Source organism: Capra hircus, chromosome 14 (assembly GCF_001704415.2).
Source record: "Capra hircus breed San Clemente chromosome 14, ASM170441v1, whole genome shotgun sequence".
Classification (NCBI taxonomy): Eukaryota; Metazoa; Chordata; class Mammalia; order Artiodactyla; family Bovidae; genus Capra; species Capra hircus.
In genome coordinates this window covers 13,123,511-13,195,599 of record NC_030821.1, presented here as the reverse complement: position 1 = coordinate 13,195,599, position 72,089 = coordinate 13,123,511, and the positions used below count along the sequence as shown (strand labels likewise).

At 41.8% G+C, this 72,089-nt stretch overlaps 1 protein-coding gene and 1 non-coding gene across 2 annotated transcripts; both read left to right on the top strand.

The window, feature by feature from the left end:
* On the top strand, positions 40,490–40,571 carry TRNAS-AGA. Its single transcript has one exon. It is a non-coding gene; the product is annotated as a tRNA-Ser (tRNA).
* On the top strand, positions 40,955–65,746 carry C14H8orf37 (chromosome 14 C8orf37 homolog). The gene is made up of 6 exons (XM_018058249.1): positions 40,955–41,204; positions 45,778–45,865; positions 48,169–48,233; positions 48,761–48,826; positions 56,393–56,488; positions 62,442–65,746. Exons 1-6 carry the CDS (start codon positions 41,050–41,052, stop codon positions 62,593–62,595), a joined length of 624 nt encoding a protein of 207 aa, XP_017913738.1. The 5' UTR covers positions 40,955–41,049; the 3' UTR covers positions 62,596–65,746.

Here is a 72,089-nt window from a genome sequence, read left to right as displayed (position 1 = left end):
ATACTACAAAGCTACAGTCATCAAGACAGTACAGTACTGGCACTAAAACAGAAATATAGACCAATGGAACAAGAAAGCAAGCCCAGAGATAAACCCACACCCCTATCAGCACCTTATCTTTGACAAAAGAGGCAAAAATATACAATGGGGCAAAGATAGCCTCTTCAAAAAGTGCTTCTGGAAAAACTGGACAGCTACGTGTAAAAGAATGAAATTAGAACACTTCCTAACACCATACACAAAGATAAACTCAAAATGGACTGAAGACCTAAATGTAAGACCATAAAATATAAAACTCTTATAGGAAAACATAGGCAGAACACTCGATGACATAAATCACAGCAAGATCCTCTATGAGCCACCTCCTAAAGGAATGGAAATAAAAACAAAAATAAATAAGTGGGACCTACTTAAACTCAAAAGCTTTTGCACAACAAGGGAAACTATAAACAAGGTAAAAATACAACCCTCAGAATGGGAGAAAACAACAGCAAATGAAACAACTGATAAAGGATTAATTTCCAAAATATACAAGCAGCTTAAGCAACTCAATGCCAGAAAACCAAACAACCCAATCAAAAAGTGAGCAGAAATCTAAACACACATTTCTCCAAAGAAGACATATAGATAGCTAATAAATACATGAAAAGATGATCAGCATCTCTCATTATTAGAGAAATACAAATCAAAACTACAATGAGTTATTACCTGACACCACTCAGAATGGCAATCATCAAAAACTCTATAAACAATAAATGCTGGAGAGGGTGTGGAAAAAAAGGAACCCTCTTGCACTGTTGGTGGGAATATAAATTGATACAATTATGAAGGACAGTATAGAGATTCCTTTAAAAAAAATAAGAATAAAACTACCATGCTGCTGCTAAGTCACTTCAGTTGTGTTCAACTCTGTGCAACCCCATAGATAGCAGCCCACCAGGCTCCTCTGTCCCTGGGATTCTCCAGGCAAGAATACTGAAGGGGGTTGCCATTTCTTTCTCCAAGGCATGCATGCATGCTAAGTCGCTTCAGTCATGTCTGACTCTGTGCGACTCCGTGCAACCCAGATATTTTTCTCCAAAAAATGATATCTAAATATGTATTAAAAAAATAGTCACTCAGTCATGTCTGACTCTTTGCGACCCCATGGACTGTACCCACCAGGCTCATCGGTCCATAGAATGCTTTAGGAAAGAATACTGGAGTGGATTGCCATTTCCTTCTCCAAAACTACCATATGACCCAACAATCCCACTACTGGGCATACACCCTGAGATAAACATAACTGAAAAAGACACATGTATCCCAGTGTTCACTGAAGCACTATTTACAATACCAGACCACCTGACCTGCCTCTTGAGAAACCTGAATGCAGGTCAGGAAGCAACAGTTAGACCTGGACATGGAACAACAGACTGGTTCCAAATAGGAAAAGGAGTACATCAAGTCTGTATATTGTCACCCTGCTTATTTAACTTCTATGCAGAGTACATCATGAGAAACCCTGGGATGGAAGAAGCACAAGCTGGAATCAAGATTGCTGGGAGAAATATCAATAACCTCAGATATGCAGATGACACCACCCTTATGGCAGAAAGTGAGGAGGAACTAAAAAGCTTCTTGATGAAAGTGAAAGAGGAGAGTGAAAAAAGTTGGCTTAAAGCTCAGCATTCAGAAAACAAAGATCATGGCATCTGGTCCCACCACTTCATGGGAAATAGATGGGGAAACAGTGGAAACAGTGTCAGACTTTATTTTGGGGGGGTCCAAAATCACTGCAGATGGTGATTGCAGCCATGAAAGAAAGAATCATGGAAGAAAAGTTATGACCAACCTAGATACCATGTTGAAAAGCAGAGACATTACTTTGCCAACAAAGGTCTGTCTAGTCAAGGCTATGGTTTTTCCAGTGGTCATGTATGGATGTGAGAGTTGGACTGTGAAAAAAGCTGACCACTGAAGAATTGATGCTTTTGAACTGTGGTGTTGGAGAAGACTCTTGTGAGTCCCTTGGACTACAACAATGAGATCCAACCAGTCCATTCTAAAGGAGATCAGCACTGGGTGTTCTTTGGAAGGAATGATGCTAAAGCTGAAACTCTAGTACTTTGGCCACCTCATGTGAAGAGTTGACTCATTGGAAAAGACTCTGATGCTGGGAGGGATTGGGGGCAGGAGGAAAAGGGGATGGCAGAGGATGAGATGGCTGGATGGCATCACCAACTCGATGGACGTGAGTTTGAGTGAACTCTGGGAGTTGGTGATGTACAGGGAGGCCTGGCGTGCTGCGATCCATGGGGTCGCAAAGAGTCGGACACGACTGGGCAAATGAACTGAGCTGAAGACACAGCAGCAACTTAGATGTCCATCTAACGGATGAATGGATAAAACAGCTGTGGCATATATCTACAATGGAATATTACTCAGCCATAAAAAGGAACACATCTGAGTCAATTCTAATGAGGTGCATGAAGCTAGAGCCTATTATACAAAGTGAAGAAAGTCAGACAGAGAAAAACAAATATCATATAATAACACATATTCTAGAATCTAGAAAGATGGTACTGATGAATTTATTTGCAGGGCAGCAATGGACACACAGACATAGAGAAGAGATTTGTGGACCTGGAAGGGTACAAAATGAATTCATACAAAAAATGGAGATGAAAACATTTTCACTATGTAATGTACATATATGTAAAATAGATAGCAAATAGGAACTTCCTGTTTGACTCAAGGAGCTCAAACTGGTGCTCTGTGACAACCTGGAGGAGTGGAACGGGGTGGGAGGTGGAAGGGAGGTTCAAGAGGGAGAGGACATATTTATACCTGTGACTGATTCATGTTGGTGTATGGCAAAACCAATACAGTATTGTAATTATCCTTCAATTAAAAATAAAATTTTTTAAAAGCCAAAAAAAAAAAAAAAACCAATGTATGAATTCATTAGGAGAAGAAGAAATTAGGAGGTAGTTGGGATTTTCTTTGAAGAGAGTTGTTGGTACCCAAGAGTCCTCCCTACCACGGACAAAGAGAAGGAAGTGCCTCTCCCCAAACCCCGCCTTCTGCCAAATAATTCTTTAAAAGAACAGGAAGGGTGTGTCATTTGTTCGCTAGAGACAGCAGGGTTGACACACCTGACTCTTCAAATGTTAAAGGTGAGAGGCTGGCTGGCGCGTCCTGCCTGGTGGCAAAGAGGCAAGACGACAAAGGGCACAGCTAGCCTTTCCAGAATTTGATGGGGGCAAAGATGTTTATAGGTTTCTAACTGGGCAGCTATAAACCCATAGCAGAGAACAAGGAGTTATCTTTAAATGGATCCCCTAGAAGGCTGAGGTAATCCAACAGAAGACAATTGCCAGGAGCTGAGGAGAGTCACAGATGTCCAGCTGCAGGAGCCACTACCCAAATTAGGACACTGCAGGGCCAAAACTGCTAGGGCCAGAGTCCCTGAAGGCCCCTCCCTGCAAGAGTCAGCATCCCACCGTAGCACCCAAGCCTCTCAGGTGCCCTAATGCCGTTACAACTGTTCTGTCAAATAAGACCTCCCAAGCCCCTTCTTCCTTCCCACTACCCCCAGGACAGCAGAGGGGATGGGGTGGAAGTGAAAAGAACTAAAGATGAAAATAGAGTGGCCGGCCAGCCAAGCCCTCCTGCTGTCCCCATACAAAAGCCTCAGGTGTGCGAAGGAAAGAGCCTGGTTCTGACTGGATTCTGCAGTGACTATTTGCTATCAGCAGAGAAAGGGGAGGAAACACAGGCTCAGGTCCCAGAGGTGGCATGCCAGTTGGGTAAGGATATTGGAATATATTCCACATGAGCCTCTCAGTAGAGGTAAAAAGCAAACACCTGAGACCCTACAGTGTGTCTTAACTTAATCTCCTATTCTAAGATATAGGTCTTAGGAAGAGTAACATCTAGTATTTGAATAGCATCTTACAAACCACATTCATATACATTATTACCTCATTTCACTCCCATATTCATTCCTATTTCAAAGACATGGGAACCAAAGTTCGGAGAAATAACTTACTTGGAATCAAGCATCCTAGCAAGTGAATTTGAACCTAGCCTATCTGACTCAAGGGTCCTGAGTCAGGTTACTATTCGTAAAAGTCAGCTTCTAGCTTTTTGTAGAAAACTCTGGAAATTTCAACAGATATAAAGAATCTGATATCTTATTTCTGAGCTTCTAATCCATGAATTGGAGAAGGAAATGGCAACCCACTCCAGTATTCTTGCCTAGAGAGTCCTGTGGACAGAGGAGCCTGGTGGACTGCTGTCTATGGGGTTACACAGAGTCGGACACAACTGAAGCGACTTAGTATGCATGCATGCATTGGAGAAGGAAATGGCAACCCACTCCAGTATTCTTGCCTGGAGACTCCCAGGGACGGAGGAGCCTGGTGGGCTGCCGTCTATGGGGTCATACAGTCGGACACGACTGAAGCAACTTAGCAGCAGCAAACCATAAATGCAATCTACTAGCCGAGCCCACAAGTCAAGAATGCCCTTTCAAGACTCCCCGAAAAATATTGGTTTTCCTGCGCCTTCTTAAATTCCCTAAAATACTCTTCTGAAGACTTGATCATCTTCAACTACTTAAAGACAATAAGAAGGTTCCTTTCACCTTATCTGGCTCTGGTCTCTAACTCATTTCCTCTCTGCTGAGAGCTTGCCTGTCCGTCACTGGCTCATTTCATTGCATGGGCACACATGATGCCCTGTATGCTGTGTATGCAAGCTGTGGCTGTTCCTCAAAGCCCAAATGGGGCTTGTTCACATTAACAAATCCAATCCCAGCACATGTTCCCATAACAAGGGCATTTGACTAACTAAACATTATGATATACTATTTTTACTTATTTAGGTCACATTTTCTCAAACAGCATGGCAGATCTCACTAGATCAGATTATTAGCCAGAGTCCCTCTTCTCTTTCAGCAAAAGGAAGGAAGAATGGAAGGGGAGGAAGGAAATGACAAGGAGGAAGGAAAACAGAAGCTGTCCAAAGAAGCAACAGAAAAACAAAGAAGGCTAAGAGACAGGAAGAAGATGTAACTCTCCCCCACTTTCTAGTCCTTCCATTCACCGCTTCCCAGCCCTCAGCCCTGTTGGGTAAGACACTTGTTTCTGTCCCTCGGCTTCAGGGTTCTGAAGCCTGGCTTCTCACTTCACGTATGAGCCCAACCCCCTCTCCACAGGGATGGAAATGTCTTCTTACCTGTCCTCCAGTTCCAGCTCTGCGGACCTTCCATCCACAGATTCTCCCACTACCCCAGGGGAGGGCAGCATCCTCCAGGCTTTGGTCCCTTAGAATTTCATCCTGGTATCCCCGCCTGTGTTTACCCAGGAGGCATTGATTCAGGGGGTGAGTCTGTTCATGACACAGTACTGACTCCACACAGTTCACCATCCCACTGTCCCACCAAGGCAGGTCCTCAGGGCGTTCCCTCTCCCCAGTTGATCCCAGCTGCTTTCTCTCTTTTTTTCTCATCTCACTTACTGTAAACCTTGCTTCTACTCCTATCTTCCAACCCCTCCAGAAGGAATGCATGGAGCTACCAAAAGAGGTGAGGAAGACTTCTCCCCTAGAACCTTTGGAGGGAGTGCAATCCTGCGGACACCTTGATTTTAGACATCTAGACATCTGACCTCCAGAAATGTGAGAGGATAAATTTCTGTTGTTTAAGCCTCCAAGTCTGGGCAGTCTTAGGAAATTATTACTATACTTTAACCACCACCTATTGCACACCTCCTTACTGTATATATTAATAGGAGCATGTAAAGGAGACCATCAACGGAGCGGACCCTAAGGACACAGAGGAGGGAATCAGGTTAAAGAGGAGAGCCGTGAAATGACAGGAGCTTGACTTGATTGATCCAATGGGCAGCCACAGGTTCTTGATTAAAGCATGTTTTTTTTTTTTTAAAGGTTCAACTAAAAATAATGGGCAGCATGGATAGAGGGGTATAAGCAGAGAGGGGTGGTTTCTGAAAGTCAGGATAGCATTGAGAGATTTAGTTTTGAGAATCCAGACATTAGATGAAGACTGTGTCAGAGGAAGGACCAATGGGAATTAGTATACTAAACATAAAGAATTCCAACTAGATATCAACTAACAGAACAGGAAAAAGGTAACACCTCTGCCAAAACTGAGAACAGTGGAAAAAAGCTAGCTCAAATGGCAGCTTAACCAGTGTCCATCTGAGTCCTGTACTTCACTGGCACAAAAACAGACTGGCTGGATTTTCAGTGTCAGAGAGAGGAGTCAGGTATCTATCTCAGTTGTCCAAAAAAAAAAATCTCTCTTAGTGAGTTTCTTAGTCATTTTCCATCCTGGCCTTCCACCGCTCACCACTCCTATCACCTTACACCTGCAGTATTCCCTTTGCAGCCAGCAGTCCCTCTGACTGGGACATTCAGTAACTATGAGATAACCCTAGTTTGATCATGAAAATAAGCTCTGATCCATGTGGCTGGTGACTAGACATACATCACCTTAACAAGAGCCACACTGCAGGTATAAAGAAACTCGAACAGTTAGGATCCGAAAAAAAAGTAATTTACTCCACCTCTCTGCTAAGGAGATTTTCATGAGAACTTATATTCGGGGCCTGGAGAGGAGGGTGGTTGACGTGAATGTCATTCAGTTGCAAGATGTTTCAGCCCAGTGAAATGGCTGTAAGAAGAAATGGGCTAGTAGACAGATGAGGAGGGAGGGGGTAGGCATGAGCACTACCCATGTATGTTTGTCAAACACATTTACTGGAAGCTAAACAATTTTTAACTGCGTTTGTTTTTTTAAATTGTTTTAATTATTTATTTATTTATTTTGGCTGTGTCTGGGCCCCCTACATTGGGAGTGCAGAGTCTTAGCCACTGGACCACAAGGAAAGTCCTGTTTTAATTTTTTCAACTTTGTGAAAAATGCGTGCTAGTCCAGTAATGACAAAAATTCATTAAAATAGCAATGAAGTAAAAGTTCTGGTATTGAATCAAACTCCAAATTAAGGTCAATCAAGAAGCTGCTTCAGAACTGATTGGGGTTCTGGGAGACGCCCTAGCTAACAGCATTAGTAGTAAGAATCAAGATAGAATGAGTTGATTCATTTCAGAAATGTTTATTGGGTAACTTCTGTGTGCTAGACCTTCTTCGAGGTGCTGGACAGACTGTGGTAAATATGACGGACCAATCTCCCACCTCCATAGGTGGCTTACCTAAAAGGCATGTTGGAAATGGGAGCAACAGAACTTCCCAATCCAGTCAAAAGATCCAAGTGTTGTTAGGTCCTTAAAGGCCAATAGGATGTATTCACACAAAAATATTAATGAAATGTAAAGGATATAAAGGAAACTCTAATGTGCTCAATTGCATTGCAGCAACATGAGCTAATAGTTCTTTCACAGGTAGAGCTTTCTTCTTTAAAACAGAATTCGAGGATCTTTGTGGTGATGGAAGAGTTCTGTTTCTTGATAATGGTGGTATTATAATACAAAAATGTACATATGTGACTGTGGAGGTGGGCCTAGAAACCCACTCCAGTGTTCTTGCCTGGAGAATCCTAGGGATGGAGGAGCCTGGCGGGCTGCAGTCCATGGGGTCGCACAGAGCCCAAGACGACTGAAGCGACTTAGCACGCACACACGCACACGTGATAAAATTGCATAGAGCTATTCACACACACACACACACACACACACAAATAAGCACATATAAAACTGGTGAAATCTGAAAAAGGTCTAATGGACTGTATCAATGTCAATTTCCTGGCTTGGTACTGTGCTCTAGTTAGGTAACAGTACCACTAGGGGAAACTGTACCACTGGAGGGACTGCTCTGCACTATTTTTACAAATTCCTATGAATCTGTAATTATTTCAAAATAAACAGTTTTTTAAGTATTAATAATCTGAGAGTAAAGAATGTTATGGTGACTCTGATCCACCCAGTGGAAGGTGGTCTGATTCTGGTCACTGTCAGAGTTCTAAGCACATCCCTAGAAGGAGGAAGGGCGATCCATGCAGCTTCCTAGAGTCCTAGAAATGAAGTCTCCTCTTTGGCAGCTCTTTTAACATTTCCCAGGATGCCCACACCAGAGGTACACATAACAAGCCATGGCAAACACTGGACCCTGTCTTAGGAAATTCTTCCAAAATGCCTCCCCATAGCTTGCTTAGAGCCTTTTCACACAAGACACATGGTTCTTGGTTCTCTTGGCATCTCACCTTGGCTCCTTCTCTGCTTATTTCCCAGGGCAGAGCTGGTAACCGTGCCCCAGACTTAGCACTAACCTAAGACTTCATGGAACAAGATTTAGGCATCACTTCATGGTTCCTAACACTGATGTGTCTCCAAAAACAACAGCTGGGGCCGTGTAACCTGGAGCCCAGCATGCACGTGTGTTAGTGTTCAGTCGAGTCTGACTCCCATGGATTACAGCCCTCTAGACTCCCCTGTCCATGGAACTTTCCAGGCAAGAATACTGGAGTGGGTTGCCATTTCCTTCTCCAAAGGGTCTTCCCAATCCAGGTATTGAACCCGAGTCTCTTGTGTCTCCTGCATTGACAGGTGGGTTCTTTACCAGCTGAGCCACCAGGGAAGCCCCAATCTGAAGCCCAGAGGGACCAGTAATGCTCCCTAGTGCCCTATCATGCAATCTGATTAACTTTTTTAATTTCTTTGTTCTGGTTTTATGCTCATCCAGCAACAGTTGATCATATTTTGGACATTTAAGTGGATTTTCACCCTTAAGTGGTCACTTCAGTGACCAGAGAAAATAATCAATGTTTATTATCATGGCTATTATATCTCTTGTTATAAATAAGGCAATCTCCATTCTGGCTTCAGCGATAGTTAAGTCTATCCTTCAGCAGAATATAATAGCTATAACTCCAGGATGCTTTTGAACTGTGGTGTTGGAGAAGACTCTTGAGAGTCCCTTGGGCTACAAGGAGATCCAACCAGTCAGTCCTAAAGGAAATTAGTCCTGAATATTCATTGGAAGGACTGATGCTGAAGCTGAAACTCCAGTATTTCAGCCACCTGATGCGCAGAACTGATTCATTGGAAAAGACCCTGATGCTGGGAAAGACTGAAGGCAGGAGGAGAAGGGAATGACAGAGGATGAAATGGTTGGATGGCATCACTGACTCAATGGACATGAGTTTGAGCAAGCTCCGGGAGTTGGTGATGGACAGGGAAACTTGTCCTTGAGGTCACAAAGAGTCAGACATGACTGAGCAACTGAACTGAACTCCAGGACCAGCTTCTTGAGTTTAAATCCTTTACCTTCACCAGCTCTGGGACCCCAGACATTACCACTCACTTGCTATGGGACCTCAGGCAAGAACCTCATCTCTCTGAAGCACTTTTTGTTTCCTCATTTGTAAAGTGGGTGTAATAACAGAACTTACCTCATAACAACTGCCAAAGCATTAAATGAAGTAAAATATCTAAAGTACTTAGAACTACAGGCTTCCCCGCTGACTCGGTGGGAAAGAATCTGCCTGCCAATGCAGGAGACGCAGGTTCGATCCCTGGTTTGGGAAGATCCCTTGGAGAAGGAAATGGCAACCTGCTCTAGTATTCTTGCCTGGGAAATCTCATAAACAGAGGAGCCTGATGGGCTGCAGTCCATGGGGTCATAAAAAGGGTCAGACACACCTTAGCAACTAAACAGGAACAACTTAGAACCATGCCTGCACACTCTAACAGTTCTGTAGTAGTTATTATTACAGCCCGGAAATTAATAAAATAAATGTTGAGGTTTGTAAATTTAGGAGACAGACTCTAATTATAAGAAATGAGTTACTCCTAAGGACTGACACACTAGCAGACCCAAGCTGAGAAATAAAACAGCCTCTGAGATGTCTCTTGCTTCCAAGGCCCTATAAAATTGGTCATTGGTCTGCCTGGTGATAAAGGACACAAACCAATGCTAAGTTTTTCCCTATAAAGTCAAAACCATTTGGCAAGTGACACAAGGCAGAGAAACCATCTAGGAGTTCAGACACATCTGTTATCCTGCTGAGCCAGTTGACACACTAAACAAAAGGAGTTGCAAAGACAGCCCGTGTCATGGTACCTGAAAGAATCCCCAGTAGCAGGGTTTTAAGAGCAAGTACTGCTTGACAAAGAACCACAGCAAATTAATACTTGTGTTTGCATAGGGTTAGGGCAAGTGAAACTGTTGTAGGCTCTATCTATATGATAACAGATCCACTATTCAAGAAAAGTTGGCTGAGGGAACCAATAAATTAATCTCAATAAATTAATTCAATTAACTTGCCAGTTTACTATAAGATTCGGTTAACTTTGTGCTCAATTCGGTCAAAGTGTTTAAACATTTTTTATTGTAATCCCAGCCTTTATCTTTAGCTCGTTGCCAAAAAAATGAAAATGAAAGTTCACCCAGGGAAAGATACGAGAGTTAGACAGCGATTTACCCCATTTCATAAAATTACCAAGACAAGCTAAAACTTAGGTATGGAAAGAGCTTAGAAAGCCAAGTCACAGTGCCTGCCAGTATTACTATTATTAGTGTTCCCCCAAAAGGTGACTTTGGCTAAGCTGCATAAGCAAAAACATACCTTAAAGACCAGTCACAGAATAATTAATAAATACCAAAGAAACAGCTAAATCAGAGCAGGTAATCCAGGCAATTAGGAAGGGACAACTGGATGGAGCTGGTTCCTACTGATTCCCTCAAGGCAGCCAGGGAAGTGATACCGCTGTTTTCCTGGAAAGACATAGACAAGGCTGAAAACTTCTTTTGTTTTCCCTGTGGGGACTCACCGTGCCCATCAGAAGAGCTCCAAATGCAAAAATCCTATGCCCATACTATGCACAGATCTAGGATCTCAGAAGTTAGCAAAATAAAACCAGAGATTTTTCAAAAAAGAATACAGTTCCAAGGACCCCAATGTCCATTCACAGAAGTGCTCCTAAGGGAGGTGGTTTGGAGAATGGAGCCAGAACATGAAAGTGTCAAATCATAAAAGCCAGTATAGTTAGGGTGCTTACAGTGTGCTAGGCACTCCTCTTAAGCATTCCCATGCATAACTCATCTCACTCTCAGGAGAGCAGTGTTCTCAGCTCCACTTTACAGATGAGGAAACCGAGGCACAGAAAGATTATGTAACTTCCTCAAGATGCACAGCAATTAGGTAGCAAAGCTAGAATATTTTATCTGGGCAGTATGGCATCAGCATTTATTTGACTGAATATATATTCATTTATCTGCCTGAATATATATATATATGAAACTCCAGTTCTTTGGCCACCTCATGAGAAGAGTTGACACATTGGAAAAGACTCTGATGCTGGGAGGGACTGGGGGCAGGAGGAGAAGGGGACGACCGAGGATGAGATGGCTGGATGGCATCACAGACTCGATGGACGTGAGTCTGAGTGAACTCCAGGAGATGGTGATGAACAGGGAGGCCTGGCTTGCTGCGATTCATGGGGTCGCAAAGAGTCGGACACGACTGAGCGACTGAACTGAACTGAACTGATTTGCTTGAATTATATTCAAAGCCAAAGAATCCCCTTAAATAATGCACTATGGGGTCAAACACAAAACAAAGAACCTTATCAAGTCCCCTTTGGCTTAGAAGTACCTCCAACAGTAGGTGTCAGCATACATAAAGCCAGTATCTGCAAAGAGGTAGTCTTTTGGAGCTGTGGCGCAAACCCAATGACATCTTTAAAGAACTAGAAAAATGAGGGTCAGGGAAGAAATTGGTTCTGTGAAAAAACACTTAGCTTGCATCGCTCACTTTCTTGAACCTTGGCAGCCCCCTCTACAGGCTGACCACATCCACAGCATTCCATGCCTGTGGGGCGGGCAGCCGCTCTAAAGCGGCTTGCTGGCAGCTCATCTTTGCAACAAAGTTCAGCGTTACAAATGGACGATAACGAAGTGCAGCTCCCCACCAGCAGCCCTGCCAGGCCCTGTGAACTATCTGCAGGTCCTAGAACTTGTCGGGCCCAGGGCCTGTTGGGCAAGGCCCTTCCTCCTGTTTCAGAGAGATTTGAGGAAAAGGAAAAGGTGACAAAGCCTGTTGGTGCACAGAAAAGATCTTATCTCAAAGAAAAGCTATATCCACCTGAAAGATGTAAAAATATTAATAACCAGAAACCTTAATTAAAGAGGAGGGGAAATTCCCACACCCTGTAACGATAGCAGAGCCCAACGGAGAAGATGAATTTTCTCTCCATCGAGGACTCAACCAATGAAGAGCCATGAACTCTTCATTTCCTCCAGCCCTCCCAACTTCCTTTTCCCTTCTATAAAAGTGTTCTCCCTCCCTCACTATGCAGGGACCTGCTTGTGGCTCACCATGTTTGCAGACTCTGACTCACGATTCTTTGCCGATCCTGAATAAACCCATCTTTGCTGAAGAAATTTATTTCAGGTCTACAAAGGTAAAAGCAATTGGTATCAGTGAAAAGTGAAATAGTCTGAAAGCAGAGAACCAAAAACTAAGTATGTCTCTCATGGAACAGTCAAACCTGGGCACAGACCAGAAAAAGAACCAGAATGGGTTAAATGGAGTTATTTACAGAAAGAAAAAATAAATCTATTTTAAAAAATCAAAGGCTCTATGCCCACCTGCAGTTAAAAACAGCTGAAATCTGAGAGTATGTTTGCAGAGGGACTTGACTGGAAAACCAGAGAAGCATCCTCTGTTTGCTCAGAGTTCTTATTGGACCCCACTAAGGAAGATGGGGGGCTTCCCAAGTGGTGCCAGCAATAAAGAACCTGCCTGCCAATGCAGGGTATCGAGCACGCGGGTTCAATCCTGGGGTTGGAAAGATCCCCTGAAGAAAGAAATGGCAACCCTTGCCTGGAGACTCCCATGGACAGAGGAGCCTGGCAGGCTACAGCCCATGGGGTCGCAAAGAGTCAGACACTACTGAAGTGACTTAGCACACACACAAGGAAGACGGAGGGCTTTTTTGTGCCTTTATCCCAGGAAGCCTGGTGTCCTGAGCAGAGAAGGGCTGTATCATCTAAGCCATGAGGGGCTTTCAAGAGAAGATGGGAGTGTAGAGGCAGAGCAGCCATTTCTCACTGGGTTAAACTCCCATAAAACCTTTGAAATGATGCAACACACAGGACGCACTAAGAAAGGCCCCACTGGGCTGGGATTGGAGAGTATTCTCTCCTTTTACTTGTAATGATTCAAACACTGAGGGATGCCAGACAAAAATGATGAAACGGCGGGGGGAGGAAGGATCCTGATGGAGCTTGTGTCTGCAACATATGGAATAAGTTATTGAAGAAAGTGGCTCTTACAGAATTTTTAAAAGTTGAGGAGGGGCGGCTTTGCTTCTTTTGGAGACAGAGAAGATTGAGGGCGTGGTGAAAAAACAGCAAAACGGGATTAAGATAAACCAAAAACAGAGGAGAAATATTGGGCCAGATGAACTTTCACCTTCCCTAAAATGATTTATGTACTTATGAATAGCTAGACTGGACTTGATTTCTGGGGGTGGAAGTTGCTGGTGAACCTGCACGAATCCAGCATTTCTGCAGGGACTCTGGGCAGAGCTACAGTTGTACAGGCTGAGCTAACATCAAACAGTTGAGGTGAACGGGGTTAGTGTATAAGTGGACACACCACGACTAAGTCTTGACTTGAGCACCATACTCTGAGAAGAAAATATGGAAGGGAGGGAGAGAGAGGGAGGAAGAGAAGAGAATTTGATTGTACAGAAATCAGGTTGTACAGGTCATCTGATCTAACCAGGGGATTTCATAAATGCTTGGACCAGAGAAGGCTGGGCAGAATATACTGTTAGCACACAGCTGAGCTACATGTCAGAATATCTAAGTAACGATAGGAGCCAGGATCCCAGGGAGATGAGATGTAAAGTAGAGAAATCTTACTGGGAGTTGGGGAGTGGATAGGGAGAATGAAGACTTGCCAAGTTAAGGCCCAAGGAGTCAGTTGAATGCTGACTCTTAAGCTTTACTAAGGGTTGAGGTCCATGGAGGGCTTCCCAAGTGGCGCTGGCGGTAAAGAAACCAGCTGCCAATGCAGGAGACAGAAGAGATGTGAGTTCAAGTCCTGGGTCAGGAAGATGCTCTGGAGGAGGGCACGGCAACCCGCTCCAGTATTGTTGCCAGGAGAGTCTCATGGACAGAGGAGCCTGGCGGGCTCCAGTCCATAGAGTCTCACAGAGTCGGACATGACTGAAGTGACTGAGCCGGACACGACTGAAGTGACTGAGCTCAGAACAGGATATAGACTACAGCAGATTATACTAGACGAGGGCATCACCTTCTGTACTGGGATAAATATTATTCAATGAAGCTTTTTTAGTATTATTTATTATTTTATTTACTTATTTTGCCTGCGCCAGGTTGTAGTTACAGCACGGGGGGGATCTTTGATCTCTGTTGGGGCATGGATTGTACTTACAGCACGGGGGGGATCTTTGATCTTTGTTGGGGCATGGGTTATCTCTGGTTGCAGTATTCGAACTTGCAGTTGCAGCATGTGGGCTCTAGTTCCCCAACTAGGGATCAAACCCTGCATTGGGAGCCCAGAGGATTAGCCACTGGACCACCAGGGAAGTCCCTATTCAATGAAACTTTTAATTCACGGTGTGTGTGTATTTGTGTTTGTACACTGAGTTGTTTTATAAAATCCACATCTTACCGTGTATATTTACCAAAAAAGTTTGAAACCACTGATAAGCAGAAGCTCCAGGAGAAATAGGGGACGAGGGAGAAAAAGAGTTGTAAAATTCATGAGAATGGAGTTCTTAGCAAATTCCATGATAGTTCTAATGCCTTCCTTGAAGAATAGAAGCCCAAAGAAGCAAAATAAGGTGCCCAAGGCTCCAGGGTTCAGGACAAGGCAGAAATGGCATCTTCCTTACTGTAAGGTCAAAATGCCTGACATTAAGCTTTTGATTGCTGAGGCATCCATTTCAAAGACATCCATCTGTAATAAATATATTACCGGTTGTCTGACATAGCTACTAGCAAAAAGTCAGGTAAGTTAGACTGACCTCACCTATGCAGGTCCCTCTTTTAGAAAGCCCTGGGTCACCTAGACAGCTGACAGCTTGAGTGACTTCACTTCTCCCTTCTTGTGCCCCAGTTCTCCCTGTTACCCTTTAAAGTGGTCAATAGTGAGCCTACAAACCCTAGACTTCCCACCTCTGGGCCCTAATGAAGGCAGAGCCCCAGGTCCCCTCTTTCTCCCTCTCTTCCCCCCTTCTGGGCTGTGTAGCCTTCAGGTGTGCCATGGACCCTCCAGGACTCCTAAGTAATAAGTCTTGATCAGCAAAGTTCCCTGGTGTCTTGACTGAAGTGCGTCCTGCAAGGACAGGAAGAACCTCTAGGGTTGCTCCAGCCACAGCACTGGCCTGGGGTCAGGGAATGTCTGGGGTTGGGGCAAGGGGAGTTCCCTCCAAGTAATGCTGGCCAGGCCTGCCAAGTGCCTCAGGCATTCCAACAGACAGCATCACCGTCAATAAGCTGGAACCCCAAAACAAGGCCAGTGAGTACTGTTTTCTAAATTGTGAAGGAAAGAGGATGAGCAAGGAAGCGGGGAGGGGCAGAGGAAGGGCGGAGGAGGGGGAGGTGCTGCAGACAAACTTCTGCTTTGAGTATTGTCTTGGGTTGGTTTCACTGCTAAAGTGCACAACAGTTCGACAACTGGAAGCGTCAATTCCACCGCCGCTGAACTGTGCGATCTTGAGCGTCCTTCAACTTCCATAACCCTGTTTTTTCCTCTGTAAGTGAAGTCATTCAGTTGTGTCTGATTCCTTGCAACCACATGGACTGTAGCCTACCAGGCTCCTCCGTCCATGGAATTTTCTAGGCAAGAGTACTGGAGTGAGTTGCCATTTCCTTTTCCAGGGGATCTTCCTGACCCAGGGATCAAACCCAGGTCTCCTGCACTGCAGACAGATGCTTTACCATCTGAGCCACCAGGGAAGCCCTTTCCTCTGTAAATTAGCACCAAATACTGGCAGTAAACCCTGTTGAGTGCTACCAGTATCCATTCCCTTCTGCTTATTTCCTAAGAGAGACTAGACTTTGTTCATCCACCCCTTCCATGTCACCCAGGGGAAACAGACTCTCTGTCCAGCTCCAGGGAAGAATCCTGACTGGTCTATGCCAATCCCAGTAACCTCACCCTTCCTTGCCAGTAGGGCTTCCCAGGTGGCTCAGATGTTCAAGAATCCACCTGCAATGCAGGAGGCCGGGGTTCAATCCCTGGGTTGGGAAGATCCCCTGGAAAAGAAAATGGCCACCCACTCCAATATTTTTGCCTGGAGAATCCCATGGACAGAGGAGCCTGGCAGACTACAGTCCATGGGGTCACAAGAGTCAGACACAATTCCTTGCCAGTAATTGGTCCAGGAACCCAAAGCAGTCATTGTAGGTCACTACCCCACCTCATCAACCCCCCTACCATGGGATAGACACATTGTCTAATCTGACTATTCAGGATAAGAGGATTTCTCTTCCATGCTTGGGTGAGAGATTTTTCTTCTTTTGAGCTAAAATAATGAGATGGGTAGCCCCAGTTGCTACTGAGATGGTTCTTAACTACCATAGGGGAAAGTGGTCTTGAGCTGATGACGCCCTGGCTAACAGCATGAAAGAGAGAGAGGAGAAGTGTTGCAGAAAGGGGGACCCCTTTCAGGGCCCAAAAGGAGGCTCTGGTCTAACATTTAGAAATGAATTGTCTGAGGAGACAAACATGCTTATAAAGCAAAAGACTTTATTGGGAAGGAGGGCCCAGGCAGAGAGCAGGAGGGTAAGGAAACCCACGTGGCTCAAAGTCTCGGGTTTTAGGGCAATGGGATTAGTTTCCAGGTTGTCCTTGGCCAATCATTCTGACTCAGGGTCCCTCCTGGTCATGCACGCAGTGCTCAGGCAAGATGGATGCCAACGAAAAGGATTCTGGGAGGCAGAACAACACAGGGCATCTCCTTTTGACCTTTCCCACACTCTTCCAGTTGGTGGTGGCTTATTAGTTCTGTGTTCCTTACCAGGACCTCCTGTCCTAAAAAACACTTGTGCCAATGGTTACTATAGTGCCTGGCCAGGGTGGGCAGTTTCAGTCAGTGTGCTCCCCCTAACAGTACCTAAGTCCTCATCACTACTGGATTAACAAACCCAAACCATGATACCTCTGGATTTGGACTTAAGCCAATCAGAAGTTTTCTTATTGTTTGATGCCGTTTGAGTCAGGTTTTTAGTTGCTTGCTAGTGACTAAATCACAATGCAACAATGCTAAAGATCGATCTATGTAAAAAGACTTTATAAACTGCAGAAAACGTATACAAATGACAGTTTTTTCCAAAATTATAAAGTTTCAACTAACCTAGACAGGTGGGGTTTTTAGGAAAAATCCGTAATATTCTTTCTTTAGGGACATATTTGCCCTCTCTTGATCTCTGAACAGAGACTGTATTCTGTACAACTCCTATTGCATTATCAACACTTAATAAATGCAAAATAATGTTGTGTTAACTACAAATTGCCACCAGATGTTCTTAAGACTTTGGAACCTTCAAGTGAAACTGATTGCACAAAATAGTAGTTTAATTATTACATCATCCATCTCAGTAATGGCGAGCGTCTGTCTGTCTCAGGACTGAAAGCTCAAGTTAGACCGCTGCTGCAGTGCTGAAGATCAAATGTTCGATATGTGGTCCCTAAAGGCAGATTTTGGGGAAAACCAACAATCGGTTTCTCTATACATCATCATCTTGAATTATTTTGTTCAAAGACAAAGCTCAGCATCCAAAATAAGATGTCAAACAAGAAGAAGTCAAAAAAAGAAGTTTCTGGTTGAAATGAAGTTTAGGAAGACAAGTACTCCCAGCAGTGCAGACAAGCAACCAGAAGCATTATCCATAAGTGGTTAATAAATAATAAGATAGGATGACAAGTCTGTTTAGAACAGCTAGAACTAATTGCCTCCTCTGCTGAAGGGCACCAGGAAAGGATTCATGCATTCCCAGAAAATGTTCCTCCCATGCAGTGAATCTCAACCCTAGCTGTATATTGGAATCACCTGAGTAGTGTTGTTTTTTGTTTGTTTGTCTATTTTGTTTTGTTTCTTCCAGCTGTCCCAGAACTCCACTGCAAGCAATTAAATCAAAATTCCTGGGGATGGACTTAAATTAGAGATCCTGAAGCAACATCATTAACGTCACTTGGAGAATCCCAGGGACGGAGGAGCCTGGTGGGCTGCCATCTATGGGATAGCACAGAGTCGGACATGACTGAAGTGACTTGGCAGCAGCAGCAGCAGAAATTTGTTAGAAATGCAAATTCTCAAACCCCACTCAAGCCCCCATTCAAGGACTACTGAAGTTTGAGAAATATAAGCTTAGATGACAAAAAAGCTTCTTTCTCCTCCCGGAACAGTTACAAGGCTAAAAGTCCAGCATAGCAGGGAAGACGACTCCACACAGTCAACTGGGATCCAGGTTCTTTCCTTTCTGTTGCTCTGTGGCCCCTAGGACATTAACATCTACCTGGTCAAAGCTGGACCAGTCCAGGCTGCAACCTGCAGCAAGGAAAGAGAAAACTGGAAGAAAACCTATTATCCTGAGGCCTAAGGCCAGAAGTCCTACACAGTGTTTCTTTTCTGAATTTAGCCACAGGACCACATCTAATTCAAAGGATGTTGGGATATCTAGTTTTGTCTAGATAACTCATCTGTTTTCCTGGCAAGGACTCAGACAATGAAAAGCCATCGACTCTTCATTTTCACTAGCCCTCCCAACTTCCTTTTCCCCTCCATAAAAGTGTTCTTTCCTTGCTGTGCAGGGACCTGCATGTTGCTCACGATCATGGTAGTCCCCAAATTGCAATTCTTTGCTGATCATGAATAAAACTCTTTTCTGGAGAAATATCTGGTAGCCTATTTCAGGTCAATATTTTAGTGGCCCATATGGGAACCAGAGAAGACCCCTGACAACTCTGGGTCTAATGAGCAAACAGGTGTAATACTCAAAATTGAATGCATTGTCACTCTTTTTCTCACCAACCCTGCAGTTTAAAGTATTCCTTGACCCTCAGTGCAAACGTTTTCCCTTTTTGCATTTAAAGATTTCCAGGTTTTACTTGGGATCTATTTTAAAGTTTCATCTTTCTGGTTAAGGCCCTGTTTTGCATACGAATATTCATTTAGACTCAGTCAGTCTCTTTCATCAGGAAGCTTCCATAAGCCACTTATCCTTCTCCATCAGAGGACAGACAGACTGAAAACCACAATCACAAAACACTAACAAATCTGATCACATGGACCACAGCCTCTAACTCAGGATCTCTAACTCAATGAAACTATGAGCCATGGCATATAGGGCCACCACAGACGGACAGGTCATGGTGGAGAGTTCTGACAAAATGTGGTCCACTGGAGAAGAGAATGGCAAACCACTTCAGTATTCTTTCCTTGAGAACCCCATGAATGGTATAAAAAGGCAAAAAGATAGGACACTATCTTTTTGAACTCCCCAGGCAGATAAGTGTCCAATATGCCACTGCAGATCAGTGGAGAACTAACTCCAGAAAGAATGAAGAGGCAGAGCCAAAGCAAAAACAACACCCAGCTGTGGATGTGACTGGTGATGGAAATAAAGTCCATTACTGTAAAGAGCAATATTGCATAGGAACCTGGAACGTTAGGGACCATAAATCAAGGTGAATTGGAAGTGGTCAAAAAGGAGATGGCAAGAGTGAACATCAACATTTTAGGAATCAGGGAACTAAAATGGACTGGAATGGGTGAATTTAACTCAGATGACCATTATATCTACTACTGTGGGCAAGAATCGCTTAGAAGAAATGGAGTAGCCATCATAGTAAACAAGAGAGTCCAAAATGCAGTACTTGGATGCAATCTCAAAAATGACAGAATGATCTCTGTTCGTTTCCAAGGCAAACCATTCAATATTATGGTAATCCAAGTCTATGATGTGACCAATAATGCTGAAGAAGCTGAAGTTGAACGGTTCTATGAAAACCTACAAGACCTTCTAGAACTAACACCAAAAAAAGATGTCCTTTTCATTACAGGGGACTGGATGCAGAAGCAGGAAGTCAAGAAACACCTGGAGTAACAAGCAAATTTGGCCTTGGAGTACAGAATGAAGCAGAGCAAAGGCTAATAGAGTTTTTCCAAGAGAATGCACTAGTCATAGCAAACACCCTTCTTCCAACAACACAAGAATCCACTCTACATATGGACATCACCAGACTGTCAATACAGAAATCAGACTGATTATATTCTTTGCAGCCAAAGATGGAGAAGCTCTATACAGTCAGATGAAACAAGACAGGGAGCTGACTGTGGCTCAGATCATGAACGTCTATTGCCAAACTCAGACTTAAATTGAAGAAAGTAAAGAAAACCTCAAGACCATTCAGGTGTGACCTAAATCAAATCCCTTATGGTTACACTGGAAGTGAGAAATAGATTCAATGGATTAGATACACAGTATTAGATCTGATATACACAGCCTGAAGAACTATGGATAGAGGTTTGTGACATTGTACAGGAAGGAGGCAGGGATCAAGACCATGCCCAAGAAAGAGAAATGCAAAAAGGCAAAATGCTTCTCTGAGGAGGCCTTAAAAACAGCTGAGAAAAGAAGAGGAGTGAAAGGCAAAGGAAAAAAGGAAAAATAAATGCATTTGAATGCAGAGTTCCAAAGAATAGCAAGGAGAGAGAAGAAAGCCTTCCTCACTGATCAATGTAAAGAAACAGGCAAAAACAATAGAATGGGATAGATTAGAGATCTCTTCAAGAAAATTAGAGATACCAAGGGAAATTATCATGCGAAGATGGGCTCAATAAAGGACAGAAACACTACGGACCTACCAGAAGCAGAAGACATTAAGAGAGGTGTCAAGAAAATGCAGAAAAACTCTACAAAAAAGATCTTCATGACCCAAATAATCACAACAGTGTGATCACTCACTTAGAGCCAGACATCCTGGAATGTGAAGTCAAGTGGGCCTTAGGAAGCATCACTACAAACAAAGCTAGTGGAGGTGATGGAATTCCAGTTGAGCTATTTCAAATCCTAAAAGATGATGCTGTGAAAGTGCTGCACTCAATATGCCAGCAAATTTGGAAAACTCAGCAGTGGCCTCAGGACTGGAAAAGGTCAGTTTTAATTCCAATCCCAAAGAAAGGCAATGCCAAAGAATGCTCAAACTACCACACAATTGCACTCATCTCACACGCTGATAAAGTAACGCTCAAAATTCTCCAAGCCAGGCTTCAACAGTACGTGAACTGTGAACTTCCAGATGTTCAAGCTGGTTTTAGAAAAGGCAGAGGAACCAGAGATCAAATTGCCAACATTTGTTGGATCATCAAAACAGCAAGAGAGTTCCAGAAAAACATCTACTTCTGCTTTACAGACTATGCCAAAGCCTTTGACTGTGTGGATCACCACAAACTGTGGAAAATTCTGAAAGAGACAGGAATACCAGACCACCACTATGGTGTTGGAGAAGACTCTTGAGAGTCCCTTGGACTGCAAGGAGATCCAACCAGTCCCTCCTAAAGGAAATCAGTCCTGAATATTCAATGGAAGGGCTGATGCTGAAGCAGAAGCTCCAATACGTTGGCCACCTAATGTGAAGAACTGACTCATTTGAAAAGCCCCTGATGCTGCGAAAGATGGAAGGCAGAAGGGTTCAACAGAGGATGGGATGGTTGGATGGCATCACCAACTCAACAGACATGAGTTTGAGTTGATTCTGAGATTTGGTGATGGACAGGGAGGCCTGGCGTGCTGCAGTCCATGGGGTTGCAAAGAGTCAGACATGGCTGAGTGACTGAACTGAACTGAACTCATTTAGCACTCTGGTCTCATCTTGAGGTCAAACTATTGATATTTCAGCCAAAATGGTTGAAAATGCCATTGGCTCATCCTTCCGGAGAAAGCTGCTTCAAATAAAACTGTGGCCATTCAGCCTTCAGCCTATTCCTCAAGAAGGGACTATCTTGTGGAAATTGGCTGGAAAAGCCTCTGGCCTGGCCACTTCTCCAGGACCATGCTGTTTCTTTTGAATTGGCTGATATTCAGACTTGCAAGCTGTTTGACTTGACTTGTAAGCTATTTGAACCATTTGAAAACTGTCCTTTTACATTAGAGAAAAACCTCTGAGAAATGGGTTCCCAGTTCTAAATATTTTGAGGGTGCCCCCCTATACAATAAATGCAGCCACTTTTATGTCCTTTCCTCCTGCCCATTTCTAACTAAAAGGGCCAATCTGACCAAAGGCAATCTAGAGTATCAAAGGCCATCATGGGGAGCTTTTTGAAATCCTCAAACTTAATTTCCTTAAAACCAAATTGGACTACAATAGCTCAAAATTTTCCAGAACTGAGTGGAATGCTTATTTCAGTTGGTATTTTGAGGTTTCCCAATGTAATCAGGAATCTAAAAATTGCCTCTCTGCAAAATGAAATTTTAAGACTAACTGAGGCAAACAATTGATTTAAGAGAAATAAAATGGTTCCTGATGGCTGAGGCTCTGCTTCCAGAGCCACCTTGTCTGTCTTCCTTCTGCCGTTCACATCCAGACTCTGCCTCCAGCGCCATCTTCCTTCTTACCATCTACACCGCCAACACCTTCTTTTCCACTTCAGTTCTGCTGTATTAATTCTCTCACCAAGCCCCCTTTCTCTGAAATTCTCCCCACTCCCTTTTCTGCTAAACCAATCAGAAACTGTCCCTTTAAAATTAAGCCTCCTAGGGGTCAAGAGGCTGAGCCTTTAATTTCTTATACTCCCTAGACCAAAGCTGAACTGCAAGCAATAGTCAGACTTTCTCATAGTAACCAAAGATCTTCACAGATTTGCTGAGAAATGCAGCAGAGTCATTCAAACTTAACAGCCTGGTGTCCCTGACTTCTATCACCAAATTCATATGATCAGTTCAGTCGCTCAGTCATGTCCGACTCTTTGCGACCCCATGGACGGCAGCACTCCAGGCCTCCCTGCCCATCACCAACTCCCTGAGTTTACCCAACCTCATGTCCACTGAGTTGGTGATGCCATCCAACCATCTCATCCTCTGTCGAACCCTTCTCCTCCCACCTTCAACCTTTCCCAGCATCAGGGTCTTTTCCAATGAGTCAGCTCTTCGCATCAGGTGGCCAAAGTATTGGAGTTTCAGCTTCAGCATCATTCCTTCCAATGAATATTCAGGACTGATTTCCTTTAGGACAGACTGGTTGGATCTCCTTGCAGTCCAAGGGATGCTCAAGAGTCTTCTCCAACACCACAGTTCAAAAGCATCAATTATTTGGCGCTCAGCTTTCTTTATAGTCCAACTCTCACATGACTACTGGAAAAACCATAGCCTTGACTAGATGGACCTTTGTTGGCAAAGTAATGTCTCTGTTTTTTAACATGCTATTGGGGTTGGTCATAACTTTTCTTCCAAGGAGCAAGTCTCTTTTAATTCCATGGTTGCAGTCACCATCTGCAATGATTTTGGAGCCCAAGAAAATAAAGTCTGTCATTGTTTCCACTGTTTCTCCATCTATTTCCCATGAAGTGATGGAACCAGATGCCATGATCTTTAGTTTTTAATGTTGAGCTTTAAGCCAACTTTTTCACTCTCCTCTTTGATTTTCATCAAGACGCTGTTTAGCTCTTCACTTTCTGCCATAAGGGTGGTGTCATCTGCATATCTGAGGTTATTGATATTTCTCCCTGCAATCTTGATTCCAGCTTGTGCTTCATCCAGCCCAGCGTTTCTCATGATGTACTCTGCATATAAGTTAAATAAGCAGGGTGACAATATACAGCCTTGACATACTCCTTTTCCTATTTGGAACCAGCCTGTTGTTCCACGTCCAGTTTAACTTTTGCTTCTAGACCTGCATACAGATTTCTCAGGAGGCCAGTCAGGTAGTCTGGTATTCCTATCTCTTGAAGAATTTTCCACAGTTTGTGGTGATCCACACAGTCAAAGGCTTTGGCATAGTCTATAAAGCAGAAGTAGATGTTTTTCTGGAACTCTCTTGCTTTTTCCATGATCCAGCAGATGTTGGCAATTTGATCTCTGGTTCCTCTGCCTTTTCTAAAACCAGCTTGAACATCTGGAAATTCACAGTTCACGTATTTTTTAAGTCTGGCTTGGAGAATTTTGAGCATTACTTTATTAGCGTGTGAGATGAGTGCATTGTGTGGTAGTTTGAGCATTCTTTGGCATTGCCTTTCTTTGGGATTGGAATGAAAACTGACATTTTCCAGTTCTGTGGCCACTACTGAGTTTTCCAAATTTGCTGGCATATTGAGTACAGCACTTTCTCAGCATCATCTATTAGGATTTGAAACAGCTCAGCTGGGATTCCATCACCTCCACTAGCTTTGTTTGTAGTGATGCTTCCTAAGGCCCACTTGACTTCACATTCCAGGATGTCTGACTCTAGGTCATGACTTCACTTTCTTTCTGGGCTTCCCTGGTGGCTTAGATGGTAAAGAGTCTGTCTGAAGTGCAGGAGACCCTGGTTCGATCCCTGGGTCAGGACGATCCCCTGGAGAAGGAAATGGCAACCCATTCCAGTATTCTTGCCTGGAAAATCCCATGGACGGAGGAGCCTGGCAGGCTAAAGACCATAGGGTCGCAAAGAGTCAGACACAACTGAATGACGAATTCATATGCTCGTTGGTAAACGCCAGACTCAACATTGGATGGAAACTGCTAATTGGGAAAATCCTAAAAGGACTCTAGAATTAATACTGGGAGACCAGCCTGTTTATTATATGGTCAGGGGATTCACAATTGCTAAGTGACTTCATTGAGCAATTCCTAGGGCTTGTCTAACACCTATTGATTGGATAAAATTCAGGCTTTCACACAAAAATCCGATGAAAAATTCCTTTTCATAATTATTACACTTGACTTCAGCTTATTTTTAAGGAAAATTATGGTCTTCCCTTCAGCTGCTGAGTCCACATGGCGAGTTTTTGCTCTATTTTTATTAATGGACCAAACTGAGACCTTTCCCTTCTGGTAAAAAAAAAGACCAGGTTGGAATAGGAAACTGCCTCCACTGCAGATTTAGTTAATCTGGTAAACCAGCTCTCTCAAATCCTAAATGAGTCACCTCAAAAGAAGATTGCTGAAATTCTTAATCGTCACCTTAGCAAATGCAGGCTCCTAAATGAAACCAAACTCGCCTCGTTCCTGCTGTTATGCAAAGACCTAGGGTATTGAAAAGAGATCTTTACACACTTAAGCACTTAAGGCACTTTCGGCCCTTTAACCAGCCTTTCCAATATCCTCCCAATTCTCAATGTCAGGCCTCCAAGGAATTACAGAGGTCTTCCCAATCCTCCCTTCTAGTCAGCTTGGAGAAACATTTCTCTAGACTGGGGATGAATCTCTTCTAGTCCTAACTGACACTGGAGCCACATTCTTGGTACTCAACCCCACTACTGTTAAACAGCCCTGGCCTTAGAGTACTAAACATTGCAAATAGCAGCAATCTCCAATGAACCTCAAGAGGTTCCTCTCTTTGAACCTATTTCCTTTTGTCTGGGCCCTTGTGAAATACACACCTTTTCCTCCTTAGTTCCTCCTCTCCTATCCATTTATTAGACCAAGACATCTCAGAGAGGTATCATGCTGGAATTTCGTTCTCCCAAAGGGGTAAGTAATTCTAGAATTTCATAGCAGTCATCAGTGTAACCATGGTAGGTGACTTAAATGACCCTTTGACATTTTATTTCCTTAATCTCTGATAATATTAGAACTGATTCCAGAAACACTGATCATCTGTCCCCATTGAATCAGTTACCACTTTCCTTATGGACAAAATCTCTAAGTGACATTGGCAATACTCACCGTGAACCTCCCATCAAGATTCAAATCTCTCTAGAATTAACCAGTACTCTTTCCAGGTGGAGCAGTGCTAGAGAATCTGCCTGTGAAGACAAGAGATGTGAGTTCGATCCCTGGATTGGGAAGATACCCTGGAGAAGGAAACGGCAACCCACTCCAGTATTCTAGCCTGGGAAATCCCATGGACAGAGGAGTCTTCCAGGCCACAGTCCATGGGGTCACAAAGAGTCGGACATGATTTAACAACCAAACAACTGCACTGCAGGCAGATTCTTCACTGACTGACCTGCAAGGGAAGCTATTTCAGCTGATGAAGCAAACCAATACCTTCTTGCCTTCACTTGGGAAGGAGAAGAATTCACCTGGACAGTAATGCCTCAGGCTTTTATGGAGTCTTTATTTCTTGCAAATCCTTAAGGCTGATCTGGTTGATATAAAGTCCCTGAGAGCTTCCTTCTTTGTTGCAATATGTGGATGATTTGCTTCTTTGCTCCCCTTCTTAAGCCTCCTTACAGGAAAACGGCATCCACTTGAGAAAGCTTTTCACCTTAAAGGGACTTAAGGTCGACAAGGAAAAATTTCAGTTTGCCCAAACCCAGATTCAATATTTAGGGTATCTGATATCAGAACGAGGGTTATACCTGGAGCCAGATAGACAATGGATTCCTAAGTTTCCCAAAACTCAAAAGTGCCAACTTAGAAAAAACTTCATGGTTTTCTTGGGCTAGTTGGTTATTACTGAAATTAGATTTCAAATTTCTCTCTTACAGCCAAACCATTATATACTTTACTGAAAAATAACAATCCAGACCCAATTTTATGGGAATAAGGAGAGACACAGCTTTCAGTGCCTTAAAGAAGAGTTTGATGAACTTACCTGCCCTGGGGTATCTCAATTATCAAACGCCCTTTTTCCTTTTTTGCATATGGAAAGGAAGGAGGCGCCATTGGTGTACTCACCTAAAAACACAGATTTTTGTTGAACCAAGAAAGTGCCTTACTTGTTCCACTTGTCTGAAGTACAAACCAGGGAAGCCTGTTTATGTTGCTTCCTCACTTTTTACACAGCCTAATGGATCACCCATTCAAGGTCTGGCAAATGAATTTCATACAACTTTCTCTGTCTAATGACAAGCAATTAATCTCCAAAATATACAAATAACTCATAGAGCTCAATTTAAAAAAAAAAAGAATTCAATCAAAACCTGGGCAGAAGACCTAAATAGACATTTCTCCAAAGAAGACATATAGATGGCCAAGAGGCATGTGAAAAGATGCTCAGCATCACTAATTATTAGGGAAAAGCAAATCAAAAGTACAACAATGTCACACTGGACAGAATGGCCATCATCAAAAAATTCACAAACGATAAACGCTGGAGAGGGTGTGGAAAAAAGGGAACCCTCTTACACTATTGGTAGGAATGTAAATTAATACAGTCACTATGGATAACAGTATGTAAGTTCTCTAAAAAGCTGAAAACAGAATTGCCAAATGACCTAGCAACCCCACTCCTGGGCATATATCCAGGGAAAACCATAATTCAAAAATACACATGTACCCCAATTTTCATTGCAGCACTATTTACAATAGCAATGATATGGAAGCAACCTAAATGTCCATCAACAGAAGAATGGATACAGAAGATGTGCAGAAATACAATGGAATATCAGTTCAGTTCAGTTCAGTCGCTCAGTCGTGTCCAACTCTTTGCGACCTCATGAATCGCAGCACGCCAGGCCTCCCTGTCCATCACCATCTCCCAGAGTTCTCTCAAACTCACGTCCATCGAGTCGGTGATGCCATCCAGCCATCTCATTCTCTGTTATCCCCTTTTCCTCCTGCTCCCAATCCCTCCCAGCATCAGAGTCTTTTCCAATGAGTCAACTCTTCACATGAGGTGGCCAAAGTACTGGAGCTTCAGCTTTAGCATCATTCCTTCCAAAGAATATTACTCAGCCATAAAAATGAACAAAACTGTGCAATTGGCAGAGATGTGCACAGATGTCTGTCTAATGGATTTATATAAATATATTTGAGTCAAGGTCTGTATGTTTCATACTGGACTAAAGCCTTTTCTTTCAGACCACTGCCTCTCCTGTGGCTAAAGTCCTTTAGAAAAGATTACCCCTACCTGGGGAACTCCTCTAAAACTCCTCTAAAATAGTGACTGACGAATCCATTTTACTGGCCACATACTTCAAACAGTCTGCACTGTTTTTTCTGGTTCAATAACATTTTTGTTATCCTTATCACTCCCAATCCTCAGGTTTTTCAAACATACTCATGACATTATTAAGACTCAGTTGGAAAAAATAAAAGACTCAATTGGGGACTTCCCTGTAACTGAGGATAAGAATCCACCTGCCAGTGAGCATACATAGGTTTGATCCCTAGTCCAGGAAGATTCCTCATGCCACAGAGCAACTAAGCCTGTACACCATAACTACCAAAGCTCGAACCCTCTAGAGTCCACAAGCTCCAACTATTGAACCTGTGTGCCACAACAACTGAAGCCCAAGCGCCCCAGAGCCTGTGCTCCACAACAGAAGAAGCCACCACAATGAGAACAGTGAGAAGCCCAGGCACTGCAACAAAGAGTAGCAGCAAAGACCCGCCACAGCCAAAACCACATTTGTAAAGGCAAAATGTGTAAAGACCCCCCCAGGTACCTTGGTCAAAAGCATTGCCATTGTTGTTGTTGTTCAGTCACTAAGCCGTGTCCCACTCTTTGTGACCCCATGGACTGCAGCACACCAGGCTTCCCTCTCCTTCACTATCTCCCAGAGTTTGCCCAAATTCAGGTCCATTAAGTTTGTGCTATCTAACCATCTCATCCTATACAGCCCTCTTCTCCTTTTGCCTTCAATCTTTCCCAGCATCAGGGTCTTTTACAGTGAGTCAGTTCTTCGCATCAGGTAGCCAAAGTATTGGAGTTTCAGCTTCAACACCAGTCCTTCCAATGAATATTCAGGACTGGTCTCCTTTAGGATGGACTGGTTCAGTCTCCTTGCAGTCCAAGGGATGCTTGAGAGTCTTCTCCAGCACCACAGTTTGAAAGTATCAATTTTTCAGCTCTCAGCCTTCTTTATGGTCCAAAAAATCTCACATCCATACATGACTACTGGAAAAACCATAGCTTTGAGTAGATGGAACTTTGTTGGCAAAATGATGTCTCTCCTATTTAATATGCTGTCTAGGTTTGTCATAGCTTTCCTTCCAAGGAGCAAGCATCTTTCAGTTTCATGGCTGCGGTCACTGTCCATAGTGATCTTGGAGCCCAAGAAAAGAAAATCTGTCATTGTTTCCACTTTTCCCCTTCTATTAGTATTTGCCATGAAGTGATGGAACCTGATGCCATGAACTTAGTTTTTTAAATGTTAAGTTTTAAGCCAGCTTTTTCACTCTCCTCTTTCACCCTCATCAAGAGGTTCTTTAGTTCATCTTCCCTTTCTGCCATTACAGTGGTATCACCTACATGTGTGAGTTTATTGATATTTCTCCTGGTAATCTTGATTCCAGCTTGTGATTTATCCAGCATGGCATTTCACATGATGTACACTGCATAGAAGTTAAATAAGCAGGGTGACAATATAGAGCCTTGTCATACTCCTTTCCCAATTTTGATTTGGTCAGTTGGTACCTCTTCAGTTCTAACTGCTGCTTCTTGATCCGCATACAGGTTTCTCAGGAGGCAAGTAAGGTGATCTGGTATTCCCATCTCTTTAAGAATTTTCTAGTTTGTTGTGATCCACACAGTCAAAGGCTTTCGCACAGTCAATGAAGCAGATGTTTTCTGAATTCCCTTGCTTTCTCTATGATCCAATGAATGTTGGCAATTTGATCTCTGGTTCCTCTGTTTTCTAAACTCAGCTTGTACATCTGGAAGTTTTCAGTTCATGTACTGCTAAAGCCTAGCTTGAAGGATTTTGAGCATAACCTTGCTAACATGTGAAATGAGCACAATTATACAGTAGTATGAGGATTCTTTGGCATTGCCTTTCTAGAAATTCCCTGATAGCTCAGTTGGTAAAGAATCTGCCTGCAAAGCAGGAGACCCTGGTTCAATTTCAACCCAGGGATTGAGCCCATGTCTCATGTCATTGACGGGTTCTTTGCCCCTAGTGCCACCTGGAAAGCTCCTCTTGATAACATATGGACTTTAGATGAAAAGTGCCTGAGCATTCACCCTCCTACCTCCTTGTTACTTAAATGTGACCTTAATAAGTTTCCAATCTGTTCACTTTCCCTCCAACTTGACACACCTTTCTTAACACTGAGAGACAAAAAGCCACTAAAACTTGAAAATTTGACTCTTGATCAGGGATGCTTTCAGAGAAAGATCTTGATCAAAAAGGGAAAATATAAAAACTTGATAAACAGAAACCTCAGTTAAATAGATTAAGGAGACCAGAAGAGGGAGCTCCCAGGTCCTGCAACGATAGCAGAGCTCAACAGGAGCAAGAATGACTTTCCTTTTTTCCTGACAAGACTCAATGAGAAGCCATGGACTTTGTTTACAACAGCCCTCCCAGCTTCCTTCTCCCCCCTATAAAAGCATTCTCCTTCTCTTGTCATGTAGAGATCTGCATGGCTTGTCATGGCTGCAGTGCCAAAATCACAACTCTCTGCCAATCCTGAATAAACCCATCTTTGCTGGAAAAATATCTAGCAGTCTATTCATTTCAGGTCAACACTGTTTTTAAAAACTTTTAAAATATAATTTACATACAGGAAAGTACAGAAATCACAAGTGCACAGCTTGGTGAATTTTCACAGAGTACATCCACATAGTCAGTACCCACAACATAAAAGCCAGCATATCCAGCACCCCCAGACACTCTCCTCATGTTACTTTCTAGTCATTCTTCCCAACTCATGCAATCGTTATCCTATTTTCTAGTTTTGCCTGGTTTTGATCTTTACATGAATGGAATCATACACTATTTCCCTTTTCACATCTGGTGACCTTCACTCTTTACTACGTTTGTGAGATTCGTCCATGTTGTTACATGTTATGATATTCTATTATATACAAAAAAGGAATTTATTTATCCATTGTACTATTGATGGGCATTTGGGTAGCTTCTAGTTGGGGCTATTATAAACCATGCTGCTGCGAACATTCCAGTAAATGTCCCTTGGCACATACCTGCACTCGTGTCTACTGGATGTGTGCCTGAAGTGGAATATGGTGCGTGCACAGTGTTCTACTGGAAGATGCTGTCCAGATGCTGTGTACGTGCTTCACACGTACCAACTAGTTCAGTGCTCACAGGAGTCCCCAAGATGCAGATACTAGTATTAGCCCCAATTTATACAGATGAGGACATAAAGACATAGATTAAATAGCACAACCAGTAAATGAATGAGCTTTATTTATAATAAATAGGGTTTAAATTCAAGAGTTTTAGGTTCAGAGCCTGTGCTCATAACCTTCAATCTATACGGTTAAGCTGAGATTTCTTCTAGAACTATACCATTCTTTTATTTTGCTAACAATTTTCCTTTACCATGCCCTGATACAATGATTAAAGCACACACATACACGTGCATATAAGATAACCCTAGGAATGATTGATAACTTCTTTGATATCATTGATATAAAACCAGCTATAAGCTGGTCACTTATTTATATACAAGCATTTTTACTTGTACATGTTACTACTTATGTATTACTACTTATTACTTATATACCAGCTGGTCACTTTCATATATACAAGCTGTGTGTATATATGAAAAGTTCAGATAAACCAACGATTTTTTTTTTCTGATGGAATTAAAAATATAAGATAGGCAAGACATCCTCAGTTACACACACAGTTATCAAACATTCTATATTAACTGGAAAACTTAAGAGTCATACTTATCCCAGATTCCTACAGCAAGTGGTAGTTTTACACACTAAATCACCCAATATATTATATGATTTGTTCTAAGTGTTTTGAGCGGATGCATGGGGAAAGTATGCATGGGATGAACACATTCCCCATCCAAAAAGTCTCTCACGTTCTTGTAAAGGACCCTAGAACTATGACAGACAAGAAGCACCAAAGCTCGGTTATAAGGCCACAGACTCAGAGGGGAGACCGGGCCACTTCCCGCTCATCGACAAGAGGAGACTAAAATGGTGACATTTGACGAAGTCAAGAAAGACTGGTTTCTCCAAAAAGGGCAGTTGGGTCAGGAAGGGGTAATAGAATGAACAAATGGACAGATACAGAAGGGCACCAAATTCTTCTGGAAAACAGCCAAAAGTGGAGTATGTTGGGAACCAGAGCATGTCTTGGGCAGAAAACCCCCCCACTAATGTTTACTGAGCACCAAGCGTGTGTTCTCTCATCTGACCCTCACAGCAGCCCAGGAAGGAAGGCACCCTGATCCTCTTTTACAAGTGAAGGGACAGGGACATAAAAAAATGAAGCTAACTTGTCTAAGGCCACAGCACTTCCAAGTGCCACAGACCAGCCTTCAGGTCCAAAGCCCCCAGTCTGCTGCCTCCTGCCCGGGATAATGGATCTGAGGGAGAACTAAAAGACTTCCAGGCTGAGGACCTTGGACTTCACATGGAAAGCAACGTAAGACCATCAGAGAGCTAGTCAAAGGGGCTTCCCTGGTGGTCCAGCAGTTAAGAATCCGCCTGCCAATTCAGGGAACTGTGGTTCAGTCTCTGGTCCCGGAAGATCCCTCATGCCGCAAGGCAGCTGGGCGGGCGCTACCTGTGTGTCCTAGAGCCCACGAAGCAGTCACTGCTCTCAGCAACTGGAGAAAGCCCTCTTGCAGCAGTGGAGACCCAGCACAGCTATAAATAAATACAAAAAAAAAAAAAAAAACAGATTTAAAAAGAGTTAGTAAGAAACAGGATATAATCAGAGCAGTGCTCTAAGAACAGAATACAGCAAACTATAGGTCACTACTTATTATGAATCAATTGAAGTAGGTTTTGACTAGCACTTTTTTCCAAATAAAACGATAGAATAGAATGGAATGGAATCAAATAGAATAGGAAATATCAGAATACATCTCACGTCGATTAAAATATAATTTCATAAAACTTTTGTCTCATTTTAGATAGATAACATAAAGAGGTAGATTAGATGGATGAATAGAGAGATTGATAGCAGAGAGATGTGTATACTGAGTTGTGTATACATGAACATATTCCTGTTGACTCTTTACCTTAGCCAGAAATAAGAAAGACAAGGGGCTCATCCCCCAGGAAGAAGAGCCAACACAGGCCCAGAGATATCAGAACCTTTGTAAACTAAGTAATGACTTCTTCCTCCCTAAAAAAAGATATCCATGTCAAATCCCTAGAGTCTAATTCTCTTTAGGACTCACCCAAATTGTCCAGGAATATCTGAAAAGGGAGCTTTACCAATGTGATTAACTTAAGAATCTTGAAAGGAAGAGCTTACCCTGGGTAATTTGGGTGAGTCTTAAAGGCAATTAGATGGATCCTCATAAAATAAGACACACAGAAGGCAATGTGAAGACAGAGGCAGTGACTAGAGAGATGAGCCTACATGTCAAGGAATGCTAATAGCTACCGGAAGATGGAAGAGGCAAGGAACTAATTGTCCCTTGAAACCATCAGAGAGAGTGTGGTCCCACCACATCTTGATTTCAGACTTCTGGCCTTCAGTATTGAGAGAATAAATTTCTGTTGTTTTAAGGCACCAAGTTTGTGGTGATGTATCTTTGGAAGCCCTAGGAAACAACTACAGCCCTGGACAAGGGTTTGGGCTTTGGACAAAACTTCAGCCTCAGAATAGAAATGGGAGTTCAATCTAAAAGTAGAATAGAAAGTGAAGTGAAGTGAAGTCGCTCAGTCATATCCGACTCTTTGTGACCCCATGGACTGTAGCCCACCAGGCTTCTCCAGGGAAGAATACTGGAGTGGGTTGCCATTTCCTTCTCCAGGGGATCTTCCCAACCCAGGGATCGAACCCGGGTCTCCCGCATTGCAGGCAGACGCTTTAACCTCTGAACTACCAGGGAAGCCCAAAAAGTAGAATAGAGGGACTGCCAATTCAGGGGACACGGGTTCGATCCTTGGTCAGGGAAGATCCCACATGCCGCAGGGCAATTAAGCCCATAGGTCACAACTGCTGAAGTCCGTGCTCTAGAGGTCGTGCCCTGCAACAAGAGAAGCTACCACAATGAGAAGGCCGTGCACCACAAAGAGTAGCCCCTGCTCACCACAACTAGAGGAAGTCCACACTCAGCAATGAAGACTTAGCACAGCGCAAAATAAATACAGAAAAATTTTAAATAAATTTTAAGGAAGTAAAAGAAATCCATCACACACTGGTTCATAGGGCAGCCAGGCATGCCAAGTCATTTTAGTCATAACCTGCTCTTTGTAACCCTGTGGACTGTAGCCCGACAGGCTCCTCTGTCCATAGGATTCTCCAGGAAAGAACACTGAAGTGGGTTTCCCTGCCCTCCTCCAAGGGATCTTCCCAACCCAGGGATCAAACTGGTGCCTCTTACATCTCCTGCATTGACAGGGGGGTTCTTTACCACCAGCGCCAGCTGGGAAGCCCCATTAGACATAGGCCATCCCAGACCAATTCCAAATCTAGCCATGATCGAGAAGAGTGAGTAGGTCCTGGAGTGACTCAGGGACTTGGTGTGTGTGTGTGTGTGGCGGGAAGGGGGGTGGGGGCAGCAGGGGATGGGGGCGGGGCAGGGCAGAGACAGGGGGTCGTTCATCATGCAGGTAGGGCTTTTCAGTACCAAGCAGGGCAAGCAGGAACTGACAGAGCAATCAGAGATGTTCTGCCAGTCATAAATATCTGGGAGAACCTGGCTGCATGCAGTCTGAGATGATGTCCATTTTCAGGAAAAAAAAAAAAAAGACCAGAAAATATGCTGCTCCTTCTACGGAAGGCATCTGTCCCTTCATCCAAGGGCAGGCGCATGCCAGCGCAGGGGTGTGGAGGTAGGCGCGAGGTCTGCTTTGACACTCCTCAGTAGCCCTCACAGCCCCTCCTGGAGCTGAGACCTCCCTGCAGGCTAAGAAGATTCATTCTCCTTCAGCCGAGAGCTTCTGAGGCTTGAACGGACCATTCCGCACCTGCGTTAGCAGGAATTGGGGAAAGGAAGACCTAACCATCTCTACAAGCTTCTAACTCACAAGTCGTCAGAGAACCAGCCTTACTGTTAACATACAATGGGGATTTCCTAGTCCCTAAATGTCACATAAAAGGATTTCAATTTAGATGCTCTCAAAAGGCACTCTTCTTCCCCACCTTCCTAGGCAATATAGGACAAACAACTATGCATCAATTCCAGTCCCTGTTCCTCAAGAGTTTGTGTCCTCACACATAATATGAGGACTAGCCATAATCTGGAGAAGGCAATGGTACCCCACTCCAATACTCTGGCCTGGAAAATCCATGGACAGAGGAGCCTGGTAGGCTGCAGTCCATGGGGTTGCGAAGAGTCAGACACGACTGAGCGACTTCACTTTCCCTTTTCACTTTCCTGCATTGGAGAAGGAAATGGCAACCCACTCCAGTATTCTTGCCTGGAGAATCCCAGGGATGGCAGAGCCTGGTGGGGTCACACAGGGTCGGACACGACTGAAGTGACTTAGCAGCAGCAGCAGCCATAATCATTAAAACTATAGAGCAGTGGTATCTGTCACTAATTCGTGTCTGACTCTTGTGACCCTATAGACTGTAGCCTGCCAGGCTCCTCTGTCCATGGGATTATCCAGGCAAGAATACTAGGGTCGGTTGCCATTTCCTTCTCCAGGGGATCTTCCTGGGTTTCCTGCAGTAGGTACCTTCAAATGACACAATCAGAGACAAAGAACTAGGGGGGATAAGACAGGTTTTATTGATACATCAATCCAGGCATGAAAGGATTCCAAAATGTGAAAACCTAATATCAAATGCATATCTTTAATCTTATAACCACTAGAAAGTCTTATCCAGAATAACCAGCCTGATAATGAAATAAGACAACCTAACAGTTGCAATGAAAATCTCTTAATAAATAATTTCTTAATGGTTTCACTTCTCTGGCCTTCATCTGTAAAATGAGTTTTATACACAATCACTAAAGTCCTTTCCAGTCCCCTCATATTCCTTGGGCAATTCATTGTAAGGGAGATACTTTTGTTGGCTTTATCCTTAGGGACTTCTGTGAGGTCTCCAAGTAGGGGGAGCTTTAGGATTTTCAAAAAGCTGTTAAGAATCTTTAAGCTATAAAGATTGGTTGATATGTGGAAGTATGGCTGAGGAACTAGAGCAAACTGGTCAGCCTAAAATACTGGGTTCCTTCCTAAGAGGCACTGTGGCCAACTGGGGACCAGGAAGGCCACTAGGCACTAAACCTAAGCCCTGGCCTGCGAGACATTTCTAATGGCCTCCATCCATCTGGTTCTTACTTTGCCTGGTGGCTCAGACGGTAAAGCATTTGCCTACAATGCAGGAGATCTGGGTTCAATCCCTGGGTCAGGAAGATCTCCTGGAAAAGGAAATGGCAGCCCACTCCAGTATTCTTGCCTGGAAAATCCCATGGATGGAGGAGCATAGTAGGCTACAGTCAGACACGATTGAGCTACTTCACTTTCTTTCTTTGCCTTCATTATAACGCCTAGCTCAAACTTTTACTCCCCCACATAGCTCCCCAACTGATCCTTTCTTTTTTTTGAATCAGGTTTAACCTTCTGAAGGCTAAAAATCATAAAGCAAAAATTTATTTGAAACAAGGAGGAGGGAAGAGGGAGCTGGACTCACAGAATGATAGAAGTGAAATATATATATATATATATTTTAACGTCAAAGCCTCAAACAAAGGCTGGACTACTGACTCCTCAGGGGGTTGATGGGTTTGAGCCACAGGAATTAGCACTTGCCTCTTTGGGTTGATCTGTTTGTTGGTCGCTATGTGGATTGGTGATAAAATATCCATTTGGGTGGGATCAAAAATTGTATTACCCTCTTAGAGCACATCTGTGAATACTGGCCTTTTGAACAAATGACTGTAGTTCACCAGGTCTCTGTGCTGTCAGAGGCTGCTTCCCAAATACCAACTTTGAGCCTAGCCCTACCATATGGACTCATGGGGGTCCATGAAAAATAGTGTTCGAGGGGCCGGAAAGCATGAGAAGTTCTGACAAAAAGTGACAGGGTTTGTCCAGGCTGCTGAAGAGAAATGTACTGAAACTAGAAAGACGAAGGAAATGCACACCTTTGGAACGTGTCTGTGGATCAAAATACATCCTAACAGATTCTTGAGAGAGCGCCGGGAGCCGTGTTAACCTTGGCATTGCTATCATTAAAAGGCTATGCTCATTTCTGGCACCTAACATGGGACACTTTGACAGCAACAGGGTTGATGGAAGAGGAAAGAATCTGTTTTGCAGTTAAAAGAAAAAAAAGTTCTCAGATTTCTCAGGCCATTTGAAATCACGCCAGAGAAATACTCGATTTCAACATTCTTCAGCTCTCTGCGATGATGCCACAAGTGGTGTCCCCCACGTGTGATGATGTATTTCAGAGCCAGAGTTTTCTCAAGATGTTCCAAGTCTGCAGGCTCCTGATCCTTTTTCAAATTACAAAGATGATAGGATCCCAGTGAGAGTTGTGATTAGTCTAAACTCTCCACAGCTGTGAGAGACGAGTGTACAAATTCCAATAAAGATTCTGCGTGTTCTGGACTGAATTTACCTATGGGGCACTGAGGCCTAACTCGGGGACCACTTAAAAGAATCAGAGCTGCCCCAGTGCTATTCCATCTCCAGCATTAGCAGCTGGAAGGCTGGCAACTGTTCTTCGAAGATGCCTCCCCTCACACCCTCGACGCTGTCACTGCCCAGCAGTGAGTATCTATTTTTGGTGTAGGGGGAGAAAAGCATTAATACATCGACCCAATGGACTGTAGCCTGCCAAGTTCCTCGGTCCATGGGATTTTCCAGGCAAGAATACTGGAGTGGGTTGCTATTTCCTTCTTCAGGGCATCTTCCCAACCCAGGGATTGAACCTGGGTCTCCTGCATTGCAGGCAGACTCTTTGCCATCTGAGCCACCAGGGAATCCTTATTAATATATGGGAATCCAAAGAGGCCTTGCAATTCATGATGTGAACAGCTAGGATGACTATAAAACACCTTGTAACTTGAGGTTGGCCTGGACTGTGTGTGAGAACAGAACCAGTTGTATTACCACCTCTAACTCATTTAGATCAGTGCTAGCAAGAAGGCAGGTTCCGAGCAGTCTTCAGTTACTTGGCAAAGTCAGCAGGGCTTTGTTTTCTTATTTTGGACACCTTTTCCCTAAAATACATCCTTGGAATGCTAAGTAAATGTAATAATACACAGCACGCCACTTTTACCATGTTTAATAACTGTATTGTCTGAAGACTCTTGGCCATACTCCTTTATGAAACATCTGACACTTGGCATGCTTTCCAAGACTGGGAAAGAGTTAGGGGACAAGTACTCACACAACTGTCGACACATATTACCAATTACAGAGATAATAAACAAGACTCTTTATTTTGGAAAAGAATGAAAAAATATGGTTTTTTAAATTGTTTTCTAATATGATTTGCATGAATTTTCCAAAGCCATGTATACATTCACCAGGTACAACCACCTCCATTGCTTAGAGTCCACTGAAGTGCACCTGGTGTTGCTCCTGACATCTGGAGTTTTTCTTTTTTTTTTTTTTTGGCCACGCTGTGTGGCTTGCAGGACTTCAGTTCCTCCACCAGGGCTTGAACTTGGGCCACAACAGTGAAGTCTGGAATGTTAACCACTAGGCCACCAGGGAAGTCCCTGCAGATTTTTAGTAGTGTGCTTTCATTTTCCAGTTTATCACACAGCCAACCACATATTTGGATATGGCATTTCTCACTGCAGACATTGAACTTGACTTTCTCTAAAGCCAGAAAGACCACACAACTGAAGTCAGAAGTTCCAAAGAAGAGTTGATAAGCTGTAAGTGAAATTCTCAAAACACCTACCTCTGGATGATCTACACATGATATCTACACACTAAAATGGGGGTGGGAGTGAAGGAAGAAGGAAATAAGCTTCATTTTTTCTAATATGCATATAAACAAAACGCAAAATTAGAAACACTTCCTCTTTTATCTTTCATAGTCCTTCATGCAAATCTACATGCTAAGTCTTTCAACTACTCATGGTATACCTCAGATTTCATCTTTTATAAAGAAAAATCAAATTATTAACTTAAGTGTATTAAACTGTATGCCAACTATGCATAACTCACCCTGGAACCATATTGCAAGGGTAACTGCAGTATCAAGTGGTTTATTTCTATCTTTCTGCTGGAGGTCAGTTCTGAGTAGAAATCATCCAGCAAGGCAAGTTGGGGAAAAACAAAACAAAATATCAATATACTGAGTGGGACGTCATACGATGCAACAAGATTCTGATAGTTAAAGTAACAACCAGGGAAGCCTGACAGGTAAGGGGAACGCTGCCTTGCTGGAATATTCAAGATTTGCTTGGTGGTAAACATTAGTGACATGCTGATAAGTGCCTGACAACTAGCTCTAACAAGAAAAGTATTTTGTACCATTTGCAATATCCGTGGTGTAAATACACCCAGGAAGCCTAATTTCAAGCTACCCAAGTGACATCGCTGAATGGGAAGTTAGGAAGAGGTTCACAATAGACCACTGTATACTATTTCAGATACAACAGATGTAAATAACCTCAAACATAAATTATAATAAAATGTAGGGTAATAATCAGACCGTGGTGAATTCTGACTACTGTTTTTGTTTTTTAATATAGTTAATTTAACTGTAAGTTTACATAATTTAATTTTTTAATAGTGGTTGCATTTAACAACTGGCTCCCAAAAGTCATGAATATTGAAAGGTTGACTCTACATTGCTCCATCATAGGTTGTCTGTTCAGAATATCTATCAGAATATCTTTAATAGATATTCTGAACAGACAACAGAAAACCCACGTAAATGAAGCTACTAATTCATTTCGATCGAAGTATCTCCAGAGTTTCCAAGGTTGCCAACCTCTATGCAATTCCCTTTCAGAAATACTCAAAAGTTCTGGTTTCACTGTGCATACATAGTATTTACAGGAGAGACAGTATCTTGCAGGTGTATCACACATCATACTTTTCCGAGCAGTGTCTTTAAGACACTGTGGGACATTCTAGCCCTGCATAGTGAATTTGAATCAGTGGGGAACACTATTTTAGTGCGTAGTGGGTAAAAAGAGTCCTGGAGCTGTTTGTGTTTAGACAGCGGCGGGGGAGTAGAGCTGATCACGCAAGGAGGCCGGGAGGCTGATCCAGGGCCCTAAGATTCCCAGTTATCTCCGGAAAAATGCAGACCTCTGCAAGCCAGGGTACAGCAGCACCAACCTTTCTTCCCTCTCTCTTGTTTTCTGACTAACTAGCGATTTTACTAAAATTCCGTTTTTTCTGATTGGCGATACTCTCAAGATCCCCTCTGAGAAACTAAAATTATTAAGAACTAAAACATTCAAATGTGCGCTTAATCTGACAGAAAAGCTTTGTAGTGTTTTCCTCGTGATGCAAACATACTTGTTACTAGACACTTGTGTGCAAGTTCTACATAGATCTCACTGCCAAAGCCATCACCAGCAGTAGTCGTGGCCGAGTGGTTAAGGCGATGGACTAGAAATCCATTGGGGTCTCCCCGCGCAGGTTCGAATCCTGCCGACTACGGGAAGTTAACATTTTGACACAGGTGCTTATTTCTCTTTTGCAGGCTTCTCTGCAGACATTTAAGGAATTTATGAACGTCTGGGATACGACTGGGACCCCAAGGGGGCTAGACGAGGAGGCGATGACAGAGCTAGGGAGTCGGGCGACTGTGGTTACAACCTGAGTCCAAGAGGAACGGGAGACGGGACAAAACACTTCAGACAATCGGAAACAGGAAAGCCAGTAGCGCAGAAACGGACAACGCCGACCTCCCGCCCCGGCGCCAGAACGTTCGCGCGGCCCGGGGGCCTCGCGACCCCACCGAGTCTTTTCGCGCGAGCCTGTCAGCAACCAAGCCTCGCGAGGCTCGGAAACGGCGCGCGCATGCGCGGGGGCGAAGAGGAGCGCGCCTCGTGCGGGGCTGGGGGGCGGTCCTCGCGTTGCCCCTGGAAACCACCGGATGCCAGAGCGACCCGGGAGCAAGACGTGAGAATACAAGATGGCGGATGACCTAGACGAGCTCTTGGATGAGGTGGAGTCCAAGTTTTGCCGACCAGACCCACTGAGACTGGGTACGGTCGAGCGGCCCAGAGGCGGCGGCGGCGGCTTCTTCGGCAACGACCAGAACCGAGCCGAGGCGAAAGAGAATCTCAGGTTAACAGGCGGGAGGGGTGGGCTGTTGTGGTGAAGCCTGCTCCAGGCCCTAAGGCCACCCCTCCGCCGCCAGACCGAAAGAAACGTACGCCCACCCACTCACCCCAGCCCACGACCTCCAGCTCCTCTCCGCGTTCCGGCCCAGACCCTCAGTTCCTCACTCTCCGGGGCCGCACGTACTCCCGCGCCTCGTCCTCGAGGATCTTAGCATCTCTCCCCGAGGCCCGACTCCGCCCCCGAGCAGGCCCCGCCTCTGAAAGCCCGCGGCTTCCCCAGGTCTGTTCCACCCGGACGCATCCCGGGGCTGCCAGTGGGGCAGAGAGGGTGCAGTTTAGGCCCCTGCTCTAGAACCCCAAGGGGGTCACGGTGACCCGGGCCTACGTCTGCGTGAGTGATCCTCGTCCCCTTTTCAGGTGCGGGGACCCCATTCCCCAGGCGGAACAATCCTTGGGCCAGTTGCTGGAGAAAACGTCTGCATTCTAGTCCATCATTTGTTGTTGTTTTTCCCTTTGAAGCTCAGAATTGAATGAGGTTGGATTTCAGATAAAAGGTTTAGTTACTGGTCACACTCTATTAATCCCACCACCATCCTTCTACCCAGGGCCCCAACTAAGGGTCCCAGAGGATCTCAGGTATCCAAATTGAAATTTTGGGAAATTTCTTAAAGTCTTGGTTTTTGATCCAGAAAATATCTTTCATATTTGTCAGTCTTTTTTTTTTTTTTCTGTGTAATTATTAAATAGCAGTGACTTTCTTCTTATCTCCACTTCCCCTCAGTTCCATTTTTGCCAGAGTGAGTATAGGCCTTCAAAGTGATAACTTGAGAGGCTGTGCAATAACACTTGCTTGAATCTCTTGGGAACTCTTGTGGAATTACACGGAGGCAGCTTTGGAGCGAACTATGAGAGTCAGTCTTGTTCATTGACGGTTGCATCTGTGGGTTTTGTTTTGTTTTTGTGTACCTCTGTGTGATTTCCCAGAGCCCAGCACCATTGCTTCCCAATTGACTAGATTTACCTCTGATGACGTATGTTTGTTTAAAAACTCACTGTCACAATAAAAACATTCCAGAGTCTAAAGTTCAGAAACAGAAGTTCTTAAAATTAGTTGAGTGCTGGGCAGCATTCTAAGAAATAAATATTGAGCCAACTAAAATGACTGCTTTGAATGGGCTAAGGCTCACTTGACTGTATATGTAAATATCACTCTCATTAATTTGTATATTGTTATCTTGAAGGCTGGACATCCTTCTGTACTGATTTCCAGCAGATCTACCATTCCTGTTCTACAGCAGTGTTACCTTGCAGTTTATTTGTTCTTTTTATTCACTCCTTTGAGGGTGGAGAGAATTTATCAAAGAGCCTTCCAGAGCCTATTCATCTTAGGAGAACTAGCACAGAGGGATAGGATGACTTGGAGCTGACTGCTGAAAATGGTAAGGATTAGTAAGATGGACAGATCCTTTCCAAGCACAGGTCCTTTTATGCCTCTCTCTCTCTGTAAAATCCATCCATAATCCTTGCACCCCATCCCACCATACTAAGTCAAATTCTTCAATAATACATTTACAGAAGCTGTAGCAAGCCAGTACTACTGTTATTCACATGTTAAAACTTTTCACTTGGCAGTATATTTTTAAAGGTAAATTGCACAGAAAGCACCAACAAAGACCCTAAACTTAAATATAAATGCAGTATATAATGACAAACATTAAATTTTGTCCTGAGTCAAAATTGATACCAGAAAGTTAGGAACCTACTTATATTATGAACTTATTAATAGGAGACTACCTGCCAATTGTATAGTGATTTACTTGTATCTCTTTTTCTTAAAAGAGTTAAAATACTGGAACTGTGTCTTTAAAATGACAATTCTGCAACTAATATATGACTATGCCACATCTGGATATCAGGAACAGCTGCTAATATTTACAGATAATATCATAATCTTGATAATAGGTATAATAATAACCAACTTTATTCAATCCTTTCTGTATACTAAGAGCCTTATGTGTGTTAATTTCCAAATCCTTATGAAGTGAATGCTATTATTACACTCATTTTACTGACCAAACAAAGACTTAGAAAAATAGTTACTTGCCCAAGTTCATATTTCCAAGTCTACCAGGACGTTGTACACCTTGATAAAAGCTTTTTTGTATACCTTTCACATTTAATTGTGGCTCAAGTGTTAAACCCCAATTGTCTGTATTATGTAGAATATGTATTTTATTTTTGACAGAAACTATATTTTAAATTAAGATTCAATATAAGAAGCAAAGTCAGAGAACCAATAGCTATTTATTAACCTTTGATAAAGATTATTGTATTGTAGCATCAAAAAACCAAACATTATACCATTCTTTAAAATGTATATGCTTTCTCAGTGAAATGATGGCATTGTTTTCCCACTTCTGTAGGAAAACATAGGCAAGCATAGACATCATAAAATTGTGTACTCTGATAACAGACCAGAGTCTTAATGTAAGCTGGCAGTTCGAACCCCTAAGAGTACTGAGTAGACTGATAACATTTGAATGCATCTGATTCTTGAAATTGTGAAACTGCAGGGGAGAGGGGAATCCAGAGAGAACACTCTGAAAACCAAAGGAGAGGATTTCTCAGGGGGAATTTTAGCAACCTGCTGTCACATAGAAATTGAAGGAACTGGTACCCAAGTGTCAGGTGCTTCTGAAAGATTAAAAAGGATTGTTACTGAGAAGGGCCATTGAATGTAATGATTTGGGCAGTAGAGACTTTGGGGGCGAAAAGGGAGCTTCATTGTAGTTGAGGGATATAGAGGCCAGAGACGGAATATTACACCTGGAAGAAGTTTTAAATAGTTGTCTAGATCTGCTTGTTACACACAAAATGTCTGAGGTTCTGTGTGCTTAGTCATGTCTGACCCTTTGAGACCCCATGGACTGTAGGCCACCAGGCTCCTCTGTCCACGAAGATTCTCCAGGCAAGAATACTTGAGTAGGTTGCCAAGCCCTCCTCCAGGGCATCTTCCCAACCCAGGGATGGAACCCAGGTCTCCCACGTTGCAGGCAGATTCTTTTTACCATCTGAGCCACCAGGGGAGCCCAAGAAACAAACCCTTTACCCTCTGAGCCACCAGGGAAGCCAAGAATAGTGGCATGGGTACCCATCCCTTCTCCAGGGGAAATTCCCAACCCAGGAATCGAACCGTGGTCTCCTGCATTGCAGGTGATTCAGAGAGATTAAATATTGGGTTAGCCAAAAAGTTCTTTTGGGTTTTTCCACACAGCTTATGGAAATTTAATTTAAGCTTAAATTCCATAAGCTTAATTTAAACTAGGTGGATAGTTCTCAACTGTTGATGACTTTACCACTCACGGGGCATTTGACAATGGCATTTTTTGATTGTCACAACTGGGGAAGGGTGTGCTACTGGCATCTAGTGGGTAGAAGTCAGGGATGCTATGAAACATCCTACTGTGCACAAGCCTGCCGCTGTGGCACACACGTCAAAGAATGATCTGGTCCAAATGTCAGTATTTCTAAGGTGGAGAAGCCCTCAGCCAGATTACCAGCTGATGCTAAATCCAGTATATTAATACTTGTAAGGAGGTAGAACAATGGATAAAAACTACTCTTCAGTAGTGATAAGAGAGGGTGGCAGCTTCCAGAGGGTTTTTGGAGTGCTTCTGTGAAGAGGAAAGCATCTTTGGCAAGAAGCCAGCATGGTGGTGGTTTAGTCACTAAGTCGTGTCCGACTCTGTGCAACCCCATAGACGGCAGCCCACCAGGCTCTCCATGCCTGAGATTCTCCAGGCAAGAATACCGGAGTGGGTTGCCATGTCCTTCTCCAATGCATGCATGAAGTCGCTTTAGTTGTGGCCGACTGTGTGACCCCATGGACAGCAGCCCACCAAGCTCCTCTGTCCATGTTATTCTCTAGGCAAGAATACTGGAGTGGGTTGACATTTCCTTCTCCAACATTTAGTAAATGTTAGCTGTTAAATAGAAGTCCCATGCAGTAACAGTTTGTCAGTAATCCTGTGATGGCTTTACCTGCAGAAGATAAAGAGGTAGTTGAGGTACTCCGCCAAGCAACTAACACTGTTCTGTGTGGGTTTGTAATTGATCGTTTGGTTATATAACCTTTGGCTCCTGTAGTAAAGAGACTATTTTTTGACTTACAATGGAACCCTTAGGGGAAAATTAGACATATGAAAATTATCTTTGCTTATAATTCTCAGGTTTTACTTATAATTGTACATATTTTTTATTCTTAAATAAGTGGTTGATGTAATTTGGAAAAGTACATACCTACCTTTCTCTTATATATCGTATGGCTTTAAATGTTATATTTTAAGTATGTAAAAGTACACATGTGAATTTGTACTCGGTAAACTACATCTTTTTCTCAAGAAACTTGGGCTATGCCCATAGTACAAAAAAAATTACATCACATTTGTCCTTTTGGTATCAACTCTAATAATAGACTTTATTGAAACAAAACTCTTCGGATTCTTGACTGACTTTATCTGCACTTAAGCTTCAAATGTTTTCTTGGTTTTTTTTGTTGTTGTTGTTTGTTTTTTCAGATTAGCAGAAACATTTGAAAAAGAAGATGATCTTGACAGTCTTATTAATGAAATATTTGAAGAGCCCCACTTCGACAAAAAACACTTTGTAAGTAAAATGTCGTAAAGGTAACAGCAGTTCTTTCATTATCTCAAGACATGTTTAGAATAATCTGAAAGCTTATAGGATTTACAAGTATCTATAGTCCTGAATTATGAGAAGTGAAATTGTTTAAAGAAATTATTCCACTTAGATTTATACAGGAAAGAAGTATTAGAAACTGTGTGTTTTGCTGTTTATTTCTCATCAAGAATGATAAATTAGAAAAGCTGTTGAACAAAATGCAACTTACAGAGGAAGTTGATTACTTGTATTTATTTGTAGACTCTAAGAGCACTCCTCTAAAAGATTAAAATCAGCTTGCATTATAGGAATGTGCTTAGCATCTCAGATGCTTTGCCATTGCTCTCATCCCTGAACTAATGAGTTAGTTGGTAATATGTTAATTTTTTAAATACTTGTGTATCTATGACAACTTTATAAAAGCTTGTAAAATAATGTAACAGCCACCTGTATATTTACTACTCATACTGAACATACCCTAACATTTTGCCAGATTTACTCGTTTGTTTTTTGTTGTTTTTTTTTTTTTTTGGTCACGTTGCGTGGCTTGTGGGACTTTAGTTCCCCCACTGGGAAGTGAACCCAGGCCACAGTAGTGAAAGTGCCACTGAACTACCAGAAGCTATATATCTTTAGATCAAGGCATTTCGGAAAGAGAAGAGAATACTTTTCTAAAGAAGTATTAGAGAAGATAATTTGAAACAAAAATAGCTTTTATAATCATGAAGAAATATACTTTTATACATTTCTTCTGTGTGCTCCCTTTTTTTGAGGGTGAGGAAACAGATTTTATTTACTTATTTGGCTGCACGTTGCAGCATGCAGAATCTTAGTTCCCCGACAAGGGGTTGAACCCATACCCCTTGCATTCAGAACTTGGAGTCTTAACCACTGGACCACCAGGGAAGTCTTTGTATGTTCCCTTTTTGAAGTTAGTTATTACATTCAGTTTTCCAACCTGCAGGAGAGAAAGCAACCCAAGTAAACTTCTGGAGAAAAGCAGATTGATGTCAAACATTGACTGGATGAGAAAAGGAGTGTGAATTGCCAGTCTGTGCCCAGCTTATCCTAAGAGGCCAGATCATGCTCCTGAGAACAATACTCCCTCCCCATTGCTCACCCATTGTGCTGTGTTTTTCTTTCCTTTTTTTTTTTTTTTTTAAGTTAAAGTAAATGGTAACCCACTCCAGTATTCTTGCCTGGAGAATCCCATGGACGGAGAAGCCTGGTAGGCTACAGTCCACGGGGTCACAAAGAGTTGGACACAACTGAGCGACTTCACTGACTCACTCATAGTTGACTTACAGTATTATGTTACTTGCCAGTTATTTTGTTCATTAACCATTTTCAGACTCACCCAAGAAAGCCCAGAAACAGCTGCAGATGTCCCAGTGTGCCAGCTTTGAGTCATAAATGTGAGCCAGGATGGCACATGGAGCATGCTTCCAAAGACAAAAAGAGACTCGGGCACATTAGTATTTTTCAGATATGCACCAAAAATATTTCCAGTTCTGTTTATTTAACAAATAAAAGAGTTAAAAGAAAATTTACTAAAGTATTTTGCCTCCATTAAATTTCCTCACCTACTAGGTAAAATGATGGCATGTCTCTGCATAGTTTAAACTGCCTTTTCTCCTCATTTCCTCTCCTTGGCGGTGGTCCTAGTATGTGGTTGGCATATGTTGTTTGGTACCTTATACCAGTTAACACTTAATAAATGCTTGCTAATGATGATGTTATGTAACTATATAGGAACTACTGTATGGTTGTGACTAGGTAGCTCTACGTTTTCATTGAATATATAATGGTTGATACCATGCCGTTTGATCAAAACTAATATTCCTGAAGTTACCCAGGAGTTTGGTTAATTTATTTTTAGTTCAGGTGAGTACCATTCACAGCCTTTAAAATGAGTCTGAGGTTTTTTTCCTCAATTGCATTTTTCCAGGATGAAGTTTTAAATAGCAGACCCTTCATATTAAATCACTGAAATCTAGTATTAACTGAAGAGTTATAAAGTGACTCTAAATCTTAGCTTGCTAATAATGGCAGTATGTCAATTTTCTAGACTAAATGTTAGCATAGTAATTTGTAAATTCCTCAGGGAGGTCTACTTCCCTTTTGCTTTTAAAAGGTTTTGATCATTGTTTTTATTTCTGAAACTTTAAAATCATAGGAAATTTTTATTTAAGCCATTTTTAAATACTTTTGTTATAACAAATATTAGTTTTCATGTTACAATTATCTAAGTTACCTGTGGTCTTTTATTATTTTGGTTTTTTTAACAGAAATTAAAATCTAAATCTTCAGGTAACACGTCTGTCAGAGCTTCTATTCAAGGCCTTGGTAAAAGGTAAGTCGGGATTGCTTCAGTAAATTACACCCAATGCTAAGCATGGTCTAGTAGATTTTGTTACCATTTAACAACATTGAGCAACAAAGCACTGGTTAGTTTTCAGGGGAAAGACTGAATCGCAGCGTTTTCGGTGCTCTTATGGTCTGTGACTCCTTAGTGCAAAGGAACTTGAATGGGAGGTTATTGCTGTTGTAAATAATTTTCTGCTGTGTGAAAATAAGTGTGAACAGTTTCTCAGAATTAATGTGCTGTTATACTCTTCAGTATTTACTTTGTCCCTTACATTATTTGGCAAACACATTTTCCTCTGACTCATTTTAACTCTTTAAGTGGTCCTGAATGTACAGGTTTTATCCAATAAAGCACTGACCCTGGAATGAATACCTCTTCCTTATAATAGTTGACTTGCTCGGGAATATATACAATTTGATTTCAATAATATAGAGTCAATGAGGCCAAATTAACTTCTCATCCCTCTTTTATGTTTTGGTTTTATTTTTCTCCCCTCTGTTGAACATGTCTAGCTGCAGCCCAGTGTACATTGGCGGAAGCACTGTTCCATGTGGGATTGGGACAAATACTTCACAGAGGTAAGATGTCAGAAATACAGTACACATTAATTAGGTCTTTCCAAATTGATACCCTGTTGAAACATAGTTCTTATCATCTTGGCATGAGTCTGTTTCATCATAAGAGGTATGTTTTGTTAGCCAGTCTGAGGACACTTTCCTGAAATGCATATTATGCGTAGGTGATAGTTGTGAAAGCTGTGATGTTGGGTATGTAGTGTTCATTGTGTTGACACCTTCTCTGAGATCCACTTAAAGTGTCTGGGTCACTTCCATCCCAGCTTGGTTTCCACAGGACACCGGGAGCTGAGCTTCTGCTTTGCCCTGTTTCCCTCCAGGCGCTGGAGGCCAGTGAGTAGACAGGGGAACGCAGCCACGCACTATATGGTGTGTTATACACCCTGCCTGGGCCAAGCAGCGTGAGAAGCTGCAGGTCTGGAGTACCAAAGAGTTCTTAAGCATAGTCTCTTGATTTTACATATTTCAAAAGCAGAAGCCCTCCTTTTGGCGTCTCTTCCCCAGCCCACCTTTTACCCAGTGTCTCACTCAGGACCTTGTTCAGGGTGGTCTTACAGTCACGGTACTGCCTGTCCCAAGCCCCCTCAGACTCCCAGGCTACTCCACTGTCATTTGTCGTAAAATGGGGAAACAGACTGATCTTTAGTAAATCTTTTTTTATTGAAGTATAGTCATTTACAATGTTTATTTCTCCTGTCCAGCAAAGTGATTCAATTGTACATATATATGCATTCTTTTTCATATTCTTTTCTATTACGATTTATCACAGAATACTGAATATAGTTCCCTATGCTATACAGTAGGAGTACCTTGTTGTTCATCTATTTCATGTATAATAGTTGGCATGTGCTAGTCCCAGACTCCCACCCCTTCTCCTTGACACCCAAAGTCTGTTCTCTTGTCTGTGAGTCTGTTTGTTACCGAGATCAGTTCATTTGTGTCATATTTTAGATTCCACATATAAGTGATATCATACGGTATTTGTTTTTCTGTTTCTAACTTATTTCATTTAGTATGATAATCTCTAGGCCCATCCATGTTACTGCAAATGGCCTTATTTTGTTCTTTATTACGGCTGAGTAGTATTCCATTGTGTATATGTGAGGTGAAGTGACGTCACTCAGTCGTTTCCGACTGTTTGCAGCCCTGTGGACTATAGCCTACCAGGCTCCTCCATCCACGTTATTTTCCAGGCAAGAGTACTGGAGTGGGTTGCCATTTCCTTACCCAGGGATCGAACCCGGGTCTCCCACATTGTAGGCAGATGCTCTACCATCCGAGCCACCAGGGAAGTCCATTGTGTTTATGTACCACATCTTCATCCAGTCATCTGTCAATAGACATTTAGGTTGTTTCCATGTGTTGTTTATTATTAAATAGTTCAGCAAATCATTTTACTGTCCTGATAAATTTGATTCTACTTTTACAGAAGCCTACTTAGCTAAATTACTATGTTTTGTCTAATTATTTCTAAAACACTTTTTCTGGTAATTTTTTAAGAAATGAAAGACTGTGCTATATGACTACACAATCACACTTCAGGAGAGAGCATCATTGTATTGAATAATAAAAGTGTGATCCAAAAAGACATTGTTGGAGGGTGCAGCTGGCCTCGACCTTGGAGGCCCAGAAAAAAGGGCTGTGGGACCAGAGGGAAATTTGGGATCTGAGGCAGCCTAGACCAGGAAGACCAGGCCGTGGACAGGCTGCAGCAGCCCACAGGAATAATGCTTGCTGTGAGGGCTGTAAATAAGTGTTGATAGCACCTGACTCATCCTGCGTTGAGGACTGTCTGTACAAAGAATTAGAGACACAGACTGCCGATAGAGAAGAATTCTGTCTGGTTGCTATCAGTCCCGACTTACCTGTGTCAGCCCAGTTGGACTTGTCTCAGCCATTGCCAGACCACTCTGCTTTGGATCCAGGCTTCTCTCAAGTCACCCGTGAACTATACAGCGAGGGTCTCCTAGTTACCATCCACTTCTATCTCCTGTAGTCTCACCCACATAGAGCATTAAAGAAAAGATCCCTCACATACAGTTTTGAGCACCTCTCCCCTGTTCAGAAGGAAAATGAGAGCTGACATCTGTCTCATATTAACTCTAAACTCATTGTTTGCTTTACTAAATTGTTGTCCTTGTTCTTCCTCTTCTTTTTTCAGTTCTTTTACCTCCAGTTGAAGCTTAGGTCAGATACTCTACTTCCAGTAGAACACTTGTTATGCTTCTATTAATACTTTCCGCTTAACATTTTTCTGCCTTTGAGTATTTTTACATTTATTCCCTGTCTAGAATGGAAAACATACTTACAACATGCAATTTGCATGTATATGCACAGGTAAATGTTTATATTCACAGATCTTCTTCACGCATCACGAAGATATTAATCATTGACCACCCTCTTCATGACACAGATCAGCACCCACAGAAAGATAAGCACGTACATATTCATGTGCATGTAAATCATTACATGTGTGAAGTACTTTATACTGTCCAGAGTACTTTTTTTGTATACATGTATTGGTTCATCTGCTCACGGAAAAAAACCAAGATGCAGATAGAACAAGAACTTTTAACCCCATTTTATAAATGAGGAAGCACTGGTGTTATTTTCGTTAAACATGTACTAATTCATCATGTTCTTGCTAAGTCCTAGGTTTTAAGTGAATACCTTGTGGCAAACAAATAAATGGACACTTCCCTTCCCTCAGTGAGCTTTTAGTCTAGATAAGGAAAGAGACTTTAATTCTACAAATAACTATTTAATTTCCACATAATATGTAATATAAAAGATAAGTGCAGAATACTATACACATAGATAGTTGGCATTCTAGCTAATATGAAAGGTTAGGGAATGCTTTCCTAAGCTAATAATATTTAATCAGACTATGATGCGATAAGTAGGAGTTAAGCAAAGAGAGGGGACCATTGGCACCACCCTGTTAAACGAAGACACACCGCATTAGATGGGCACACCATGCTAGGTCATCCTGAGCTTGAGAAGCCAGAGGTTCTGGAGGAAGGGAGCAGCCAGGTGAGCTGGAGTGTGTTGAGTGGGGGAAAGGGTGGCTCTGGAAGGAGCTGGTAGTCAAAGGATGTTTGGTTTGGGGCCCTGAAGAGGATTTTAGAAACATAAGTCCTAGGGCAGTGGAAGCCATTGGGTTGTTAGGTTTGTTTTTTGTTTTGTTTTAAGCAAATAAAGGTGACATAATCATATTTGTGTTTCTAAAGAAATTTTGGTTCTAGAGTAGAAAATGGACTGGAACTTGGAAGGACAAGACAGGAGGGAACACTGGAAGACCAGTCAACAAGCAGCAGTTAGCAGTGGTCCAGGAAAGAGACAGCGATGGCCGCGGTGACCTAAGTGCTGGCAGTGGCTGTAGGGAAAGGGCTGTCACTTGAGATACTTAAAGTACATAAATGACAGAATTCAGTGATTAAATGGCTATTGAAGGTCAGAGAGAAAGTTGTCAAAAATGACTCCCAAGTCCTGTTCCTTGCCCAAGGCAAGGACTCAACTGTGTAATTTGATTCCTAGTCCATTATGCTTTGTAGTATACCAGTTGATTATATAATGTATGCAAGAGGGAAGCTCTTCTGCTACTGTAACTGTTATTTTCCAACTGCCCAGACAGCAGGACTCCCCAGTGCACGGTGTAGATCTGACTGAGAACCACAGAGTCTGTGCAGAAGACGGCATTGGGCTGTGTTATGGACATTCCCACCGCTAACATCTTTTTACTTACTAGCCAGATAAAAGGACAAAGCCATTGGTGATACCTTCATGTTTGTATTTCCTCACATTTTAGAGGAAAGACCTGACAGGTATCTTTAATTGGAACCATGAGTTTGTGTTAGATATTCTTTTATATATAGTTAGGAAAGAAAAATATATTTAAGCTCTGAAAATAAGCACTGATGTACATGCTGAGGGTATAAAGGAAGGTCTGCTGTACCTGTTAGATCTGTTTGATTTTGGATAAAGCTCAAGTTTGAGAGTAATCCTGAATGATTTTAGAGTGTAAAGATTTGAGTCTTTTTCCCAGCTGGTGGAAAGGAGGAAGAGTAATAGCAAAGCGTGGTGGCATTGATAAGGTATAGATAAAACCAAAGCGTTATTTTCAAGCCAAACTGAATTTTGCCCTGCTCATTTTTTAAACTACCTGCAAGCCTGGAGTATTCCATAGACTGGTACTAATTATGATCTAATAGAGTGAATCGTAGCAGCGGAATGATTTCTTAGCTGCAAGTTAGTTTTATGTTTCTCAGAGGACAGTGTTTGTAGGAAAATGTGGTAGTGTGAATAGATTTGAATAAACTACTAAATTTTAAATTAAAAAGCTGTATTTAACATTATGGTTGAAATTTTACACATACAAAATGTCAGGAAATTCTAAATTATAGTTCCCACAACAGCAGTAATTCAGCCAAATTGCACATATGTATTAAGGCATTAAAGTTAACACTCTGTGCAGTCATGTAATAAACTACATATGCATAAGAAAGCCAGTTATAGCAGCTTTGGGAACCATCATTTTGCATTTTCCTGACCTGTACATTCAAAATGCAAGTTCAGATGTGTACAAATATAAGTGTGTTGAATTTCCATATGTACAAATTCAATTTCATAGGTTTCTAACAGTTCAAAAGAAAATATGGAATTGTTTTTCAAGCTTGTATAGATTTAAAATGTTTAGTTATTGTTATAATTAATACTTTTAGAAATATAAAGCATTATCAAACTTTCAGGCTAAAATATATTTGCAGTTTTGAAGTTGACATATCTGAATTTTAGAGGGAAATAAATGAAAAAAATAAAATGATGGACTTTATTTTTTTATTTCAGAAGTATTATATGTTTATTGAAAAAAATAAAAACAAAAGTCAAAATGTATAAGGAGAAAGACAACAATCTCCTTCCAAACTTAGACAGGATATTAAAAAGCAGAGACATCCCTTTGCCAACAGAATTTCGTATAATCAAAGCCATGGTTTTTGCAGTAGTCACATACAGATGTGAAAATTGAACCATAAAGAAGGCTGAGTGCCGAAAAATTGATGCTTTCCAACTGTAGTGCTAGAGAAGACTCTTGAGAGTCCCTTGGACAGCAAGGAGATCAAACCAGTCAATCCTAAAGGAAATCAACCCTAACTATTGATTGAAAGGACTGATTCTGAAACTGAAGCTTTAATACTTTGGCCACCTGTTACAAAGAGCCGACTCATTAGAAAAGACCCTGATGCTGGGAAAGATTGAAGGCAGGAGGAGACAACAGAGGACGAGATGGTTGGATGGCATCACTGACTCAATGGACATGAGTTTGGACAAAGTCTTGGAGATGGTGAAGGACAGGGGGACCTGGCATGCTGCAATCCATGGGGTCACAAAGAGTCAGACGGGACTGAGTGACTGAACAACAGCGAAATGTTTTTATAAACACCTGTACAGGAAAATCTGGGCAGTAGATTTTACAAAAACAGCATCATGCTATATATGTTATTGTGCACCTAGCTTTGTGCACCTTTAGGTCAATAAGTAAATGTAATTATCTGTCTCCCTTTATCAACTACCTGATATTCCATAGTATAAATGTTATTCAATCTTTTCCCTCTTGGATAGTTATACAGGTGATATCCTCTTTTTCTGCCATCTCAACAATACTGCAGTAGAAATTCTAGAAATGCCTATATTCTGGTACTTTTATTTGTAGATTCCCCAAAACGGGATTGCTGGCACAACAGCTAGATATAATTTTAATTTTAAAATTATACTAAGATTTTCCCCAAAAGGTTATAAGTTTACATACCCACCAGAAATGTCTGAGAGTGCTAATTTTTGCTAACATAATTGGTTTAAATATATATTCCATAGTTGCTTTAAATTTTAATTCTTTATATAGTGTTTTAACTTTAACAAATGCTATGTGCCAACCACTGTTATAAGCATTATCAGTGTTAGCTTGGTTAGCTCCTCCTAATTGTGAGCGTGTAAGTATTATCACCATTTAAGAGATAAGGAAACTGAGTCATGAGAAGTTAAGTTACTTGACTATAATTACACAGCTGGGGAATCAGCATTTGAACCTAGGCAATCCTGTCTACACTCTAACCACTCATCTATGCTACCTATATTAGTGAGAGTATATTCTAGGTTTTTTTCATTTTTGTCGTTTGTGAACACTGTTTGTCAGTATAAGTATTTGATTATGTGTTAAAGATGTTTTCTTTCACTCTATTACTGGTCTTTTCACCTTGTTTTTTGGTATCTTAGAAAACCCTTATTTCCTTATAATTTTTAGATGATCAAATGTATATTGATTCTAGTTTTAAAATACTTCAAACAATGGAGATTTCTTTAAATCACAGTTACTATACAAGTCAAATTGTTTGCAGCAGCAATCAATAATTCTCATTGTATGTTATCGTTTTACTCCTGATGTTACCGTACAGTACATGAATTTTGAGATTTGCGTGGCATTTCAGTTCCTCAGGTTGTCACTGACTACCTGTTATGTGCTAAGTATCGTTTTAGCAGTTCTGTCCTCTTTCATCAGCAGCATTTGGCCCTTTACTGCATCTCTGCCATCAACATACAAGCCTGCTCTTTTTCCATCTGTTTTAAATATAACCATTTCCTAGTCCCACTTCCTTTACAACTACCACTTCGTCTAAAGAAACTGCTTATGTAGACATACCTTCCCAGTGAAACCTATGCAGACCACTGTATTTAAAATTACAGTACAGTTCCTCCCAGTGCTTCCAGTTTTATTGACTCTACTCTACTTTTTGTTTTATTTAAAGCATTTTTATCATCTAACATAGTATATAATTTAGTTATTCTAAGTATTGTTTATTCTCAAATTAGAATCTATGCTATATGAGGACAGAATCTCACCAGCAAATAGTAGGCTTTCAGTAAATATTTTTTAAGTGAATGAATGAATACATTAATACAAAGTAGTGGGAAAACAGAAGCAAATAAGATATTGTCCCAGCACTTACAGGAGAGACAGATTCATTTCAATACAGTGTGGCAACCCTGAAATTTTCATTAGGAAGGGAAACACTTAAAAAGTTATCTTAAGTGAAGATCTACTTAGGTGCAATTTAAAAATTAAAAGATCTACACATCAGTTTTTTTCTTTAAATCTGTAAATATATATGTGTGTGTATATATATATCAGTATGTAAAATCTTAGTAAAATAGGTAGGTTTATGCAGAAATTTAACCTAAAAATTCAAATAGGTAATCAGTCCGTTAGTATAAAAATTTATAATCAGATTCATCTTTGTGTTTCTGTTGTTTACTCAGTAATCTGTAATGTATGGTATAGTCTATGAATAAATGCAGCAGATTTTCACATTTTTAAAATATTTTATTTATTTGGCTGCATCAGGTCTTAGCTGCAGCATGTGGTCTCTAGTTCCCTGACCAGAAATGGAACCTGGGCCCCCTGTGTTGGGAGCATGGAGTCTTAGCCACTGGACCACCAGGGAGGTCCCAGATTTAAACTCTTCAAATTTAAACTTACCAATAATTTCTAATGTACAGTTCTTTTTCTCTGAACAGAGCATGTGACCATCTGCGTTGTACAGCCTGTGATTTCTGGGTAGAAAGCTACGATGACTATAGGTGGGACAAATCATGTGATTACCTGTTTTTCAGGTATGTTTCTAAAAACTTCACTCTGTGAAAAATGTACTTAATGCAACTTTATATTTCTTATTGTGCTATGATGCCTCTTGGTGGCCTTGGCCAGATTGTGTGACCTGCACTCTTTGATATTTCTCACATCCTCTCCTTTCCATCTGTGCTATCAGCCTAATTAAGGACATGTTAGTTCTGGACAGGAGTTCAGAAGTAGCCTCCTCACTATTTTTCCTGAGCATAGTCTCTTTTTCCAGACCACCCTTCACTTGCCGAGAATTAAAGCATAACTCTGAGTATGTCATTCTCTTGCCCCAAACCCCTCTGCTTACAGAATAGTGTCCAAATTCCTTAGCATGGCATGTGAGACCCTCCACGAGTCAGTCCCCATCTGTCTATCACCCAGCTTTGTTTGTCTTTCCACCATATAGTCTTCAGCTTTGCAAGATTATAGCTACGTCAGAGCACTCAGTGCTCCCATTCCCTATGACTTGGTGTAAACTCTCCACCTCTTGAGGTACCTTCCCACCATTTTATCTACGTAAACCCTACATGTCCCTTGGTACAATTCATTGCTCATTTTCCATGATTCCCATACCACTCTCTCAGCTTGGAATTAAACTCATCCTTTTTCATGTGTCCACAGCACTTTGTACCTGTTACAGTACTTAACTGTAATAAAAGGTTGAAAAGCTCTTAGGTTTGTATATATCTGCCTCCCTCCTTGTGGTTGAGATAATGTCTTACTCATGTTTTCGTAACACTTACTGAATGCGTAATATTTTTTTTTTTTGGCTGTACCTTGTGACATGTGGGATCTAGTTCCCTGACCAGGGATCAAACCCGAGCCCCCTGCATTAGGAGCTCAGAGTCTTAACCACAGGACCACCAGGGAAGTCCCATGAATGCCTAATACTTTTAAGTTATAAAAAATATATTTGAAAATATATATATATATATATATTTGAGCTATACCTTCACGTTTTCAAATAAAAATTAAGGGCTAAAAATTAGTAAAGTACATATATCATGCATTTTGGGGCCCCCAAACCTATGCCTAAACAAAGACTATATTCTCAGATACAAGTAATCAGAATTATTACAGCACTCTTCTGTAGCATAGGAAACGGGTGCATGGCTTTCTTCACACCTTTCTGGTAGCTGTTCTCATGTAAATCTATAGGAGTCTCCTCTAGTGTTAATGTAAGAGTTTTTAAACTTTTCACATCAAGAAATGTTCTGAAAATCTTGTGAAAACTTGGAATCCTCTCCATATATGCAAAGAAAAACTCAAATATGTAAATACATAGAAAAATTACAATTTGAGAGATTTCATGGTCCCCAACCCCAAAAAAGCCTAGTGTAATCCCCAAATCCAGGTCAGGAGCCCTTATTCCTGACCTGGATTTGTGTTAGTCCACTTTTTAATCCCATTGTTGGAAAAGTTAGCTTTTAATTTCAGATTCGTTTCATCTTTTCTGACTTATCTAAGCCCTCTGCTCTATGCTTTCTTCTAGTTGATGCAGTGCATGGGGAATAGTCCACATATTTCACTAAGATGAACCATCAATTTTTATAAAACTAGTATAATAGAATGCGTATACCATCAAAACGTCAGTGAGCACAGGCATAAAGGAAGCTTGTTGGTGATTTAGTCGTTCTTGAGGAACTGAGAGTGTCTCTGAGTTATCGAGAGCAAGCGCAGTTGGTTTACTGTAACTGTGCTTGTTGCTGTTGTGCTTACTCGCTCAGTCATGTCCTACTCTTTGTGACCCCATAGACTGTAGCCCGCCAGGCTCCTCTGTCCACGGAATTTTCCAGGCAAGAATGCTGCAGCAAGGTGCTATTCCTTACTCCAGGAGATCATCCCAAGCCAGGAATCGGACCCACATTTCTTGCATCTCCTGCATCGACAGGCAGGTTCTTTGCCACGAGCACCACCTAGGAAGCCCATAGCTATGAGCAACCTGGTTTTTAAAAACTACAGACTTCTAGATACAGCTAGAAGATTCATTACACTATTAAAAATAGATGATGTTTATTGTGATTTATTTTTACACAGCATACTGAATACAGTGTTTAAAATAAGAATGATGAGTAGTTATTGAAATCAGTAGAAAATACCATCTCAGGCCTCAGAATGCTTGGGAATATGTTTGGGAGGTAAGAGAATGGAACAAATAAAGGAGAGGCTGTGAATCCCCATCAGGATATAGATCACCGATATATTTTGTAGAGCTTACTAGCATTTCTTTTTATTAGGCTTTCTTTAGGACCTAGCCTGTAGCGTTGTTAAATACCAGGCTCACAAGATGAATAGGACACAGTGCCTGCTCTCAAGCAATGCTCAGTTTTGAGAAAGAGAGACACTGTTACAACATCACATGATAAATGTGAAAGAGGAGTTTCACAGGGCAAGGTGGATCCATTCCACCCTGAAGTATCAGAAAAAGCCTCAGAGCCTTGGAAGATAACCAGGAGTTTGCCTGGCAAGCCAGATGGACACTGGTGTTCTTTTAGGGGATGTTTTTAAAGACACAGGTGAAACTGCATGGTGTGTCTGGCAACTTCCAAGCAGTTTGGACCATGTGGAGTTTTGGATATAAGAGCAGAACTTGGCAAGAGGTGAAGTAGGAACAAGAGATCAAAAAGAGCAGAGGCATAGAAGAAGTGCTGAGGAATTTGGACTTAATTTTTTTAGGCAGTGGATAACCACTGAAGGTTTTTAATCAGGGAGGAGATCTGAATATTTGAATTTATAAAAGATTGCTCACTATTTATGGGAACCAGACCAGTTTAGAATCACAGGAATTAGTGATTCCTGAGATCATGGCATCTGGTCCCATCACTTCATGGGAAATACATGGGGAAACAGTGGAAACAGTGTCAGACTTTATTTTTGGGGGCTCCAAAATCACTGCAGATGGTGATTGCAGCCATAAAATTAAAAGACACTTACTCCTTGGAAGGAAAGTTATGACCAACCTAGATAGCATATTCAAAAGCAGAGATATTACTTTGCCAACAAACGTCCATCTGGTCAAGGCTATGGTTTTTCCAGTGGTCATGTATGGGTGTGAGAGTTGGACTGTGAAGAAAGCTGAGTACCGAAGAATTGATGCTTTTGAGCTGTGGTGTTGGAGAAGACTCTTGAGAGTCCCTTGGACTGCAAGGAGATCCAACCAGTCCATTTTGAAGGAGATCAACCCTGGGATTTCTTTGGAAGGAATGATGGTAAAGCTGAAACTCCAGTACTTTGGCCACCTCATGTGAAGAGTTGACTCATTGGAAAAGACCCAGATGCTGGGAGGGATTAGGGGCAGGGGTAAAAGGGGACGACAGAGGCTGAGATGGCTGGATGGCATCACGGACTCGATGGACATGAGTTTGGGTGAACTCCGGGAGTTGGTGATGGACAGGGAGGCCTGGCGTGCTGCAATTCGTGGGGTCGCAAAGAGTCGGACATGACTGAGCAATTGAACTGAACTGATTGCAGATATTGTGGTAATCCAGTGGGAAGGAAATGAGGATCTGAGTTAGACTAGAGATGGATTCTAGTGCTATTTTAGAGGTAATCCTGACTGGAAGATGAGAGACAAATGTCACCCAGGATGGGTCCTAGATTTCTGTCTTGGTTTACTAACATGGGCCATGATACAGTCCATTGATAGAATTTAAGAACAGTTTTGAAGGAGTCTATATGTTCATTATGGGAGCTGATGAACCTGTGGCTCAGAAGCTCAGATAAGAAATGTCTGTACAGTGGTAGTCAGAACCATGAGACTGGAAGATGTTACCCAGAAAGGTGACTTGGAAACCTGTCACTGAATGCAGAGTTAAAGGCTCATTTAGTTAAGATAGGAGATGCTTTGATGTTTATATTGCAGAGGGGAGGGAAGACATTGGAAGGGGAGGTTATGTGAGTAGCAAGGGCCTAGAGGCTTTGGTGCAGAGTGCTGATGGAAGTGAGCTGTGGGTAGGAAGAGGCCTCCTCTGTGCCTGGGTAGAAGGTGATCATATGCTGATGTGTTCGGGGGGAAAGCTAGGAAACGGAAGCCTTTTCACATCTCATTGCCTGGTTTTGTGAATGAAGATGTGATCTGCTTGAAAGTAGAGAAGTAGAGGGGAGATGAAACACTTGAGGAGGATGGGAAATGATCACTGGGGAAACCAGAAGTAGGTGATGACCAAAGACAATGTAAAAGTTCTAAGAGTATCCCTGAATGCCCAGCAGGACGTTGGGAGCCATTCGTTTTTAGTGGTACCAATCTGCATGTTGGTTATACAGTAAAAACCGTTTTAGTTGTTTCATTGTCCTTATCTTACAAGTGAGGGGAGTAAGTGTAGCCTAGCTTTGACAAGTTCTAGAACTGTCTAAAAGAAGTGTAAGCTATACTTGACCATCCTGCTGTAATAGCTAAATAGTGAAAGTGAAGTTGCTCAGTCATGTCCGACTCTTTGCAACCCCATGGACTGTAGCCTATCAGGCTCCTCCATCCGTGGGATTTTCCAGGCAAGAGTGCTGGAGTGGATCGCCATTTCCTTCTCCATGGTATCTTCCCAACCCAGGAATCGAACCCACATTGCAGGCAGACGCTTTACCGTGTGAGCCACCAATAGCTAAATAAAATGCTCTTATTTTTCTATTAAATTGTATTTCCTTTATGGAAAATAATGATATTTTCTTTCGAAGCTTTTAAAATAATGCACTACTTGAAATGTATTAATTAGTTAGTTCCTTGGCCTTTGTGATTCCTGTTCCTGAAATCTGTAAGGATTCAATCCGATCAAGTGTCAGATGTTAAGTTTGTCAAAATATATTACAGATTGAATAAAGGACACTTCTTCACGTAGCCATTTAGGTTTGTTTTTTTTTTTTTAGTAGCCATTTAGTTTTAATCAAACATATTTAGTTTTATTCGGCTGTTCTCTTTCCCATAAAACTTATTCCTTCCTTCCCCTGTCTCACTGTAACCTTAGCTGAGTCGTTGAGCTGGTCAAAGTCTGTTTCCTGAAGTCAGACCCTTGGCCTTGGAAAGCCTCTCAGGTTTTTGTTGGTGTCAAACTTGTCCCTGAATTTTGTGCGGTGCTGTGTGTGGTGCCCACTGGCCGCCAGAGGGCACTTCGTACCCTGCTTTCCGTTGCAAACATCAAATAACAGCACTCTTTTTTTTTTTTTAATTTGTACTGTATTTCATTTTTACTATGTATTTTTTCAGTATTCCACTTGGAATTTTTTCATCTTCTTTTGCCATGGAATAGTTACATAAATTCAGTACATGAACTGTGAAAATCATAGTTGATTTTCTGTTAATTTTTATGAATTAACTTCTGTAGTCTTTTTTATAATAGCACCAAGTCAGATGGTTATCATTTTTCATGAGTTCTGCCCATTGACTCAATTATGTTAAAATTATTGACATTTATTTCAGGAGAGGCTTTCTTTTTTTCCTGATACTATAAGTGAATAAGAACAAATTGAATCAAATGAGATACAATATGAATTCAACACATAGAAATAACAAGCACTTTTTCTCTATTAATGAAAAATTTCTGTAGTTAACATATCAGAAGCCTGTTAACTTTATGCCTCTTACATGCCCTCCATGTGCAAGCTTTTAAAATATGGCACGGGTGAGTGTTTGAGGTTGGAGATGAACCACCGTCTTTTCCACTCTGTTCTTACTTCATGTTGCCTCTGATGGGACGAATCAGTGATTCTTCAGCTCCTTACGTCACTGTGTTCTACAGCAGCCCTAGTAAACAGACGTAGAGGATTACCATTTTAAAATATTGAAACCCTCAATAAGAGAACACCAAAGTGCTTCTTCTGTTTTGCATGGGAAAACACCGAGTAGTTTAGTGTTTGGCTGTAAAGATTGGAAAATAAAGCAATGAGGATTTTTTTTTTTTTAAGTCATTAAGCACTGAACAAAGCTATTATACTAAAACCTTCTTGTTTTACCAACAGGAACAATATGCCAGAATTCCACAAATTAAAAACAAAGCTGGTAAAGAAGAAAGGAACACGAGCATATGCCTGCCAGTGTAGCTGGAGAGCTGTTGAAGAACTGACTGACCTTCAGACCGACCATCAGCTTCGCTGGGTTTGCGGCAAACACTAAGGATCCAGCCTTCCTACATTCAGACAGCTGCGTCCATGAGCGCAGTCTCTCTTCATCGTCACAGTGTTTAGGTAAAGATACATAGTATCGTGCCCTTTGGAAAAGACAAAATTTCATTTAATGGCTGTACAAATTTTCAAGGACTAAATGGACTTGGGAAGATAATGTGCTTTAACATTTTGAAATTATTCCTTTTTGATATATGAGCATTTCACTTAGTAAGGTAACGGGTTATCCAAATACTTCTTTGCTAGGTTGTCTCCTGGAGTTTCATACAGATATGTAGCCATTCACTAATAATTGCCATACTCCTGACTGCTAATACACTTAGCATGAGCATTCCTCTTTATAGTAGTTAAAGGGGATAAAGCTGGCCCTGCAGAGAGGTCACTGAGGGGCGTACATATCACCTGCTCTGGTCAGATCTGCTGTCAGCAAAAATAATAATTTAGACACATCAGAATCCATAGTCAGTGACTGAGGAAAGGGTTGTCAAGAGTGTGGGTGAATTGTAGGTGAAAACACTGCCTGTATCTGATCTTACTTCACAAATTCAAAGCAATTCTATGCACAATAGTAGGTATATATTACCAGTTTTAACTTATTTCTCCTCCTTTTGTTCATTTAGATATCAAAAGGTATCTGGTTTTGTATTTTAGCAAATATTCATTTCTATATTAAAAAGGTTTTTTTGATGCACCTAAAACTAGAAGGAAAAATCCTGATACAGATCATTGCTGGATTTTCCAAGTACCTTCTTGCCTTTAATGCCCTAAAACTCCATTAAGTAAAGAGAACAGCAAGTAAGATATTTTCTTAGGCAGCCTGTTGATTTTTCTGGTAGGATCAGGTTGACATGCTGTTCATTAGATAACTACATGAAAAGAGAAATAAAGCATAGCTGAACCAGCAGGTAACCTGTTGGGCTCCTTAATATGACTAAGACTTGAGGAATCCTACAAAGCAGCACATTTGGAAAAGCGGTTACCTCAAAATTACCAGCTTCCAGCCTCATCAGGAGATTCCAGTTTGCCAGATGCTCTTCACCGCATGTGTCTATTATGCAGTTCAGATATGTGACACAAGGCTTCCTTAAAGGGAGTAACCAAACACAGTTGTGATCTGTTTAGTCTTATACTGAATCTGTTCCAGCCATTTTACTCAAGCAAAGAAAGATCTGGTCATTCAAATCCTTCTCCTAACCGTGACACTTTTGCATATGTATATAACTTGCTCTAGTAAGTCAGTCTAGTATTCTAACAGGATACATCTCACTGGCAGATGCTCACATTTTTATATTAAGGATATGTTTACAGATCTTATCTTTCAATAAAAGTGTTTTATCACCTAAAATTTTATCAAAAACATAGGATCTGGGTTGAATTGCCTATTGCAAAAAATAGAGCAGCAAGATCCACACATTCAGGACCTCATGGAATTTGGCACATTTAGTCATAATGGTGATTTTTTTTTTTTAATGAGCAAATTTGCTAAATTATGGATTTGAATTTTTTGCTTTTATTATTTCATTATAACTATTCTGTAACTTAGATATATTGCCCATGTGTAGCAGTCCATAACATAATAGGTATAATAATTAATTCCCCAGTGTCGGAAATGTGTAAATGAGTTCATATTTTTGTTGGTAATTTACCTTATAAGCTTTTTAATATTGTATAATTTTTAATCTAAAATGTAGAAAGTATATGTTTATATACAAATGAGTAGACTAGTACCAGTTGTAACTTATTAGCCAAAACGCAGCTACTTTACTGTCAATGTAGAAGAAGAGTGTAGCTTGTAATCAATTATAATTTTTAAATGCAAAGTCTATAAAGCTTTCAAGATGTTTTTCCCATTTGTTTTCAATATTTATAATAATTTTCTACTACCTTCAAGTATCTTATTTTTTTTAATTAAAGTTTTATTGAAACACAGTATGTAACAAACCCACTTGTTTATCTAGTTGTAGAGCCCTAGTGCTGGCTCGGTAGTTGTGGTGCACAGGCTTAGTTGCTTGGCAACATGGGGGCTCTTAGTTTCTGGATCAGGGATCAAGCCTGAGTCTCCTGCATTGCATGAATTCTTAACTGCTGGACCACCAAGAAGGTACCAGCAAGTGTCTGTTTTTTAATCAAGCCAGGTAGCTACTTTGTTTGAACTCTGTTGTACTCTCATACCTTTATCTTACCCAAAAGTAAATAAATAATAAATAGCTTTACTCTGTATTTAGGTGTATTTTTTTTGTTTTATAATAAAATATTCATATGGGGATTAATGTGATATAATTTTGATAATTTCCTTTAAAATGTCAACAAAGTTTTGAGCCATCCCGTTGAACAGAGAATGTATTTATTTGCATTGAGGAAGAGAAGCATGCCATGAGTTTCAGTGCCTGTGTAAGCATGTATGTGTACGTGCACATGTAAGAAAGTGTGGCAGCTAAAGGAGCAGGTCTGCGTGTAGGAAGGAGCCTGTTGATACAGTGGTTGGTGTCCATCCAGACCCGTATGATGATGTCCGTACACTTAACACCTTTCTTTTCTTGGGCCAAAGAAATGCATCAAACTGTGATTTTTAATGGTTTTCCCTCCTTTTCTTACTCACCTGATATTTTTAAATGCAGGAGGGAAGGGTCTTATATCTAATAAGTATTGTAATGAAGCTTAATAGTAACTCAAATGCTGATTTTTTTTCCAGATGTTAGGTTTTTAACGAAATCTCTATTAGCCACCATACTAGCTTTATGTATTGTTTAAGGTAATTCTGAAAGGAACGAAAAATTTCAAAATATACAGTCTCTTTTCAGGTTTTACATTATATCACATTTATTTGGGTTTGTGACACCAAATGTACCCTATTTCAAAGTATGGCTTGGAATATATACGTATGGTTGATAATTAAATTTGTTTTCAGACTTTCCCCAAAATGAGTGACAACATGAAGTGTTACAAAATCAGAGTTGGAAGTCATGTCCCTTTGAAAGCTACTTAACCTTGGGGCTTCTTTTGCCTCATCTTTGTGCATGATGGTATCCCTTTTGTAAGCTTGTTGAGAAGATTAAATTATATACTATGTGAAAATGATATGACATAGTATGGCGTTTAGTTCAGAATAAGTGCTTAATAAATGCTCTCACTCTTCTTCCTTCTATCTATCTAAATTAATTGGTACCACATGTTTCTTACACTAAAGCATTTGATCACGTTTATTCATTCCCTAACATTCAATCTGTGAAAACCTACTCTGCTGTCATTTTATCTTATTTCTAGTAAATATAAACATGTCTAGCTTTATTTTCATGTAAGTTGAAATAACTTTCAAAAACACCCACTCACTGTAGCCTTATCTTCCTACTTTAAACCTATTTGAGCATCATGAAGGCCTCCCAGGCCTTTCACAGCATCTTTTTGGCTTCTTCTGCCTCCCTCCTCTTCCAACTAGACCTACAGCGCACCCACTGTTCTTTAGACTACTGCATGTTTTGCTGTCTTAATGTTCCTGCTTACCCTCATCTAATTCTATCAAAATTCGACTCATTTCTCAAAGTCTGTATTTTGTACATCAGTGGTTTTCATGGTGTTTTCCATTCTCAGAGAAGTCCCCTGGAGTCTTTCAGGGGGTCCACATGGTCAAACCTATTTTTGTAACACTTAAGACATTAGTGCTTTTTCACATTTTCACTTTGTTGACATTTAATACTGTGGTGGAGAGGCAGAGGAACCAGAGATCAAACTGCCAACATTCGTTGGATCATAGAAAAAGCAAGAGAGTTCCAGAAAAACATCTGCTTCTGCTTTATTGACTATGCCAAAGCCTTTGACTGTGGATCACAACAAACTGTGGAAAATTCTTCCAAGAGATGGGAATACCAGACCACCTTACCTACTTCCTGAGAAATCTGTATGCTGGTCAAGAAGCAACAGTTAGAACCCAACGTGGAACAACGGACTCGTTCCAAATTGGGAAAGGAGTACATCAAGGCTGTATATTGTCACCCTGCTTGTTTAACTTATATGCAGAATACATCATGCAAAATGCCAGGCTGGATGAAGCACAAGCTGGAATCAAAATTGCCAGAAGAAATATCAATAACCTCAGATATGCACCCTTATGGCAGAAAGCAAAGAAGAACTAAAGAGCCTCTTGATGAAAGTAAAAGAGGAGAGTTAAAAAGCTGACTTAAAACTCAACATTCGAAAAACCGAGATCATGACATTCTATCCCATCACTGCATGGCAAATAGATGGGGAAACAGTGACAGACTTTCTTTTTTTGAGCTCCAAAATCACTGCAGATGGTGACTGCAGCCATGAAATTTAAAATAACATTTGTTCCTTGGAAGAAAAGTTATGACCAAGCTAGACAGCATATTAAAAAGCAGAGACGTTACTTTTCCAAAACAGGTCTGTCTAGTCAAGGCTGTGGTTTTTTCCAGTAGTCGTATATGGAAGTGAGAGTTGGACCATAAAGAAAACTGAGCACCAAAGAATTTATGCTTTTGAACTGTGGTGTTGGAGACACCACAAGGAGTCAAACCAGTCAGTCCTAAATAAAATCAGCCCTGAATATTCATTGGAAGTACTGATGCTGAAGCTGAAGCTCCAATTCTTTGGCCACCTGATGGGAAGAACTGACTCATTAGAAAAGACCCTGATGCTGGGAAAGATTGAAGACAGGAAGAGAAGGGGACAACAGAGGGTGAGATGGTTGGATGGCATCACTAACTTGATGGACATGAATTTGAGCAAACTCTGGGATTTGGTGATGGACAGGGAAGCCTGACATGGTGCAGTCCATGGTATCACAGGGAGTCAGACACAACTGAGCAACTGGACTGAAGTGGGAGGGGGGTACACAGAAAGCACTTGTGCAGTTGAGTTGTGAGCTGAACAAACCACTTTTTTCATGGAATCCATTTTTGCCTGAAAGAACAACTGACAAACTAAAATTCAGACTTTTTAGCGCACATTTTCTCAAAAATTAACAGAGTGAGTCACCTCCAGGAAAATAACTGGCAGTATTTGTTACCAATGATAAAATGTTAAGTCTTCAAGCAAAAATTAGAATTTTGGGAAACTTGGATCTACCACTCTGAGCATATGACTTTCCAGATGAAACTAGTAGTGATTTAAACAAGTGATTTGTAATGGATTTAAGTTAACTAAATAGTTTTTCATGTTCTCAGTTTTAACTTCTAATATGATAAATATCAATAGATATAACCACAAATAGAACAAGCTCTTCAGGGTTTGCAGTAATCTTTAAAGCAGGAAAAGGGCCCTGAGACCAAAAAGATTGAGAGCTATGCACACTCTTATCACCTCCCTTCCCGCACCTCACCCCAGGCTACCGGTGTGATTGCTCCCCCTCCCACCGTCTCTCAAGCTTTCATTCCTCATGTAATGCCTTGTATTTTAATTATTTGTGTGCTTGTTGTATATCCATCTTGGAGATTTTATCTCAAGCTCTTTATGGCTTTGAAGGAACTCCTAGCATTTCAGGGAAAACTGTCTGGACCGTGGTTCCACTGACTTCCTGGAGCACCATAGGTAAGCCACTGTGTCTTGGGCTTCAGATTTAAAATGAGAGTTGCATTGACTGACAGGAGTTTCCTTCCAACTTGAGATACTTGAATCCTGTTCCTCTCAGAATACAGTGCTGTGCTAGCCATGCTTTGGGAGATGGGGTTTGTGTTGTGGGGAAGAGCCCACATTCTGTGGTCAGGGGTGTGCGGTTTCAGAAACACATGATCTGAATCCTCTTGGAGCTTCCAGTCAGTGGTGGAAAGAAGTGAACCACCAACTGCTGAGACCTTGAGTGCTCTCAGAGAAAAGTAGTCAGGGTTCTTACAGAGCACAGGCGTTGAAATCCAAGTGGGAGGGAAGGAGGCTCTTCCTTCTTGTAGATGATTCTTAGTTCAGTTCAGTCACTCAGTCGTGTCCGACTCTTTGCGACCCCATGAATCGCAGCACGCCAGGCCTCCCTGTCCATCACCATCTCCCGGAGTTCACTCAGACTCACGTCCATCGAGTCCTTGATGCCATCCAGCCATCTCATCCTGGGTCGTCCCCTTCTCCTCCTGCCCCTAATCTCTCCCAGTATCAGAGTCTTTTCCAATGAGTCAACTCTTCGCATGAGGTGGCCAAAGTACTGGAGCTTCAGCTTTAGCATCATTCCTTCCAAAGAAATCCCAGGCTGATCTCCTTCAGAATGGACTGGTTGGATCTCCTTGCAGTCCAAGGGACTCTCAAAGAGTCTTCTCCAACACCACAGTTCAAAAGCATCAATTGTTCGGCACTCAGCCTTCTTCACAGTCCAACTCTCACATCCATACATGACCACAGGAAAAACCATAGCCTTGACTAGACAGTGGCCTTTAAAGAACTAGAAGTAAATTTCCTTGGCTTGCTTTATACTGTAAGTGTGGGAGAATGGTAGTAAGAGCTGAGGCTGCACCGGGGAGGTAGGATTGAATTCAGAGCCTGCCCCATGTAGTCCCATGGGACAGAAGTGGAACTAGTTGGAAGCAGCAGTTGAGGGAGAAGATGCCGAACTCTTTTTCCAGGTGGCACACGCTTGTATGTGGTGCTTTTGTTCACAATCCTCTTTCCTGTCCCTCCAGAAGACTGCACGTCCTCATCTAAACTCAGGCAGAAAAGAATGGCATCTCAAACTTGTAGAATGAAAGGACCTCAGGGAGGCATCCCAAGAAAGCCATGTTTGTTAAGAGGGTATCAGGGCGTGTGGAGTTCACCACAAAATGGACGTTCCAGAAGGCACAGGAAATGGAGCTGGCCAAGAGGCAAGAGTAGTTGGGAGGTGGGGCAGCAGGGGATGGCTAGAGATGTTGAGCAGTGTTGAGATGAGAGCCTGGAAGGAACTTATATTCTACCCAAAAAAACTATAGGGAGAGAGCCCTGGGGGTTGGCTGGCCTCACAGATCTAACCGACTCTGGTTCCAACTAGAAGCCAGATGGTTTCTGTGCATGACACAGGCTCAGGGCTCGGATGATGACCCAGGTGATGACCCAGGCTGCTGGACTGCTGTTCTTGCATCTGGTCAGCAGCCTACACCCTTTACTCTTAGAGTTGAATAGAACTGATTCTGATAAAATCCAAACTGTTAGGAGATGACAGAGTTCATGTCTGGCTAGAAGAATACAAAGTACCCATGAAAAGAGGTTTTGTAATGTAGTCATTGTCTTCAGAAGACCGTTTAGAGGAACTCTGAATATTAGTGAGCGAGGCCTTTCTCCTCAAGGATTTGTTCGTCCAAACAAGTTGTTGTCAGGGGCCGGAGAGCATTGAGATTCGAACAGATAAAGAAAACTGGAAAAGGCTGCTGGCCTAGGCTTCAGTTTTGCTGGAGATCAATACCAGAGGAGAGGCAAGAAGGCTGGACTCTAGAGATCATTTCATCATCATTCTTATTTACAGATGAGGAAACCAAGGCACAAAGAACTGGCCCCAAATCACTTAGGTTGTAAATAGGAGGGTAGGATCTGAACCTTGGTCCACTCCACTCTGCATCTGTGTGTAAGGGAAAGGCAAAGTTGCTTTCTGCAAGATGAGCTGCAACCTCAGTTGTGTAACCAGGGCTTTCACCCTGGTATTCCCCAGCAGAGCCCTGGTAGACTAACTGATAAATACACTGGACTGTAAAAATATACAATCCCGGTTTTACCAAAATAATACTTGAAGACATTTCCATGACTTTGTTTAGAGGAAGCAGGTGTACTAGGCTTCAGGTTGTCTCCCAGTGCTGAAGGACAGGTGGTAGACTCTAATGAGGAGGAGGCCAGGTTAGATGCAGTGAGAAAGAGCTCCAGATTCCATTAGTCAAGTCTCTCAAGGGCTTGGGGGTGATGAATGAGAGCCTGCCCTGAATTTGATAACCCTGGAATATTAGGGCCCAGATTCTTGTCTGGTGCAGTGGTTCTCAGCTTTGGCTTCAGTTGAGTTGCCTGGTGAGCTTTAAAAAGTGTCAGGGCCTGGCCCTAGGCCCAGAAACTGATTAATTTGTCTTGAAGTTAAGGGCCAAGTATCAGTATTTAAAACAAAAAACTCCCAGTTATTTCAGTGTGAGGCCTGAGTTGATAATCTCCTAGCAGTGATAACGACCTTCAGCACATCACACTCCTCTTTGGTCTTTAGTATCATCACCTGTTTAAAAAAAAAAAATTTATTTGCTAAAAGCTGTCATTGCCAATATTTTTATATGAGGCTATACTAAGTGATTTTTAATGTCCCAGGATTAAATCTTCATGAATCTCTTTTCATGATGTAAGCGTTTTAAAGTACCTATTTCATTTAGGGTTCAGAGTGTACTGTCATCAGTGTTTCCATTAGTACCTAGAAACAGCATGGGGTCAGTGCTGAGTCTGAGGCTTGAGCCTCATAATAACTCATTCGCCTTCATACAGAAAAGAACAGCAACCTCCAAATTTGGACCATGCAAATCCTTTGCCACTAGAAGAAGCATCTCAGAGATGTAGCCCCCCAGAAAGTGAGTCACTGGCACCATCTTCCATTGCAAACAGCAGCCCTCACTAATAATATTAGGCAGAAAATAGGACTCTAGAATGTGCATGAAAGACAATTTTAAGTCAATAGAGAAATTTGATGTACTTTCAGGATTCATACATATGACAGCCACTATGGAGAACAGTGTGGAGATTCTTAAAAAACTAGGAATAAATAGAACTGCCATACAATCCAGCAATCCCACGGCTGGATATACACCCCGAGGAAACCAGAATTGAAGGAGATACACGCACCCCAGTATTCATCTCAGCACTATTTACAATAGCTAGGACATGGACACAACCAACATGTCCATTGGTAGATGAATGGAAAAGGAAGATGATGTACATATACACAATGAAATATTACTCAGCTATAAAAAGGAACGCATTTGAGTCAGTTCTAATGAGGTGGATGAACCTGGAGCCTATTATACAGAGTGAAGTAAGTCAGAAAGAGAAAGACAAATACTGTATATTAACACATATTATGGAGTCTAGAAAGACAGTACTGACGATCCTACATGCAGGGCAGCAAAGAAACCCAGACTTTTGGACTCAGTGGGAGAAGGCAAGGGCGGGATGTCTTGAGAGAATGGCACTGAAACATGTGCATTGCCATACGTAATATAGATGACCAGGGCAAGTCCTACGCGTGAAGCAGGGCACCCGAAGCCAGTGCCCTGGGACAACCCAGGGGGATGGGGTGGGGAGGGAGGCGGGAGGGGGAAGCACAGGTATACCTGTGGTCAGTTCATGTCCATGTATGGCAAGAACCATCACAATATTGTAATTATCCTTCAATTAAAATAATTTTTTAAAATATACATTACAAATTTTTTTTTAAGATTCATACATACATTCAAGATTTTTCTTTTTAAATTGACATGTAGGGGAAATTATGAAAGATTTGCTCTCAAAGAATATTGTGTTTCATTTTTACATTTTTCTAAGGGGTAGAGGTTTAAA

What these genes read in the sequence shown, in the direction of transcription:
- C14H8orf37 (XM_018058249.1), top strand. Translation starts at nt 41,050, where the DNA reads ATGGCGGATGACCTAGACGAGCTCTTGGATGAGGTGGAGTCCAAGTTT. An exon ending in GAGGCGAAAGAGAATCTCAG is followed by an intron (nt 41,205 to 45,777) that starts GTTAACAGGCGG and finishes TTGTTTTTTCAG; the next exon opens with ATTAGCAGAAACATTTGAAA. An exon ending in ATTCAAGGCCTTGGTAAAAG is followed by an intron (nt 48,234 to 48,760) that starts GTAAGTCGGGAT and finishes GAACATGTCTAG; the next exon opens with CTGCAGCCCAGTGTACATTG.